This window comes from Vitis riparia, chromosome 9, assembly GCF_004353265.1.
Source record: "Vitis riparia cultivar Riparia Gloire de Montpellier isolate 1030 chromosome 9, EGFV_Vit.rip_1.0, whole genome shotgun sequence".
In the NCBI taxonomy this organism is placed as follows: domain Eukaryota; kingdom Viridiplantae; phylum Streptophyta; class Magnoliopsida; order Vitales; family Vitaceae; genus Vitis; species Vitis riparia.
In genome coordinates this window covers 13,611,875-13,683,963 of record NC_048439.1, presented here as the reverse complement: position 1 = coordinate 13,683,963, position 72,089 = coordinate 13,611,875, and the positions used below count along the sequence as shown (strand labels likewise).

Here is a 72,089-nt window from a genome sequence, read left to right as displayed (position 1 = left end):
ACATGCTACCTATGGGCAGAGATGAGCAAAATGATGTGTTCCAGGAGTAGGCACATGAATAGGGGAGGATAGCCCAAAACAGAGCATAGAGTGTATGAGTGGAAACAAATCTGCAAAATCCACATTTCATCCTTGAATCAACGTGCTTAGGTGCAGGGATATATTGAAAAGGGATCTCAATCAAATTTCAAAGGGGAATCAAGCTATGAATACCAAAATAGGACTCCAAAAATAGGTTGAAGACCAAGCTAAAAAACCAAGCACAAACAAGCTCCAACCCCACAAGAACATAACAAAATCCAACGTATTCTCATCCAGGCATCAGCATAAATAAAAGAAAATCTAGCAATCCCAGGAATCATAACAAAATGGTGTGAAAGCAACAAGGTCCAGCTGAATAGAAGCCATACCTGCGCTCTTTCTTCCTTGGGCAAACTTCTCTCCCGAAGACCTGTCCTCCAGAAGCTCCCCTTATTTTCTTCTTTTCCTACCAACCATCCCTACTCCTCTGTTCACCCGTCATCCTTCTGAAGCCCCCAACCACCACCATGGGCGAGGGTCACCAGCCTCGTCACGTGCTCCATGCGGTTGCTCCTCTAAGAAGCCCGGTCCCTTCTTCAAATGTCATCCTCCAGGCGCTTCCCAAGTGGCAGGAAGGCTAAATATAAATGCATATATATATATATATAAACAAAGCCAAAGAGGTGGTCTACAAATATGCCCCTCTTCGGTAGAGTTCACGAGTGCAAAGAACATGAACATTGAAGTGAAAAGGAAGTGTGAATAGTGAGTGGAATGAAGTGAGCTCTACCGAAGAATCAAGGAGACCCCCATAGGGACACTAATGAAACACGAACTCACTCAGGTTAACGGATGAACAACGAGGTTCTAATCCTAAAAGGAAATAATGTCTCAAAATGTCCTTGAAGCCACACAGAGGACCTAGACTCCTTCTAAGACGTCTCCGAGAGTGACTCAAAGATCGATGTCAAAGATGAGTAACGGTCGAACCACCCTGGAGTACAAGAAAGAATGTGCCCAAAGGAAACTGCCCTATGTGAACTATACGAGAATGCCAAGTGTAGGGTGCCCAACAACATGATCGAAATATGTGTCACGGACTCAAAGAACTATGTCATGTGTAGTGAAAGGGGAAGTCTAGAAGAGCATGATGAATAAGAAATAAGCACCAGAGTAGCCAGGTGAGAAAAGTGACTCTAAATGCCCAAAATGGACTATACATGGTGACCCAAAAATGCCTGGATGAGTATGCACAATGGCTCTGAATGCCAAAACTGAAGATGTGACTTTGAATGTCATACTGAACAAAGACCCTGGACGTCGAACTGAACTGATAAGATGAATGACCAATTGATATGGGTGTGGTCCCGACTCAAGCTAAACACAAACTGACATGGAAAATGACCGATTGATATAGGTGCGGTCTCGAAAACACAAACTGACGCGGAAAATAACCGATTGATATAGGTGCGGTCCCGAAAACACAAACTGACACAGAAAATAACCGATCGATATAGGTGCGGTCCCAGAAACTGAACTAACATGATGATGACCGATCGATATAGGTGCGGTCCCAGAAACTAAACTGACATGACAAGGAAATGGTCGATCGATATAGGTGTGGCCCTGACTCAAACTCAAACTGATAGGATGATGACCGATTGATATAGGTGCGGTCCAAGAAACTGAACTGACATGACAAGGAAATGGCCTATCCATATAGGTGCGACCCTGACTCAAACTCAAACTAATAGGATGATGACCGATCGATATAGGTGCGGTCCCAAAAACTGAACTGACATGACAAGGAAATGGTTGATCGATATAGGTGCGACCCCGACTTAAACTCAAACTGATAGGATGATGACCGATCGATATAGGTGCGGTCCCAGAAACTGAACTAACATGACAAGGAAATGGCCGATCGATATAGGTGCGGCCCCGACTCAACTCAAATTGATAAGATGATGACCGATCGATATAGGTGCAACCCCAGAAACTAAACTGACATGACAAGGAAATGGTCGATCGATATAGGTGCGGCCCCGACTCAAACTCAAACTGATAGGATGATGACCAATCAATATAGGTGCGGTCCTAGAAATTGAACTGACATGACAAGGAAATGGTCGATCGATATAGGTGCGGCCTCGACTCAAACTCAAACTGATAAGATGATGACCGATCGATATAGGTGCGGTCCCAGAAACTGAACTGACATGACAAGGAAATGGCCGATCGATATAGGTGCAGCCCCGACTCAAACTCAAACTGATAGGATGATGACCGATGGATATAGGTGCGGTCCTAGAAACTGAACTGACATGACAAGGAAATGGTCGATCGATATAGGTGCGGCCCCGACTCAAACTCAAACTGATAAGATGATGACCGATCGATATAGGTGTGGTCCCAGAAACTGAACTGACATGACAAGGAAATGGCCGATCGATATAGGTGTGGCCCCGACTCAAACTCAAACTGATAGGATGATGACTGATGGATATAGGTGCGATCCTAGAAACTGAACTGACATGACAAGGAAATGGCCGATCGATATAGGTGCGGCCCTGACTCAAACTCAAACTGATAAGATGATGACCGATCGATATAGGTGCGGTCCCAAAAACTGAACTGACATGATAAAGAAATGGTTGATCGATATAGGTGCGGCCCCGACTCAAACTCAAACTGATAGGATGATAAATGACCTGATCAAGTGACCCAAAACCAAAGGATGACCCAAATAATGATGCAAGCAAACTCGACCGGAGGGGATATGCCCCAGTATGACAACTCACGAGGATTGACAACTAGGTCAAAAGATAACGAAGCCCATGAGAGGTCCGATGACCCTTCCCATGATCCTAGGGAAGGGGGGTATGCCCCAGTATGCAACTCAAGGGAGTCAACAACTAGATCAGAAAGTGAATGAAACCTATGGAAGGTCCGATGATCTTAGGGAAAGGGGTATGCCCCAGTATGCAATGACGAATAAGCAGAGATGCAAAATGCCTCCAAACCACTGTACTCTGAAATATGCTCATCCATCATGTAATGAAAATGTCCAACCTCAGATGGGTAATGCCAAACAGGACCATGTGTCATGACACCATGCTGACAAAACAAAAATAACTGATGGATAAAATAGTGATGACTAGTGCTCGAAATACAAAGAACAAGCAAATCAACACTCAACATGTCAACTGTCAAAATGGAAAACATCGTCACTAATAAATCAGCAATCTGTCAGGCCCTGCCAACATGGAAGATGTTGAACCTAAAGTCCGAAAGATGTATGAAAACACAACCAACGTGATCAAGGGCTGATCCACGTCTCCTCCTAATCGAGATAAGGGTGAGGTCAGGTGTCACGGTGGGATGTGTAGGATAAAATAAGGTAATGATCAGGCTCTGGTATGATAGGAGGCATGAAAGTATCCAGGGTGAAATAACTGAGTACGAGATGAAAGGTATGTATCCGAGATCGTCCAAGTATGCCGAGAAGACTAAACCCGAGGTATCAAGAGCTCCATAATCCATCGAAAAGCAGTAATCACAAACAGGAAGTCAAATCTCTATGTCAAAGCATCCAACTAGGTGGCTATCCCCCAGTATGCAATGAGGACAACATGAAATAATCCAATGATCCATATCATCTAGTAGATGCTCCAATGTAAAGAACCAATCTGATCTCTCTCCAAAAGATGGATATGCCCAGTGTACAACAATGCATCCGAGTCGACAACTGCTGAAGAAGATCATGCTAGTGTATGTCAACAAATCAATCAATCTCTACTCCTAGTGCCAAAACGGAAACATCTCAACATAATCCATATGAATCTGAATCCCAAGGCTCTATGAATGTGGATGAGGTGGCTATGCCCCAGTATAAACCACCTGAAGTGACTATGCTCCAATGAAAATCAAAGTTCAATGCCAACTAGAGGGCTATGTCTCAATACGTGCAATCTCTGAAGCAACTGTGTCTCAAAATGAACCATCATCTTAAAAATCAATCATCAATGAGTGAAGTGTGTCAATGCAAAATATCGAGTGGGGTGACTGTATCTCCAATAAAAGTGCTCTCTGGAATGGTTATGCCCTAGTGTAAGGTCATCCCACAACTGCTAATCTATCATAATCCAAGTGAAGAAGCGAACCGACTATGCCTCAGTGCAAGGCATCATCCCGAAAGAAAACGTCATCGATGAGTGGGGTATGCCCCAGTGTAGATAACATCGCCTCTGAAGATCCATCACTGATACGAGGGGTATGCCCCAGTGTAATCTATCACCTCGACTCATCATCCATCATGCTCCAAGGAATAATCTCTGACTAATCTCGAGTATTGCCCATGCGTGAGCCGTCAAGCACAATGTGAAGTAATGGCCTCAGGGTGGTCTTCAGACACGGGACGTAACGTAGGCTAAGGTAATAGGGTGAAAGAAATGAAAGGAAACTAGGCTCAAAGATCCCAATGATATAATCCCCCATACCCCTCGTGCATGAGATGCAATGTGTAGAAAACATCATGAGTCCCGGACCTAGGGGTCCCCCACACAAAAAGTGATGATAAAGGAATGGACATATCGAATAAGCAAGAATAAAGTGTGGATGCTGAACCCAAGTCAAACATCAAGCAAGATGAGAAAAGAAAGAAATCAGATGAGGTAGAGTGGAATGAAGGAACAAAACAAAGATACAAGAAAACAAAGAGGTAGAAAAATGAGTGATGGTCAACCTGCATCAAAGCATAGAAAGTAGTCACATCCGAAATAGATGGAATGATGGATAGAACAAGGATCCAGAGATACTAAAGAAAAGTCGCTCGTCTCTCTCACAAAAATCGAATGGATGACTCATACTCTCACCCAAAATATACACCAAGATAGAATCTCATAAATAAGCTCTCATACGAACTCTCTCTGACACATAAACTGAATGAAGCAAACCGGCATGTCCATACACATGCCCAATGGAGAATGATACAATGAAGAATGCGCCTCATTTTTTTTTCTTTGTTTTGTTTTGTTTTTTTGTTTTTTTTGTTTTTTTTTGTTTTTTTTTTTACGCATACTCTGACCAATAATGAATGAACTCCCATGAAAATACATACTCAAATGATCAAACCCTCTTCACATACGAATGTAACATGAATCCTCACTAACAAGACAACCTCTCAAAATAACATCTCTGAACCACTGCCCATAAGGCGAACGGGGGAGGAACATGACAATCCTCCATGCAGTGACGTGTGAAAAACCACCACTTAAGGTGAAACACGGATAACGTCGAGTAAGTAATAATGAAAGAAAAGACAGAGAACGAATATTACAAGTGGTGATATGTGATATAAGAAAAATAGTGATGAAATGATGTCCAAGTGGAAAATATCACAGTGAAGAGTGAAGAATGAGGCTCGAATATGTATGTCATGTCTGGAACTCATGACATATCCAAACATAGCATGCAAGCACTACAGGGTCCCCAACCCGGTGTAATAGGTAAATGAAGTGATGAAAGAAAAGACTATGTGCTCGTGTGAGGCTCAAAGGGCTAACAACAGGTAATTCTATATGTGAGGGTGATGAAGTAAATAGGCTTATGAAATGATGGCCACCCATCCTTTGACCAAAACCTCGAACATCGTGCTTTCGAGATCTCACATGGCCAATACTAAAGACTGGCATCCATCCAACATAGTCATGGCGACTCCTTTGAAATCGTGCGAAAGCTCCCACTAATGCTCTATGACAACCATCAATGTACTCTTAAAATCAACTCACTCTATCATCACAAGCCACTCACCATCATCTCATAAAATCACCATGTCTAATCATCCCGACTCTCTGAAGTCATGTGCAATGACTCAAATCTGGATGCTCCATGATAACCCCTCTATCTCAACAATATCGTCAAACAGTCAAACCACTCTCTCACCATGATCCATCTATCATCGTGTAAAGCTCACCTCGGGTCTAACCATCTCGGACTCTACCTAGTCAGATCAAGGAAATGATGGAAAGGAAAGGCAATGGTACTGTAGCTTGATAAGGTGAACAAGGGTAGTAAAGTTGTGTAATGGTACCAAGGGGTGGTGTCATGTCAGGCTCAAAATGGGTAGGTCATCAAGTCCGAAAAGTTAGGATGTGGATATAGATACGGTACTGCTCAGATTAGAAGGTGAAACGGGTCACAATCTCGAACTCCCTAGGTCGATCTCCTAATCCTAGGTCAATAGGCTCAATATCCTCCATTATAGGTCAGGCCAGAGTGATCATGACGCGCAAATGAATAGATGCCCCAAGTCAAAAGTACAACACATCATTTGATATATGGTCCTGTGATGGCAATCTAAAACTGGAAATATGACAGAAACTCTAAGGTCATAAAGGTGTCCACTGTGAGATGGCTGCAAATGTGACTAGAGAATCTCCATCAATAATCCGAGATAAAGAGAGGTGTGAAAAACACGCTATCACGAGATCAATACTCCATTTGTAACCACATATCCTTGAATCAACCTTCAACTCGAGCTCCATAAGAGAAAAATAATAAGGTGATCAAGGCAACTCTCTCGAAAAAAGTGTGAATATGAAAACGTGCCTTTCACCTTTCCGTAATGAAAATATGAGCATTGAGTCGGAAATTGAATCAAGGATCAAACAAAGAATGAGGTATCGGGCTTGTGATAGGTGTTCAATGCTAAAACAAGATGATCATGATCAATGAACATATCCCGAAGTATCAAGTAAGTGTCAACAAAGTGAAAGGATGTGTCGAGCCAAGAAAGAAAAACGAAAGCCCTAAGGAAAAACATGACAAACCCATCGAGTGAAAAACGTAATCCAAGGTGACATGACAAGGGTGATCCAACCGATACTCAAACTCAAACCAATCTCCGAGCACTCTCAACTGGAAACTAAAAAGAAGGAGTGTCGAATCCGAACTATGACTACAAAGGTTCTGAAAGCCCTCAGATGCACCCATGTGTAGGGAGAGAGTCCTAATCAAAGGATCTACAGTTCAACCTACTAGGTCAAGGTGGCTCTAAATAGGTATGGGTAGACTTTAAAATATCGCTAGCAGAAGCGATCGTACCCTCCGGCGATACGCAACCCTCTGCACGCCTCCGAAGAGAAGGGGCGCTTCCATGCAAGGTGGTCATCACCTCCACACATGCACTACCTCGACATCCCAGGGGGTTTCCTATGGTGAGAACTCTCAAAACTCTCAACGCTCAATGGTTGACTAGAGTGGACAGTGAACGGTATGGGTGCATCAGAAAACCCTATGAAACTAAAAGAGAACACACTAGCCACACAAATATCCTGAAATCTAGCTCTGGGCTATATAAGTCTTCGAAGTTCGGACTCCAATCAACATCAATATGTCGACTACCTCCAGAATGCTCCCAAACATAGATATAACCCATCGCTAGACCTTACTCCTAATCACTAGCTCGGTCGAAGAACAAACAAAGCAAACAAGCCCCGTATCAAATATGAGACCAAGGAAAACGATGTCGACCGAGACTAGGGATTTGGAGATAAAGGGATAGGTGTGTGTCCCACATAGACATGCAACTCACGCAATCACATCAGAATGAGAGGTGTCATGCAACAGACAGTCATGCAAAACAAGTATATATCATCCAAATCTACACACAAGCTAATCGAGGAGAATATTTGGCAAATGATAATCAAGATAATATATAACTAAGAGAATCAATCATGTCAAATCAAATGATATACAATGGCGAGTCTATACATGTGAGGTGATCAAAACAAACATGACAAAATCAGGGTCACTATGCTAAACAATGCAAGATAATCGATCAATGCAACTAGCATATCAATGTCCCTAATAGATATAGCAGTGATGCACAAAAAGAATCGCAGCAACCGAAGCCCAAATCAAGATAATCGATCATCATAATCAGCATATCAATGTCCTAAATGAGTACAATATCCAATCATGTATCCAATGATATCAAAGAACTCTCAATGTGAAATCACGAGATAGGTACCCACTGATCGACCTATCAATCGCCACGTTTGCTTCATCCTAAGTTCAAGCTTGACCCTCTAATTGTTCCCCAATGGAGTCACCATTTTGTGGACCCCACATTTCGGCTCATGCGTTTCCCACTCGATGGCGAAACTCACTTTTTGTTTTGAAAAATTATGATTTTTATTTATTAAGAAAATGACTTGGAGTCGCCACTTATTTTTGTTTTATTTTTAAAGGGCAAACAAAATAACAAAGAAAATCCTAAGTGTGACTCCTTATTTTGGAAAAGGTGGTCTGCGAAAAATCGGATTGGGTTCCGGGGTCAGGTTACTTATCAGGAAGGTACGGTAAGGACCGTAGTACCCCTCTAAGTCCCTAAAGTGGGTCTCTACTAATAAAATGAAACTGACGCGGCGATCAACGAGAAAAACAATAGATACTCAAGTCAGTCATGCACATACAGGAGTTAGAAAATGCATAGGGGATAATCAGAATGAGGGTGTATACGTACCTGGACCACAAGCCATAGCGCACTATCATGAAAATGAGATTAGTGAACGAACACAGATTGGTTATATGCATATTAAGGAACATAATAAATCAATCACGCATGGTAATCAAATAAATCAATCAATCAGACAGTCGTGAAATCACGTATATGGGGCCCCCACCAAAGCCCGATCTGTCTTGCGCGAATTAGTCCCACAAATTTCATTATACTGGAATTATGAACGTTGCATTCGTGCTTATGCAAAACCAAGAAGAACATAAGGTTTGTTTGAGAACCACAGTGGGAATAAAACAGTTCGAAAGGAAACTTGATTTTGAAATTTATTTGAAAATTGGAGTCTTGGGAATTAAATTTAAGAATTGGAATTTAGGGGGTTAAATTTGAAGGAAATTAGAACTTTGGAATTCGGAAATTAGGTTCAGAAATTGGGGTTTTAGGAAAATGTACGTAAGTATTGAAAATTTTTAAATTGGTAGTTAAATTCGGAAGTCAGAAAATTAGAATCATTCAGAGAAAGAATTTTTGAAATAAATAAATAACATAATGATAATAAGGAAAATAATGATGATTAAGTAAATAAGAAAAAAAAGGAATTTTGGACGTTTAATTTGGAATTCAGAATTTTGATGAATTATTTGAAGATTGAATTTTAGAAATAAACAAATAAAATAATAAAACAAAAATAAGTGGCGACTCCAAGTCATTTTCAAATAATCAATAAAAAAATCAAAATTTCAAATAAAAATCGAGTTCGCCTTCGAGTAGGAAACGCATGAGCCGAAATGCGGGGTCCACACTTTCTTTTTCTTTTTTTTTTTCTTACCAAAATATACAAAAGTAACAACTATCATATTTTCATTTTTTAAAAAATACTTATATAAAAATTAATTTGATAATATTTTTGAAAATAATTGTTAAAAAATAAAATTTAAAAATTATTCTTAAACGCATTTAACACCAACATCTTATTTTAGAATTTAAGTATAAAATACAGTTTATTATATAGTTATATATAATAAATTAAAGTATTATAGTCCTCTTTATTGTTTAATTAGTTAGTGAATATGATAATTGTATTTTTTTTCATCCGAATATGATAATCGTAACTCTCATATGGTCTTTGTGTGATAGTCTGTAACACAATAATTTTTTTCTTTACTATAATATTTGATTTATTAACTATATAATAAATTAAAGTATTATAGTCCTCTTTCTTGATTAATCAATTAGTGAATATGATAATTATATCTTTTCCCATCTGAATATGATAATTGTATCTCTAATATGGTCTTTGTGAGATAGTCTATATCACAATAATTTTTTTTTCTTACTATAATATTTGATTTATTATTTTAATGTTTTCATAATCGGACCAATCAAAGAACTGGAAAAGTTATCATTTTATGGTTTATTGGTTATATCGATGGTTGAATCAATCATGTCATAAATATATAATTTATATATTATTACAATTTAAAACATTTATAAAAAAAATTTATTATGTAAAGAAATTAAAAATTAATAATATTTTTTTTTTGTATTTTTAATATTATCATATTAAGATATAGATACATTAATATTTTAACATTTTATTAAATAAAATATATATAATATTTAAATGTGAAGTTATTTGTTGAAATTTATTTAATTCATATATATATATATATATATTAAAATTTATATATCTTATTTTTTTATAAATTTTAAAAAAAATTATATCATGTTACTTTAAATTATTTGCATTTTTATTATTATAAAAATTTTGGGAGGAATTTTTTTTACCTAACTTGAAAATGTTTACATAAAGAAATAAATAGCATAGTAGTGTTATCCTGACAATTTAAGACCATGTTGTATTTTGTTCTCCCAGTTTCCTAGGTTGATCCAGAATGGTTGCCCACGCAAAAGATGCAGGTGATTGGTGGCCCATGCACCCATTTTGGCCATATTGAATATTGAAATAGTATAAAATATTTGTAATTAATTAATGATGATTTTTTTTTAATAATATTTAGTTGTCATTATTTTTATTTTTTAAAATTAAATTTATATTTTTTTAGTGGGGACAAATTTTCCTGGTTTTTATTTTATTGCTCACTCCACTAGGGCTCTCTTGGATTGGAACGACAAGTTTCAGTCATAAGGAATCGAAACGTTTGATACTGATAATAGAAAAGGGATTACAAACAGAGAGAAAACGAAAAGGAAACAGAACAAAAAGAAAAACAGTTAACTAAAAACCAACATAAAATGCCTAAACTAAAAACCAAGCATTCTGTCATCCATTGTAGGGTTCGAACTTGGCGAGCTTCTCGCATGTCGATATCAATATACTCCCCATCAACGACAGCATTGCTTGTGTTATTGTTTGTTTCTTGGTTTTGCAATATGATGGGTACGAGCTGTAGAGGACTATCTCACTGGTCCCAGGACATGGACACCCGCTGAGGGAAGATGATTTTACAGATGTGTCATTGAGAGGATTCCATCATAATCGAACACCATCAATGGCACGCCTATAAAATCATCTCCCCTCGGTGGGCGTCTATGTCCAGGATCAGTGAGATAATCCCCTACCGCTCGCACCTATCACACTACAAAACCAAGAAACAAACAATAATAGAAGCAAGGAGAGAAAGAGCAGAAATAATAGAGGATGACGCTTATACTACCCACCGTAGGAGATATGTTCACTTGGCTTTTCTCCTGCTTTCCCGGAGGCTTTTTCTTGAACTCCGATGTTAACAGATATACTTCTGAGAAACCCATCCACATTGTTCCCAGCAAGGTAAGAGAAACTAAAATATTAAACTACAAAACCACATCAATGTTAAATCAAACAACAAATGATGAACAATATTGAATGTTTACTTTAAAGAAATAGTTCATTTCCTCATCATCGGTGCCACCCTCTTATGCAAATGAGCTGATGCAAGAAGCACAACCCTCCCTCAGAATTTTTCCTTCTTTCTTTTCTGAACTGTAGTTGGGTGGAATATCTGATACCATGTCTTGGTGAAGAAAAAATAAAAGAGTACAAAGAAGAGAAAAGAAATTCTGGAAACGTGTTCTTCACTTCCACTCACCTGATTGATTTACAAATGTTTTTATATCAAAACTTCTAGAATTTAACTCTGGTTACCAACTAACTGTAGTTACTAACTGACCATAGTTATAGTTACACGGGTTAGCTATAACTCTGGTTACCAACTAACTGTAGTTACTAACTGACCATAGTTATAGTTACACGGGTTAGCTAATTTGATTCCCCTGTTCTGCTGCTGAAACAGGGTAGAAGTAATGATAGAGAGCAACTTTTACCTACTAAGAAGTAATGACAGAAAACTATTTTTATCCATAGTGGCAGCAGCACCGTGACAATTGACATAGCCTGGTGATAACATCGGAAAAATCAAAAGCTTACAGCCAACTCTTCCAGTCCCAATTCCAGAACATTGACAGTTGACAACCTCTAATATATGTACTGCAAGGATTGAAATGTCGAAAAATTTCGGCAACCCCAAATATCGCTTATCGGCCGGCTCCGACACAAGTATTTTTACTGATTTTTCGGGAATTTTCCCGATATTTCCTACCAGTCCAGCCCGCGCACAGGATACAAAAATCTGTCCAATTTATTTTTTTATACATATAAAAAAATAAGATGCTATTTGGTAATCTGATCATGATTTGCAGGCAAAGGTTGTGTTTTTCAGCCCGGCTCAAAAATCGTGGATTTAGGGTTCGTGAAATTGAAATCCAATGGCACAAAAGCAAAGAGACCCTAGAACAGATCCAGAAAACACAGGGAGCAAAAAAAAGAAAAAGCAATTTTTTTGGTTTTCCTTGGGGGTTTTGTATGGATTTTCTCGGGAATCAAACGAGGATGAATTTTCCCGGAAATCGAATGGGGGATGGATTTTCTTGGGAATCAAACGGGGGTTGCAAAAAAAACAAAAACATGATTAGATTAGTACCTGCGAGGATTGAGCGTGGCAGAGGAAAATAGGCCCTTTTTAGGGATTCTCTGCTCTGGATGGCAACTTCAGAAAAGGGCTTCTTGATGCCCGGGTGAGAGAAGTGGGTGGCCCTCTTGATTTTTAGTTTGAGTAGAGATTAAAAAAAAAAAAAGAAGAAACAAATCGTAAGAACAATATTCCTCTCTCTCTCGATCGATAAATAATTATTAATTATCCATCTTTACTTTTATTAGATTGAAATTTCGATTTTCATCGGTGATATTTAATAAATTAAAATTAATACAATAAAATAAATTATTAATAATTTTAATTATTTAAATAAATTAATGTTAATAGAAAAAATTATTATCACATATTTTTAATAATTTTTTAAATAAAATATTTTATATAAATTAGTTTAATTTTTCATTTAAAATATAATAAAACATGTTGTTAAAAAAGTATTTAAAATTTTTTTAAATAAATATTATCTTGAATAAGACGAGCTTCCTTCATGTAACAATATAATAAAATCACATCGATCTTTATTTTGATACTAAAGACTATTGCAATATCATATGTATTATATTTATGTATAAATTGTTTTTATTCAATAAAATCAAATATTTCTTAACTCAATTATAACTTTATATACTTTCAAAATTCATATTTATTATTCTTAAAATTCAAATATCGAATCTATCGATATATCTCTGTCTATCATCGATGTTTTTCTTCTTGATTATATCTATGTCAATTACAATTACAAAATAACTTTAAAAATGTGCATTCTTGCTTATTTTATTATTATTTTTTAGAGTTTTTCCAAGCATTTCTATGAATTTTAAATAATTTTCGCTTCACCAATATTTGTGAAAAAATATTCATCGATATTTTTTTTATATTTCCGATATATTCGTAATTACCGATATTTTCATCCTTATATATACACCAGTTCTTATTATAATTTACTTCCATTCGCCAACTTACCAAATTGATAGCCTCTCATGCACAAATTGATAGCCTATTTGCCTACCTATTTTCCACCACCTTACCCTTTAGCCATAGCCTGAAAAATATGGGTGCCTCGGTTTTCTGTTTATATTGTTAGTGCTAATATTTACTTATAAGGTTATTTTGCAGTTTTGTTATGTAATGTCCATTGTAAAATAAATTGAAATTTTAAAATTTGAAAGTACATTTGTTGGTCATGTGGTTATAAACATGCTTGCAGTGACCAACTACTATGTTAGATCCTTGAAACATCCTTCAAAAGTAATCATGTTTGATATCTCCAAAAGAAAGAATGTTTTCATTAGAAATGTTTTTTAATTAAAATATTTTTTCTAAAATTTTATTAAAAAAATCAGTTATCAAATGCATGGAGCAACTTTTTTATAATAAGGGTGGCCAGAATATCTTGACCACGGAATGATTTATAAGGAACCAAAAACCAAATGAAGAATAAGAAATCAGTGCTGACAGGTGAAATTTTATAAAGAGGACATGGCAAACACTGCAACTAATACTCCCACAAAGTATGAGAAGTCAAAAAATTTAACCTCCACATGCATTTTGTGAAGAGGTTGTTTACTTGATCTATTTTTTGTTTCAATAAATCCTAGTCTTTAGGATGAGTCCTAGTTTTTAGGCATGTTGTTATTCATTTTATTTTGTCAATCACGTAGTTGAGATAAAGCAAACGTGTGCTAATTTTATATTTTCTATTGGAGTTGTAAATGGTTATAAAAGCCAAGTTGAGTTTTCAATAAAGGTGGTCAAGTCATTCAGTCTTTTTGTTGAGCTCTTGTTATTTCATCAAATTGATTTTAACATTTTGAAGGCTTATAAATCTTATGACAGGGACATTCATAAGGAGCTGTTCATAAGCTTGTGAATTTCTCAGAGAGTTAACATTTTGGGACTCAACCATTACAGAGGATTTGTTCCAAAATCTTGTCTCTGGACTTCCGAGTCTTGAGGGATTGGGGATAAGATTTATATGTTGGAATTTTTATGTGTGGACTTACATAATTAATTTGATAATATCATAAATCAGTGTTAATTTATTTTTTGCATTGTGGTCCATAATGAGACTGGACACATATTGTTGCTTGATTTTTTATGGGTTCACCCTAATTCACTTGACTGACCCATTAAGTCAAGTCGTCCAACTAAAGTGTGTAATGTGCAATATATATATATATATATATATATATATATATAATATATGTATTTATTTGTATATATATATATATATAGAGAAGTGTGTGCCTTTTTGGAGTAGCTACTCTCTTTCTTCTTTTTGAAGAAGCACTCCCGGCAACACACGCACACACTCCACTTTGAACTGAATTTTGGGAGACAAGGGAAGAGCTCATTGATCGTTCATCCTCGGAGCATCACGCACCCGGAAAGCAGATCATTGGACATCAAAGAGAGCAGAAATGGCTTCCCAAAGCACGAACCAAGGTAACGGATTGAATTTTGCTATTAAATGCATGCTTAATTGTCAACATGTGATCCTATTCAATTTAAATTCTCATCATTATAAATGTCCCTGTCATAAAATTGTTGATAAAATTTAACCTCCACATGCATTTTGGAACTAATGCTCCCACAAACTAACGTTCTCAGTAATTGTTGTGGCAGCAAAAATTTTAGCCGGCAAGCTGTAAGGCTTTCCTCTCGCCCTTCCCCTGGGTAGCGTAAATAGATCCAGCTCCTTCACCTTCCTCTCAAGTGCCGCGTCGATCCACGAGTCTATCAGCGAACGCGATTCGACGTCATTGAGATGCAGATGGAGCCGGAGTTTCGCAAGACTTGCGTCTTTCTGACGGAGTTTTAGGTAGGAATCGACGGCATTGATAAAGGAGGAGACATCAGTGTCTTTGCGAGGTGAAGCGAGAAAATCTGGAGACTCGAACATCAAAACTGGGAGAGAGGAAAAAGCAGATAGTTTTCGCCATGCCTTTGACAGCAAATTGGTTCGAGCAACTTCCCTGGTGGGGAGTAAACTCAAGATACTTATCAATATGTCTTTCTATAATTATTTTAATATAATATCCATTTTTTAAATAAATTGAAATTTATTTAAAAATTTAAAATAATATTATTCCTTATTAATAGTTTAAAATATTATCATTCTTTTAAATAATAATAATAATAATAATAATTTTAATGTAAGTTAACAAACGTGCTTTAAGACTTTTCTTTTTAGGCATTCGCAATCAATGATTTTTGTTCCATCCCATGTTACTCTTTCCTCTTTAAAAACATCGAATCAAAATTTGTAATTTACTAAAATAATTTTATCACAATTCCAAAGTCAGTAATTGGTACGTATGCTCCAAGAATGTTGTTCTTATATTTCAGTTCTTAATAAAATTTTATTCTTAAAAATAATTGAAAATTATTTTTTTTAAAAGTTAGAATATATTCAAACAAATTTTGATTTTATACAAAATAAAAAATACCAAGGAAAAATATTAACAATTACAATTTCGTAATTTTTAATAGTATGTTTTGTTTAAGAAAAATGCCAAGGAAAAATATTTAAAGAACTAATTTTTTTCTATTTAATTTTATTATAAAATTGTAAAAATAATAAAATATATTTAAAAATAATTAAAAATTCATGCAATTTAAATTTATTTAATCCTTTTTTTTTATTTTTTTTATTTTATAAAAGATTGAGTTTCAAGTAACATATACAAATCATTTATTAAATTTAAATCTTTTAATTATTATTTTTTGGTTTTTATCCTATTTTTTTTTCTTTTATATATATTTTTTCAAATTTCTATGAACCAAATTTCTATTAACTTTGGTAACAAAATGTCTTTTATTCATTTTTTTAGAAAAGAAAAGATTTTCATAATTTTATTTTATTTTTTAAAAATATTCAAATTTGATCCTTATTTAAAAAAACAGAATTTTACCACCATTTTGCTTAAAAACACTTATTCTCCATTAAGTAATAAAAATAAGCCTAACATAATAATAATAATAATAATAATAATAATAATAATAATAATAATAATAATAATAATGTATTTATAGAATAATTAGTCAAATTAAATAAATGTATACAAACAAAAACCACACGTTAATAATGAATTTACATGTATAACAATGCCATAAGGCCCAAATGAAAATAAAATCGCTGCAACCCACAAACAAAGCTTCAAGCAAAGGCCCAAAACAGATATCGACAAACCCAAATATCAATATTGGAAGCCCAATATCAATAATGAATTGAGTCCAATGCACCCGAGTGTCATGGGAGCAGGTGCGATGTAGGCATGGTGGAAAGGGTGGCAGTGTCGGCATGAGAGAAAGGAAGGGCGGCGATGGGTGAAGGTGCACTGGAGGGAAAGGGAGATCACGGCGGGGCTATCTCTGGCGATGAGAGAACGTGGAGGAGAGAATGACTGTGCTGAAGCGACACTTTTTAATTCCTCTCTCACTCTCAGTCTCACTTGGTCTGTTAATGAAGATAATGATAACAGTTATGAAGATTACTGGACAAAAGGAAAATTGATCGGAAATTATAAAATCCATTGACTATCTACTACTGTAGGGCAAGAACTTGGCTTCCATGCTCCCCATCAATTTCAGCTTCGTAGCATCCCCATGCCCCACTAAACTCAATATTATTAATTCTCCTGCCAGATGTCTGAAAAAACCGAAAAACCATAAACTTTAACTCACATAAAAAACGATACAGGTATAGATAGGGGTATACGGTGATCGCAGACCATCCACGGGCAGTATTCCATGGCAGTCAAATAACATCAATGGCACATCATTACAGTGATTTTGTTCCAGATGATGCCCATGTCCTGGAACTAGTGAGATATACCCCTGACACTAACTGCAAAACCAAGAAAATAAAGCAATAGCAGAAGTAACCAGCGAAAAAAAAAAGGAAAAAAAAAAGAGTGAAAACAGTGGTAGAAGTAATGAGAGGAAAAAAAAAACGCTATCGGTAGGAGTAACGAGAAAATAGTAGCAAAAGTAATTAGATAACTTTTAAAAATATAATATTTTTTCAAAAGAGTATTTGTTTTTTTACTTAATTCTAAATAAAATCTTAATATTTAATAGTATTAAATATTAGATTGTTTGTTTTTATAATATTTTATTTTTATTAAGTATTAAAAAGTAAAAAAATCAATATATTATTTTTTTTATTTAAAAAAAATTACATATTTTGGTTTTTTATATTTAGTAAAAAGTTTATATTAAATCATGAAAAAGTAGAAAAACAAACGATCTAAATTCTGAAAATAAATTACTTTAAATAGAAAGCCAAAAAAACAAACACCACAATCGTCTATTTGAAAGCGATCTCAAAAAGACTAGTACTTTCACTTACATAACTTATGTATCCGTAAACTTTTAAAAATTTTAACAAATATTTATATAATTCCTTGACAATGGTAATCATTTATAAAAATATTTTAATATTTTTTTGAAATATAATAAGATATTATTAAAATATATTTTATATGTATATTCAAATACTAAATGGTAATTTTTTTAGATTTTTTAAAAAATATATTTAATAGTGATTTTAGAAAGTGTTTTTAATTTTTTAATATTTAAAAAATAAATATTTTTAAATATTATAAAATAAAAAATATTTTTTAAAATCACTATCAAAATAATTTTAATATAAAATAAAAACGCTTTAACTAGGCGGGGAAACAAAAATAGAAATCATCCATAAGTTAAAGGATCATCTCTACAGTCATAATTCCAAGTCAAATTCTTCAGAATAAGGTAACCCATGTTTGATCAACAACCTAACTGGGCCACGTTACGCACTGTAACGCCCAACATTTTCTTTTAAGGGTAATTTAGGAAATTACTAATAATAATTAATTTAGTTAATTAATTAATTTAATAAAAAGGAAGAGGGGTAAAAGGGTAATTTTGCAAATAATACCCTAGGTATAAATAGAAAATTCTCTTCTTCCTGTTCTTTTTTGAATCGTATTCCTGTTCGCAGAGAGTTTCCAGAGAACGTGAAGTTGAGGTCAGATTTCAAGGTTTGAAGAACAAACCTCTATAGGTAAGTTTCTAACCCTTAGATTATTATTTTAGATTTATTAGTTAATTTCAAGCACATTAGATATATTTTTTTTTGGAAAACCCTAAATCTAGATTAGGGTTAGATTATTTTTTTTTTAAATTCGTTTTAATATCAAATAGTGAAAATTTAAGATTTTGATTTTGGGAGATCTTAAATTTTATTAGATGAAAAAAAAAAAAAATTCCTTGGAAAGTTTCGATTTTAGGTTAGGGTTATTTTTATTAAAAAAAAAAAAAAAAAAAAAAGAACGCGTGCTGTGCTACTGGAAGCAAGAAAAAAAAGGAAAAAAAAAGAAAAAAGAAAAAAAGAAAAAGGGGGCGTGTGCCTTGAAGGAAGCCTTTGATATAATAAATATATATATATAATGAATCATGATGATGGCAAAAAAAAAAAAAAAAAAACTTGCTTTTCTTGGTTTGGTGTACCCGAGAGACATGGTTTTTGAATTGTTTAATTAAAAAATAATAATAATAATAATAATAACATTTAGTTTTAGATTAATAAATAAGATAATAGTAATAATGGTCTTTTTTTTTTTGTAATAAATAGAATGAGAGATTTGGCAAAATATATATATTATATATATAGAATTTTATAATGAAATAAAATTGTAATTAAATTAAATTAGTAATGTGTTATTAGAAACAAATTGAGATTTTATTAATTTTAATTAAATAAGGAATAGGGTAATTAAATTATTACTTTGTTAATCAGAAATATTAATCTTAACATTTAGAAATTTTTAGGATTATCAGATTTATATTTTGAAGTAAATAGTAATAGTGGTCTTTTTATTGTGTTAGGTGAGAAGTAGACTTTTCAGGGTTATTTTTCCTTCAAGGTCTTTGCATATTTTGAAGTAAGGGAAGTTAATGCAATATTTATAAAATTAAATTATTTTATATGTTATTTTGAATTGTGGAAAAGAAAATGATATTTTGTTACCATGCATGGATCAAACTGTTTTGTACTAAATGTTATGTTGGAATATTTTGTTTTATTTATGACACAAAATATGGAGATATTATATTGTGTAAATTTGAATACTTGAACAAAAACATCACTCTGGTTTATTTGGCCCTTGTCAACGGGATATAATAGTTGACTATTCGGCCCTGTCAATGGGATATAATAGTTGACCTTTACATTTCATGGTGGGAATGTAATTGATTTGAACCCCAGCCTCTAGGGGTTTGGTTAGAGGTTACTAGTACTAGTAGTGTTTGGTTCCGTCCACCAGGAACAATTTGAGGCTAGCCACCCAATTGAAAAGTCCCACCTAACTGGGCATTTGATATTTGATAACCAGAGTAATGAAAATTGAATGGATTTCATTGAATCTTATGTGAAAGTGTTTGAATTTGATATGAAAATGGTTGGTTGAATTTTGAATATATTAGTATTGTTGAAACTCTGATATTTGATGAGAAAAAAAAAATGATATCTCCTATTTGAAATGAAAATATTTGATCCATGAATTGCATTAATATTCCTTATTGGGCTGTGAGCTCATTCCCAATTGTTGAAAATTTTTCAGGTACTCTTAGTTCGGGTGAGGAGTGATGGCTAGGCTGAGGAATAGTCATCATTAGAATTTGACTTAGGATTTTATGTTGGATTTTGTTTTAACTGTTAGTTATGTTCATTTGGATCATTTGATATTTGGAAGTTATTTGGAAATTGAATTTGAGGATTTTAGATTTTGTTCTGCTACTCTGAACAGGTATTTGGTAATTGGTAACATCCAGTTACAATATGATTGTTTGGGTCAGATTATACTTTAAGCCTTCGGGTTTGAGGTGTGAAATGACCGTCACGCCCTTGGAGTGGGTCTTGGGGCGTGACAGAGTGGTATCAGAGCCGATCCCCGACCCCGGTGTGGGGGTTTGTTTGGCTCCGTAAGGGGTGTTTGTCTGTTTGGTCCTGCAATCCCATGGGACACAACGAGGACGTTGTGTCTGCATGGGGAGGTATTTGTGATGTCCCACATCGGATAGGGGAGCAAGTTCCTGGCACTATATATGTAGAGACTCCTCTTAACCAAGTAGACGCGTTTTAAAGCCGTGAGGGCCCCCTTGGGCCCAAAGTGGACAATATCTACATGGTTGGGTGCGGGTCGTTACAAATGGTATCAGAGCACTAGGTTGTGATCTTGATGGGAACTTGTTTAGTTTACCTTTGGGAATAGATGAGTGACGCATTAGTTTAAGTTTCAACTTCATCTAGTCTGATTCCTTTTATTCCTTACAGTTCTAGTTTGCTTATTTGACTTCTTAGTGACTAATTTAGTTACACCTGTTGCTTTATAGGACACCATGCCACCAAGGAGACCTGCATCTTCCCAAAACAGTCAGGCTAATGATGATGTACCTCCAGTTGAGGGTTTGCCTCCTGTGAGTGCAGAAGGGATCTATAGGTATCTTGGGACACTAGCTGGTTTAGTTGAACGCCAAGCTCGAGCTGTTGGGACTAATGTTCAGGGACAGTCTTCATCTTCTAGGGGTAGCTCTTTTGATGACTTCAAGAAATTGGGTCCTCCTTACTTTTCTGGTGCTACAGATCCCACAGAGGCAGAGGCTTGGATCCTTAAGATGGAGAAATTCTTTGATGTAATAGTTTGCTCTGAGGAGCAAAAAGCCTCTTATGCAGCTTTTATGTTAGATAAAGAGGCAGATCATTGGTGGCGTATGACTAGGAGACTTTTGGAGGATCAGGGACCCATAACATGGAGACAATTTCGGGAGGCTTTCTACAAGAAGTATTTCCCTGACAGTGTTAGGCGGCAGAAGGTGGGGGAGTTTATTCGTTTGGAACAGGGGGATATGACTGTGGCTCAGTATGAGGCCAAATTTACAGAGTTATCACGTTTTTCCCCACAGTTGATTGCTACAGAGGAGGAAAAGACATTAAAGTTTCAGGATGGATTGAAGCCTTATTTGAAGAACAAGATATCTATTCTGAAGCTTGGTGTCTATTCAGAGGTTGTTGATAGAGCCCTTATAGCAGAGAAAGATAATGAGGAGCTTCATCAGTATAGGGAACAGCAAAGGAAGCGAAATAGAAGTGATGGTGTTCATGGTAATCAAGCACAGCGAAGGGCTACATCAGGAAGAAATCAGAATAAAGGGAAGACAGCGCAGAATTTGGATGGGATTTGTCCTACTTGTGGCAAGAAGCATGGGGGTAGGCCATGCTATAGGGAGACTAGAGCTTGCTTTGGTTGTGGGAAGCAAGAACATTTGATCAGAGATTGTCCAGAGAATAGGAAGTTCATCATTGGGAAGCCTAAAGAGGAAAATAAGGAGGATAAACAGAAACCCAAAGCCCAAGGGCGGGTGTTTGCAATGACTCATCGAGATGCTCAGGCCACTTCTGATGTGGTGACAGGTACTCTCCGAATCCACACCTTATTTGCTAGAGTCTTGATTGATCCTGGATCAACACACTCTTTTGTTTCAGTATCTTTTGCTGGTTTGTTGGGTTTGCCTGTTGCTAGCATGGACTTTGATTTGATTGTTGCTACTCCTGTGGGAGATTCTGTTGTGGCTAGTAGAATGCTTAGAAATTGTATTGTGATGATTGGTTATAGGGAAATGCCAGTTGACTTAGTACTCCTTGACCTTCAGGATTTTGATGTGATTTTGGGGATGGATTGGTTAGCTTCCTACCATGCCTCTGTTGAATGTTTTGAGAAAAGGGTGACGTTTAGTATTCCTGGTCAGCCTAAGTTTAGCTTTGAAGGGAAGCATGTGGACAGACCACTGCGTATGATCTCAGCCTTGCGAGCTAGTAGCTTACTCAAGAAGGGTTGCCAAGGATTTTTGGCTAGTGTGATGAGTAATGAAAGTGATTTGAAGTTGGAAAACATACCCATAGTAAGGGAGTATCCTGATGTCTTTCCAGAGGATTTGCCTGGCTTGCCACCAGAGAGAGAGGTGGAGTTCACCATCGATCTGGTATTAGGAACAGGTCCTATGTCTAAGGCCCCATACAAGATGGCACCTGTGGAGCTTAAGGAGTTGAAAGTTCAGCTTCAGGAGTTATTAGACAAGGGTTTTATCAGGCCCAGTGTTTCACCTTGGGGAGCTCCTGTTCTATTTGTGAAAAAGAAGGATGGCTCAATGAGACTTTGCATTGACTATAGGGAGTTGAATAAGGTGACAGTGAGGAACAAGTATCCCCTTCCTCGGATTGATGATTTGTTTGATCAGCTACAAGGTGCTTGTGTGTTCTCTAAGATTGATCTTCGGTCTGGTTATCATCAGTTAAGGGTTAGAAGTGAAGATGTACCCAAGACTGCTTTTCGAACTAGATACGGGCATTATGAGTTTTTAGTTATGCCTTTTGGTTTGACTAATGCACCTGCTGCTTTATGGACTTAATGAATAGGGTATTCAAGCCCTATCTAGATCAGTTTGTGGTGGTTTTTATAGATGACATCTTGGTATACTCAAGAAGTAGAGAAGAGCATGAGGGCCATTTGAGTATTGTATTACAGACCCTCAGAGATAAGCAGTTGTATGCTAAACTGAAGAAGTGTGAGTTTTGGTTAGATCGAATTTCTTTCCTTGGGCATGTGGTAAGCAATGATGGCATCTCAGTTGACCCTAGAAAGGTTGATGCTGTAGCTAATTGGAGAAGACCTAGTACTGTGACTGAGATTCGAAGTTTCTTGGGACTTGCTGGTTACTATAGGCGATTTATAGAAGGGTTCTCTAAGATTGCCCTACCTTTAACTAAGTTGACACAGAAGGGAGTTAAGTTTGAGTGGTCTGATGATTGTGAATGTAGCTTCCAAGAGTTGAAGAATAGATTAGTGTCAGCTCCTATTTTGACTATCCCTTCAGGTTCAGGAGGATTTGTGGTGTATAGTGATGCCTCTCATCAGGGTTTGGGTTGTGTTCTTATGCAACATGGGAGAGTTGTAGCTTATGCTTCTAGACAGTTGAAGCCTTATGAAAGGAACTACCCTACTCATGATTTGGAGTTAGCTGTTGTGGTTTTTGCACTTAAGATTTGGAGACATTTTCTTTTTGGTGAAACTTGTGAGATATTCACAGATCATAAGAGTTTGAAGTATCTATTTTCCCAAAAGGAATTGAACATGAGACAGAGGAGGTGGATTGAACTACTTAAAGATTATGATTGCATTATTCAGTATCATCCTGGGAAGGCGAATGTTGTAGCTGATGCCTTGAGTAGGAAGTCAGTTGGTTCCTTAGCAGCTATTAGAGGTTGTCAGAGGCAATTATTGGAAGAGTTGAGGAGTTTACAAGTCCACTTTCGAGTTATGGGCTTAGGAGCACTTGTAGCAAATTTCAGAGTACAACCAGACTTAGTTGGGAGAATTAAGACCCTACAAAAGAATGATTCCCAATTAGTGCAAGTTATGGAGGAAGTTAAGAGGGGCAGTAAACCTGATTTTGTTTTGTCAGATGATGAGATCTTGAGATTTAGGACTAGACTTTGTGTCCCAAATGATGAAGACTTAAGGAGGGAGCTTTTAGAGGAAGCTCATTGTTCCAAGTTTGCAATCCACCCAGGAGGGACAAAGATGTACAAGGATTTGAGGCAAAACTATTGGTGGTCAGGTATGAAGCGTGATATTGCACAATTTGTGGCTCAGTGTTTAGTGTGTCAACAGGTGAAGGCTGAGCATCAACGACCAGCAGGGTCTTTGCAGCCACTTGCTATTCCTGAGTGGAAGTGGGAGCATATTACCATGGATTTTGTGATAGGATTGCCAAGAACCTCAGGGGGTAATAATGCTTTTTGGGTGATTGTTGATCGGTTGACAAAGTCTGCTCACTTTTTGCCTATGAAAGTCAACTTTTCTTTAGATCGTTTAGCTTCTCTTTATGTGAAGGAGATTGTGAGAATGCATGGAGTACCAGTTTCTATAGTGTCTGACAGAGATCCTCGTTTCACTTCTAGATTCTGGCATAGTCTACAAAAAGCTTTGGGCACTAAGTTGAGTTTTAGTACTGCTTTTCATCCTCAAACTGATGGTCAATCAGAAAGGGTAATTCAGGTTTTGGAAGACTTGTTGAGAGCTTGTATTTTGGACCTGCAAGGTAATTGGGATGATCATTTACCTTTAGTAGAGTTTGCCTATAACAATAGTTTTCAAGCTAGCATTGGGATGGCACCTTTTGAAGCATTGTATGGTAGAAAATGTCGATCTCCTATCTGTTGGAATGATGTTGGAGAAAGGAAACTTTTGGGGCCTGAACTTGTGCAGTTGACTGTTGAAAAAGTTGCTTTGATTAAAGAAAGATTAAAAACAGCTCAAAGTAGACATAAGAGTTATGCTGATAATCGTAGCGAGATTTGGAGTTTGAGGTGGGTGATCATGTGTTCTTGAAAGTTTCACCTATGAAGTCTGTGATGAGATTTGGGAGAAAAGGAAAACTTAGTCCTCGTTTTGTGGGTCCGTTTGAAATATTAGAAAGAGTAGGCACTTTGGCATATAAAGTAGCCTTGCCCCCAAGTTTATCTAAGATTCATAATGTTTTCCATGTTTCAACCTTGAGGAAGTATAATTATGATCCCTCTCATGTTGTGGAGTTGGAGCCTATTCAAATTTCTGAGGACTTGACATATGAAGAAGTGCCCGTTCAGATTGTAGATGTAATGGATAAAGTACTACGTCATGCTGTTGTCAAATTGGTAAAGGTTCAATGGAGCAACCATAGTGTTCGTGAGGCTACTTGGGAGTTAGAAGAAGAGATGAGAGAAAAACATCCTCAATTATTTCAAGACTCAGGTATGTCAAGTTTAGAGGACTAAACTTTTATTAAGGAGGGGAGGATGTAACGCCCAACATTTTCTTTTAAGGGTAATTTAGGAAATTACTAATAATAATTAATTTAGTTAATTAATTAATTTAATAAAAAGGAAGAGGGGTAAAAGGGTAATTTTGCAAATAATACCCTAGGTATAAATAGAAAATTCTCTTCTTCCTGTTCTTTTTTGAATCGTATTCCTGTTCGCAGAGAATTTCCAGAGAACGTGAAGTTGAGGTCAGATTTCAAGGTTTGAAGAACAAACCTCTATAGGTAAGTTTCTAACCCCTAGATTATTATTTTAGATTTATTAGTTAATTTCAAGCACATTAGATATATTTTTTTTTGGAAAACCCTAAATCTAGATTAGGGTTAGATTATTTTTTTTTTAAATTCGTTTTAATATCAAATAGTGAAAATTTAAGATTTTGATTTTGGGAGATCTTAAATTTTATTAGATGAAAAAAAAAAAAATTCCTTGGAAAGTTTCGATTTTAGGTTAGGGTTATTTTTATTAAAAAAAAAAAAAAAAAAAAAAAAACGCGTGCTGTGCTACTGGAAGCAAGAAAAAAAAGGAAAAAAAAAGAAAAAAGAAAAAAAGAAAAAGGGGGCGTGTGCCTTGAAGGAAGCCTTTGATATAATAAATATATATATATAATGAATCATGATGATGGCAAAAAAAAAAAAAAAAAAAACTTGCTTTTCTTGGTTTGGTGTACCCGAGAGACATGGTTTTTGAATTGTTTAATTAAAAAATAATAATAATAATAATAATAACATTTAGTTTTAGATTAATAAATAAGATAATAGTAATAATGGTCTTTTTTTTTTGTAATAAATAGAATGAGAGATTTGGCAAAATATATATATTATATATATAGAATTTTATAATGAAATAAATTGTAATTAAATTAAATTAGTAATGTGTTATTAGAAACAAATTGAGATTTTATTAATTTTAATTAAATAAGGAATAGGGTAATTAAATTATTACTTTGTTAATCAGAAATATTAATCTTAACATTTAGAAATTTTTAGGATTATCAGATTTATATTTTGAAGTAAATAGTAATAGTGGTCTTTTTATTGTGTTAGGTGAGAAGTAGACTTTTCAGGGTTATTTTTCCTTCAAGGTCTTTGCATATTTTGAAGTAAGGGAAGTTAATGCAATATTTATAAAATTAAATTATTTTATATGTTATTTTGAATTGTGGAAAAGAAAATGATATTTTGTTACCATGCATGGATCAAACTGTTTTGTACTAAATGTTATGTTGGAATATTTTGTTTTATTTATGACACAAAATATGGAGATATTATATTGTGTAAATTTGAATACTTGAACAAAAACATCACTCTGGTTTATTTGGCCCTTGTCAACGGGATATAATAGTTGACTATTCGGCCCTGTCAATGGGATATAATAGTTGACCTTTACATTTCATGGTGGGAATGTAATTGATTTGAACCCCAGCCTCTAGGGGTTTGGTTAGAGGTTACTAGTACTAGTAGTGTTTGGTTCCGTCCACCAGGAACAATTTGAGGCTAGCCACCCATTTGAAAAGTCCCACCTAACTGGGCATTTGATATTTGATAACCAGAGTAATGAAAATTGAATGGATTTCATTGAATCTTATGTGAAAGTGTTTGAATTTGATATGAAAATGGTTGGTTGAATTTTGAATATATTAGTATTGTTGAAACTCTGATATTTGATGAGAAAAAAAAAATGATATCTCCTATTTGAAATGAAAATATTTGATCCATGAATTGCATTAATATTCCTTATTGGGCTGTGAGCTCATTCCCAATTGTTGAAAATTTTTCAGGTACTCTTAGTTCGGGTGAGGAGTGATGGCTAGGCTGAGGAATAGTCATCATTAGAATTTGACTTAGGATTTTATGTTGGATTTTGTTTTAACTGTTAGTTATGTTCATTTGGATCATTTGATATTTGGAAGTTATTTGGAAATTGAATTTGAGGATTTTAGATTTTGTTCTGCTACTCTGAACAGGTATTTGGTAATTGGTAACATCCAGTTACAATATGATTGTTTGGGTCAGATTATACTTTAAGCCTTCGGGTTTGAGGTGTGAAATGACCGTCACGCCCTTGGAGTGGGTCTTGGGGCGTGACACGCACCCCTACTACCCTCCAAGGCCCACCATCAGATTTGCTTTGTCATTTTCTGATGTGGCACATATTTTCTCTTTAATAAAAGAGAACTTGGCGTAAAAGGTGGTGAGCAAAGAAACAACTGAGCTATTTAGCCACTTCGGTTTATAAATTGGTAAATATTCATATATACTCTTCCAAAATGAACATATTCTAAATGTACTAATTATTGTTAATTAAATTAATTAAATAATTTAGCTAAGTTAATGCACTAAATTTAAATCTCACTATAATTGAATATGAAAATGAAATTAAATAATTATCTAAAATTAACATATTCATCTAAAATTAAATGATCAAATTACGCCAAGTTAATTCATTGGAAATATACAAATTAATTACAATTGAATGTAAAAGTAACATTAAATCATCGTGTAGACCCCTCCTTGCAAGACAAAGATGATATTTTTTAATTTTTTTTAATTTTATTTTGGCTGCCACCACCCGAGAGAAGGGAGCTTTTCTTTTTTAATAAGATAGGGGAGGACCCCTTTGCTGGGAGGAGGGCAGCTTCATGGATACGGCAAAGAGAATGGGCAGTAAGGGCGGGTAGGTGAACGAAGCCATGCTGCTGACTAATGAATAGGGAAGCAAGTAGTGACTTGCTGAGGAAGACACAAAAAGAGGGGAAGCAAAGCAGGGGGGTTTGGATTTTTTTTGGGGGGAGAAGAGAAAAGGATAGTTGAGAGGAAACAAGAAAAAAAGAAAAAAGAGGAAGGAGAAAAACACGCTGGGAAACACCTTGCAGGGGGCGATACAGGTATTCTTCCTACTAGCTGAGGATCTTTTTGTGTTCATCACATTCTATTATGCTTTCTAGCTAGCATGAGATGCTATCTCAGTTCTTAGAGGCGAGCAGCTAAGATGCTTACTTTTTTTAGTATCTAATTTTGCTCACTCATATTCTGCATCTGATTTTCTGACTTATCCTTTAGACTTTGTTTTGCGTTTTTTTTTCTTTTTTTGTGAGTTGTTAGTCATGCCCATCTGGTTTTCTCTTAGAAATTTGTTTGAAATACATTTTGACACACCTCCTGCATGTGACCCCATGGATCGTTATATGAAATGATGCGTGTGAAGGGTCATTTTGTGTCTATTGCTTGTGCTCTGTTTTTGCTGTTCTCCCTTTGACATTGGTGCTCGGCCATAGAGGGGATCAGACTTTCCATCTCAGCTTGAAGAAGTAAGAGGACCCAGGAGATATGCTCCCTGTCTGTGAATACTAGAAAGGCCATGGCTACGCTCCACTCATTTCATCTGTAAATGAGACATCTAGCTTGTTTTGTACTGGTGACTCAAATCTATCCCTAGAGGTGACATTCTTCCGTCAACTAAACTTGAAACCCTTTTAAGAGAGACAAACCATGTCATTAGCTATGGATATGAAGACAAGACTGATTGGGCAAGGAGATTGGAGGAGTTCATGGTTCTGTGACAGAAGGTATTTTGACTGTGTTCAAGATGTATGCACGAGGTTGGATTTCAATGTATGGCTATAATGGGAGGTTCATTACGTCAATGCCATTGCTCATCCCCCTCATACCCATGTCAGCCACTTTCTACACCCTCTCACCATCATTTCTCTCACTAAACCATACCTCATACCCATTAAATCTTTCACACCTTTACCCATATTTCCATTACACCCATGCCTACCACGTATCCACCATGCCCACGTCCTCACTCACTCCTCCTTACACCCATATCTCACCTCCCATGTGTGTCATCACCCTTCTTAGTCCCATACCCGTATTCCCACACCACGTACCCCTCATGAAGAATCCATGAAAGCTTCGGTTGATGGCGCTGATGTGGACATTGTGAGACTGTTTGGCACGCTACTTAGCTGCTAAAGTGAATAAACTAGACTAGCCGCATGTTGAGCTTATAGAAGCTGTGATGAGGTCAGAGAAAATGCTCACACCCAGCCTGAACAAGCCCACTTCAGATGCTGTCATTGAGACCTCCGGTAATGAAGCGTTTGAGTCCCAACCCATCTAAGGCGGTGATGAGTTTGAATGATTTAGCTTCCGTCCATGATGTTATGTAAATATCGGAGGTCTTTGATGACTGATCAAGTGATGATTGTTTGCTCACTTTGCTGGGAAACTACCATAAGTCCCATAGTGATGAATGTTCGCTGGGTAACACGTTGCATGGCCATTTTGGCATGCAAGTTGCCAACACCACTCACCATTTTATCTACCTATTTATTTATTCCACCACTCACCACTTTATTTATCTATTTATTTATTCCTTCATGTTTTAATATTAAAGTTCAATTCTCCATAATTCCTATTTCCTAATTCAATTTATAATTTCCAAGATTCCATTTTTTTCATTCATTTATTTAATCTTTATTATTTCCAACATTACTATTATTTTATTTATTTTCCAAATTCCGTTTTTTTTAAAAAAACAATATTTTTAAAATTCCGTTTTCCAAATTTAATTTTCATCCCATCCTTAAACTAATTTTTCGGGTTTTCACTTTTCGAAATTCAATTTTCCGACGTTCCATCCTTAAATAATTCTTCAATTTTCTAATTCCCAAGTTCACTTCCCAATTTTCACAATTATTTACCTAATCATTATTACTATTATTCCATTTGTTTATCTATTCACTTATTCATTTATTTAAAATATCATTTCTAAATAACTCTTCAAATTTTCGATCTCCGAAATTCCACTATTCACGTTCATTCGCTTTAAACATTATTTTTGTTATTATTATTATTATTATTATTATTATTATTTCATTTATTTGTTGATTCATTTCTTTTAAAAAAAATTCTAATTATTAAAATTCAATTCTTCATAAATCTGACTTTTGAATTTAATTTTCAATCTCAAAAATTCCACTATTTACGTTCATTCGTTTAAACATTATTTTTGTTAGTATTATTATTATTCTATTTTTATTTATTTATTTATCTTAAAATTTTCAATCATTAAAGTTTAATTATTCAAAAATCTTACTTCTGAATTTAATTTTCAATCTCAAAAATTCCACTATTCACGTTCATTCGCTTAACCATTATTTTTGTTATTATTATTATCATTCCATATTTATTTATTTATTTCTTTTAAAAATTCGAATCATTAAAGTTCAATTCTTGAAAAATCCGACTTCCGAATTTAATTTTCAATCTCAAAGATTCCACTATTCACGTTCATTCGTTTAAATATTATTATTATTATTATTATTATTCCATTAATTTATTTTACAAATTCCAATACTTAAAGTTCAATTTTTCAAAATTCCGTTTTCCAAATTTAATTTTTAATCTAAAAAATTCCACTATTCACATTTAGCTGTTTAATGATTATTTTCGTTATTATTATTATCCCGTTCATTTATTTATTCACTTATTCATATATTTAAAATCTCATCTCCAAATAATTTCTCAAAATTTCAATTTCTAAATTCAATCTCCAATCTCTAAAATTCTATTTTTTTGTAATTATTTACCGAATCTCTATTATTTTATCATTATTATATTTATTAAAATTCCGTCTTTAAATAATTCTTCAAAATTTCAATTCCCAAATTTAGTTATCTGAAATTCCAATTCCTTTCAAATTTAATTTCTAAAATTCTCATTCTTATATTTAATTTCTAAAAATCCAATTTTCAAATAATCTATAAGACTCCGATTTTCAAAATGAATTTCAAAAATCCAATTTTCCCTCAAACTGTTTTTAATTTCTATTTGGTGACGCATGTGATATGTTTTGTGCTCTTTATTATACACTGACTCCATTTTTATGATAGCGCATGACGGATCGTTGCCCAGGTATGTACCCATTTTCCCTCTAATCGTTGTCTATGCACGTCCCGATTCTCACATGTGCATGATTACTCTGAGTATTCATTGATTCCCTCATCAATTGCCATGATTGCTTCATTTTATTAGTAGAGACCCGACTTTAGGGACTTAAAAGGGTGCTACGGTCTTTACCGTACCTTCCCGATAAGTAACCTGACCCTCGAACCCGATCCGGTTTTTCACAGACCACCTTTTCCAAAATAAGGAGTCACACTTAGGGTTTTTCTTTTTTATTTTGTTTACCCTTTAAAAATAAAACAAAAATAAGTGGCGACTCCAGTTATTATTTTAATAAATAAAAATCAATTTTTCAAAAATAAAAATCGAGCTCGCCATCGAGTGGGAAACGCATGAGCCGAAATGCGGGGTCCACACATCCATATTGAAAATATACTAATTAATTGAAAATATATTAATTATTTACAATTGAAAACAAAATTAATTAAAATTTCAAACAAACATACCTTAAAATAATTAAATAAATGAACAACCTTAGAAAAATTATGAGCAATAAGAGATCAAATGAAGAATGCAATGAAATGTGGATCAAATGGATGTAATGAGTTATTTATAGGAAAATTTTTGGGCAAAATAATTGTTGAAAAGCATTTTTTCCCGTTGGAATAAAATCTGAGTGAAATATGACAGTTGGATTATTAAATAGCCATTGGAATGTCATCCCAGCCGTTGAATCAAACCTATATTAAATTTGGAGCGTCTAATGAACTGGCAACATGACCGTTGCACTTCGACGTGATCGGGGCCGTCATATCACGTTCAATAAGGACGTTGATTTTTCTAAAAAAATCAGCGATTTATCGACGATTTTATGGTATATCAGCAGATTATTTAGAAAAATCGATGATTTATCGCCTTCTGCTGATATATCGTTGATATATCATGGTTTTAAAAACCGAATTGGACCGGTCGATTTGACCGTCGGCTAGTCATGGTTCCAGTCCGATCAAATGGGCCAGAAAATGGTTAGATCGGAATTGGATTAGTTAAACTGGTGGTCCGATCGATGAATTGGATGAACCGGAATGTTCCTTCCGAATCATCCGGTTCAATTTTTTTTATTTTTATTTTCCTCCATTGTCGTTGTTCCCCTCCGACGAGATCCCCACCCCGCTGGAAAAGCTCTTCTTCTCCGTCGAAACCCTCCTAGCAACACCGCTAAAACCTTCCTTGTCCCCACGTCGGAAAAGCCCTGCTAGCAGGACCCCCACCACCTTTGCAAAGCCAGCCCGCGACCTCGCTGGAACACCACCACCTCTTGCTTGCGCGCTCGTTGGAAAAGTTTTTCTTGCTCGCCGGAACCCTCCGCGCTGGAAACCACCCCCTCCCCTGTGCTGGAACCCCTTGCACTGGGAAAGCCGAAAAGCTTTCCCCTTTTTGCCCATCAGAAACCCCCCACCCGACGCTGGAAGTGCCCGTCGGAAGCCCCCCACCCGACGTTGGAAGTGGAAACCCAGCCCCTTAAGCCCCACTACCTACTCCTTTCCTATATTTTTCAATTCTTCCACATTTTTTTAATTATTTTTTACCTTATCTCATTCCTATTTATTTCTTTTTATTTTTTTTTATTTTATGATATTTAAAACTTACGCTTTTAATTTAAATCAATGAAAATATTACAATTTTAAATAAATTCTTGATTTTAAAATGAGTTTTTTTTTTTTAATTTTAAAATGAATTTTAAATTATGATTTTAATTTAAATTTATAATTTGAAACTAATTTTCTAATTTTCAAATAAAATTTTAATTTTTAAATAATATATAATTTTTTATTTTTATTTTTATAATTATTTTAAATTTTAATAATTTATAAATTATATATTTATGACGTCACCGATTCGATCGTGGTTCGACTGTCGATTCGACCAGTGAACTGTGAACCAGTAACTTTTTCGGTTTAATGATTGGTCCAGTTTTAAAAACATTGTGATATATCAACAATTTTTTTTTTGAGATATTTACTAATTTTTCTTCTACCCGATTTTTTGGTGACTATAGTTTCAATAATTTTAGTCATGCTTTTACATGTGGTCACAACTATAACATTTCTCTATTACCCTTATGACTACGCCTTGTTGCAGTCTCTTTTGTTCACACTTGTATCCTAGAGTCGCACTTAATCTTTCTTTTCGTTGAGGTTGTTGGCCACAACAAAAATCTTATCTTCTTATAGTGCGTGTTGATGGAGAATGACAACTGTTTAATTTTAGTGGGAGAGTTGCATGTCGATTAATGGAATTGAAGCACCAAAATGCTTAGGAGTTTATGGCTGAATTTTAATGCTTGAAATTCGAAAAGAAATAATGAAGGCATTGTAGCTGAAATTTTCAATAGAAAAAACAAGATTCGGTGGTTGAATTTTATGTTAAAAAAAATGGTGTTTTGGTGGTTGCATGAGCATGAATGTGGCTGTTGGGTATGTGGCCATGAATGAAGTAGTTGGTGCTTTGGCGATTGAATATTTTATGGTGAGAGAAAGGTGGTCGTGTCATGCCCCAAAACCCACTCTAAGGGTATGATAGTCATTTCACATCTCAAGCCCAAAGGCTAAAAGTGGAAATGACACAAACATTCATATTGTAACTGAAAATTTATTAATTACCAAATTCATGTTCAGAGTAGTAGGAAAAAAAATTCTAAAATCTCCAAGTATCAACTTTAAAAAAAAACTAACACATCAACCAGAGTGTTATTATCCAAATAACTCCAAATTTAAATAATTTAAACGAGAATTAAATTTTAACATTTAAACAATGTCCAAAATAAAGTTTGAACCAAAATCCTAATAAAGAAAAATTCCCTAGCCTAGCCATCATTCCTTGCCCGAACTAAGAGTATTTGAAAAATTATCAATGAAGGGGCATAAACTTAAAGCTCAATAAGGAACATCAATACAGTTTCATGGATCAAACATTTCAATCATGCTTGCAAATAGGAAATAAAACATATATTTATTTTCATAAAAACTTTTGAGTTCAAAATACTAATACATTAAAACTTTTCAACAAAACTTTCTCATATCCATTTCGAAACAATTTTTCATCAAAACCAAAACAAATGCATTCAAAATATCTTTACTCTTGTTATCAAATAACAAATGGTGCCCAATTAGGCGAGACTTCACAAATGAGTGGCTAGTTTCAAATTTGTTGTAGTTAAGCTGAATAAAACCAAATGTCAACAATTATAACCTGTTGAGTAGGTCCATATAATCCATATTCAAACACTTTATTTTATTAATTCAAACTTATAAAACAAAATATCATATCTCTTCAATTTTTCACTTTTCATTAACAAAGAAAATTCTCAACTATACTTTTCATATAAAACACATATTTGATCCATGCGAAAAGATAAGAAAATTATTTTCTTTTATAAAAATCTGCATTAATTTCTCTTACCTCGAAGAAGCACTCAAAATCTAGAAGTATTTAACTTTGAAAAATTTCCTCATCACCTAACATAATATCATACACAATATCAATTATTGATTATTTATCTAAATATATAAATTTGAAAATCCTAAAAATATTTTATTTAGTATTAGGGATCCTAATTAATTTTTCATGCTAATATTATTACTACCCAATATTAATTTTCAACTTACTAAACAATAATAAATTAATTTAGAGAGTTTCCAAATTATTGTAAAATTCATTTTCTTTTCTAATCTTACCATCACTATTTATTTCTTTATATACTTAAATTAAATTAAAACCCATACAAGAAACTATTATTATTATTAATATTTCATTTATTAGCTTAACACTAAATATATTTAATTTTTATTAATTTTCAAATTCAATACATAACCAACCCATTACCCTCCTATCTTCATTACACGCACAAAGCCCTAAGAATAAAACAGTAAGCCTCATGTTTCTTCTCATTATTTATTATTATAATAGTATATTTACATATACAATCTTTTCCAATGCCTAAGTGAACACCTTGGCAACACACATGTACTTCAATATTTTTTTTAAATCCCACATTTTTATTTTTTACACAGTTCATATATCTACATGTTTTTTTTTTTTTTTTCCAAATCTAAAGCCTACACAAACGATTTATTTATTTATCTTCTAAATCTAAAATTTCTTCTCTTCCATTGATTTTGTTTTCTATTTAATTGAAAATTTCTAAATTTTCCTATTTTCATCCCAAATTAATCTACATTCATAAATTTCCAGTATTTTGATCAAAAAATTAATTTAACAAACCCTAATCTAGATTGAGATATTCCAAAGAATATTTATAGTTTTTAAAACTAATTAAAAAATATAAAATATTAATTTAAGGATTAAAATCTTACCTGAAAAATTGATATTCAAACCCTAAACCTCAAAATCTTCAATCCTATGCTTTCTGATCTTTCTGATCTATGTGTAAAAGGGTTTTCTGAATAGAGAAGATCAGAAAAATATAATTTATATCTAGGGATTTTAAATACGAAAAGACCTTTTTACCCTTATTAAATTACTTTCATTAATTAATAATTTATAAATTACGATTTTACCCCTAAATTGGGTTTGGGGCATTATAGTTCGGGTAATAGAATTTTAATGGCTCAATTCCCATGGAGAAATGGTGGATTTCGGTGGTCATGTGGGAGACTTATGGTTGAAAATCAGTGAAGAAAAAGCAATAAAGTTGGTTGCATAATGAAGATGAGCTAAACATGGCTTGAAAGAACACCAACACATTGTTGAATTTTGGAAGATCCTTAGGTAAGTTATTGAATTTTCTATCTTTGATTTTATCTTTTATATTATCTTGCTTTCCTTTTCCTAATTTTTCCTCAATTGCATGATTTATTTTGATATATTGAATCTAGTTTGGGTGTGGACGAACCCGACCACACATGAGTGTTATTAGAATTGACATTTAGGGAATTGTTTGATAGAATATTGGTTGTTTGATGAGTTAAGATTGTGATTAGGGTAATTTTTTTTTCAACACATTCTTTTGCCTAAATAAGCCATTGGATGATTGTATGATAATTGGCTTTAAATGAATATATTAATTTGAATTCATGTCTCCTTAATTTTATGTTTTTGGTTAATATACGTTTTTGACTTATCACAGTTCACACATATTTGACAACAATGGATGATCACATGTTTAGGCTTGATTAGGCACACACTTAGGATATTTTTTTTAATCATAATTTAAAACCTAAATTAGGACACAATTAGTCTTTGAATGCAGCTATGTCGTATTTTCATATTTAGGGCACCTGAGTTTCATCTTGGTACACTAAAGAATTCATGTATATACACTTACACTTTTCTTTGATGGTCTGTGTTTGAAATTTTATGTATTTTAAGATTTTTTTTAATAAAAATTGTTTTCAACCTTTTTCATAGTCTAATCAATCTTCTAACTTTATTTTAAAATTAATCTTAAGTCATTAGGTATGCAAATTAATTTTCGAAAAGCTAGGCTACGTTATTTTCGGTATGCATATTTGAAAAGGTTTTTAAAATGAATTTTGATTTTGAATATACACGAATTAATTCCATAACTCTGATTAATGGTGTCACTCTTAGCCTTGTTGAGCTTATAATGATCATTTGAGGTAAGGAATTATGGATGAATTCATAGATATTATAAAGAGATTTAGTAAATCACTACATACAAAGTTTTTCCCAAAATTAGTTTTCTATTGACATTCTTAAATGTCCTTTGCACCTTTGAATTTGTAAATTAGAATCCAATCACTTATAGCTCCCCAAAATTATTCCAATGCTTTGATATTGCTCTAAACTTCTTAAATATGTCAGTAGGATCTTGTTTGAGTCATAAATAATTTTTCAAATAAGGGATAAAAGTTATGCTTTCAACATGCTTAGTTCTTACATTGTTTCGAACTTGGTTCATAAAATTGAATTATTAAATAATATCTTTAATTTCTTTGGACATTTTTTTTTTCTATAAACTAGACTTCTTAAAATTGATTTTAGACATTTATGATTTTTCTTTTTGAGACTCACTGTGCAGGCTTTGTTATGGAACTATAAGATATTTGTTTGATTTTAAATATGTTACTTGTTGAATCATGCTCAATAACTATTTTTTCTATAAACTAAAAATGTTAAAGAAGTTACATGAATTTTGGTAGAATTTTATCTCACTTCAATATTATTTTATTAAGACTATTAATTTAATAACAAAAGTTATAAAAAAAAATTACATTGTTAGTTTCATTAGAAAATTTGCAAAATGTTATCAAACATTGTTTTTTTCAATCATATTTTACACTGTCAGTGTCATAAACATCCATACATTAACATCCAAACATCCATAGCATCCACACATAAACATCCAAATATCCATAATAATATCCACACATAACTATCTTAGCAAGACATCCAAAATATCCTAAGCATCCAAAATTTATAAAAGAAGATCCAAATAACAACCATAAAGGATAGATCTAAAAGGAACAATCTCAACCCCTAGGCACAAATTTAGCTTCCAAGTTGATGATTGTGACCTCCTCTCCATCAATCACGTTCTTGTACTCCCGACCAACAAGGTCAACATGGATCTCCTGGCTAGATGTTTGAAAAAAAAGAAAAAAAGAAACATGATTAGTGACTTGAGCTCAAATTAATAACAAGAAAAATGATAAAATTATGGTGACAATTGTATATTGTCACCACTAGCCATCCACTGTTGAACGAATAGGTCACAAGGATAAGCCCATCGCAATTAAACAACATTAGTCCCACCTCTTTATAGTGATGCTCGCTCAGTGGATTTCCATGACCTAAGATCAGTGAGATGACTCATCGTCTGTTACATAAACCACACTACAAAAACAAGAACAAAAATCATAGGAAAATAAATGAGAAAAAAAAAACAATGGCAATAGCAAAGAAAACAACAGAAGCTTAAGTAATATAACCCACTCTAAGAGATGCATAATTATAATTCCTTCTCATATTCCTTGCAGTGGGCTTTTCTTTGACTCTTAAAGAAACACAAACTTCCTCCAAGGAAACCCAATCACACCGTTCACACTCCACCTTCAATGTAACAAAAAAAAAATAGTTAAAATACAAAACAACATTAATGTTAAATCAAAACAATACATAAAATTTTTATTTGGAAGAAGTAGTTGATGGTTGTATCATAACTACCAACCCGAGGTTTAAGAAGGGCAATATTCCTCATCTCGGCTGATACAACCAACATAACCTTTGACATATTTCTTTTCTTTGTTTTACCTTTTGTGAATAACAATGGAATTGATACAATGAGGCTATTCCTCATCTCCATTTATAGGAGAAGGGCAAAATGAAGTCATGCCTCCCATTCATCTTGAATGATAACTAGAGTCAACATTTGTAAAAGTAAGTAATTGAAGAAAAGAAACTCTTACCCATCTTAATAATGAGAGAAAACAATGGTTATCCACCATATCAGAAAGCATTGGTTTCGTGCAAGGAGATCGCATGGATGAAAGGGAGGGAAGGAAGGAAACATGGGTTGGTTGTAGAGTCAGGCCTTTTTACTCACGCAACAGAGACACCCTTTTCAATCAAAGTAAAAAGTCAGGCTTCCCTGAGGACATATCTACATGTATGCAGTACCTATACTCCACCACCTTAACCAGTTAGCCTTAAGCATCTTTGTTATTTTCTATTATACCTTAATTATCTCTGAGCTTCCAATAATTTAACAATTTTATTCATTTTTAAACCGAAAAAATGGGTGTTTGAGTTTTCTGTCTTGATTGCTAATGCTAATATTGACAATATTTACTATTATATTATTTCCTTAAAATATTATTTTAATGCCCATTGTAAAATAAATTGAAAATTTAAAATCTACATGTTGGTCACATGGTTATAGATATGCTTGCAATGACCAACTTTTATTAATTTAATAGCAAAAAGTATAAGAAAAAAAGAAAAAAAAATTACATTGTTAGTGTCATCAAAAAATTTGCAAAATGTTATCAAACTTTTTTTTTTTTCAATCATATTTTACATTGGTAGTGTCATAAACATCCACACATAAACATCCAAACATCCATAGCATCCACATATAAACATCCAAATATCTATAATAACATCCACACATAAAAATCCTACCAAGACATCCAAAATATCCCAAGCATCCAAAATGTCTAGATCCAAATAACAATCATAAAGGACAGATCCAAAAGGAACAATCTTAGCCTTTGGGCACAAATTTAACTTCCAGGTTCGTGATTGTAACCTCCTCTCCATCAATCACATTCCTGTACTGTCGACCAACAAGATCAACATGGATCTCTTGGCCAGATGTCTGAAAAAAAGAAGAAAAACCACTAGTGACTTGAGCTCAAATTAATAACAAGAAAAATGATAAAATTATGGTGACAATGGTATACCGTCATCGCTAGCCATCCACCGTTGAACAAATACGTCACGAGGATTAGCCCATCGCAATTAAACAACATTAGTCACACCCCTCTACAGTGATGCTCTCTCATTGGATTTCCATGGCCTAGGATCAGTGAGATGACACCTCGTCTGTCACATCCATCAACTGTAAATAATAATAAAAAAAGAAATCATGGGATGACAAATGAGAAAAAAAAAAAATAGTGGCAATAGTTGATCATGCAACAACCTTAAATCTTCATAAGAGAGTAAGACACAATCTAGAAACGCCCTAAGCTATAATATTTTGAACAAAATTGCCAACTTTAAAATACATAGCCTAATGTACCAACAAATAATACAATTATTGGTGAGTTCAATAATTTGTTTTTTAGAGTCTTTGAGCTTCTTTGCATCCACTATTTTCTCCCAATCAAGTTCTTCATGGTATCCATCTACACCTAAAACCTAAAGAGTGCATTACTAAGAAACTTTAGTAGTTCTTTGAAGAAAGAAGCTACGGAATTAGAGAGCATAATTCAAGTTACAAATATTTTCCATAGGTATTTATCCAAATTATAATTTTATTTTTATCATACAAAATGTGTAGTAAGTAAGAATTAAAATATATTCAATATGAGTAATATGTTGTTGAAGGTTGAGAAGGACAACGTTTAGGCTATGTTTTGTTCCCGGAAAATGTGAGGGAAAGAAAAAAGAGAGGAAAAGTTGAAGAAAAAAAAGTAAAGGAAAATAAAAAATAGATTAAAATATAATAAACTATTTTTATATATTTCTTTAAACTTATTTAACTTATTTTTCTCCATTGTATTAAGATTAAATAATTTCGATTTGCATAAATTTCTAATTAATTTTAATTATATTTGATTTTCTTTCGTATTTTTTATAATGAAACCAAATATGAGAAAATCATTTTTCTAAACATTTTTTTTTCTATCTTTAGTGCCTTCTAGAAACCAAACATAGCAAGAAGATTATTTAGTGTGAGAATTTCAACAAAGTTTACAACAATTTCAAAGCATAAAATGAAAAATAAAAATAAAAAGTTAGAATAAAGGTTTTAATTTTTATTATCTTGTATGTTTTTTGCTAATTTAAAATGAGGTAATTCCACGTTTGAATTTGTTCTCCAAAATAAGCAGGAGCAAAAAGATTGGTTTTTATGTTTATAAAAACTTTTGAAAATCCAAATAACGACTCCCCTCTGCCCTCATCTCCTCACACGATGCCAATAGCCTTCCCTCATTTTCTTTCAAATCGATTTTGATGCCCATCCAAGTTTTTATGGAGTCACGAGCAGCATCATATTGACTCTCACAAACACTACCAGGCACCCCTCCTTGGAAACAAGATTGAGCAAAAAGGGTCATCAAGGAAAAAAAAGTGAATAAGGAATGCAAAGACTTAAAGCTAGGATGGCATATTCCAGCCAAAAGGGATAAGAAGCCCAAGGCAATCCTGATTCTTGGCTCCAGAATAAAGGCATATATACAAGCCGATACTTGCAAATAATCACAAAGGGTTTCAATCATGATATAGAGATTTTATGGGTAGTGAACTATCAGCCTTCCACACTTTCGGCCGGAGAATCGATGCAAATTATTTCCACACTGCTTGATCGCCGGGGTTTTTTATGACATCTTGGCTGCTCTGATTCAGTAGTGTGAGAGGCTTTATGCTTTGACAGTAGAGATGGAAAGCAGTCAACTTCAAAGTCGTATTGTTTTGGTGAGGATGCACCATCGGTTGAAGAAAGAGGAATCGGTTGAGGGTTCGAATGGGAGCCCATCAATGATGGCAAGGCCACACCAGCTTTATGTTGCTCTTCCAAAATCCTTCGCAAGTACTCTCCGTTTTGCTCCAAATTGAGCTGGAGGGCCTTTTGAAGCTGCAGAAGCCAAAATAAAAGTACAGTAGAAATGAAAAATAAGCCTAACCAATCAACAAGCCATGGATCGAAGCAATGTGAAGAAATAAACCTTGAGCTGTTCATGAAGTATTTTCTGAACTTCGACTTGTACGCGCAAAGCTTCTGTGACTTGCATTGCCCTGCCACCCAACCATCGTTAGCATAAAGTAAGCATTTTAAAGGAGTAGACGCCAATTGTGCTTCGGGTTTACCTTTCTATAGGCGTCTCCCTCTCATCAGTCTTTGTAGCTACCTTCCTTTCTTCAGAGCTGGAAGCCTTCTTGTCTTTGAAAGGTGACAACATTGTAATTTATAAATACTCAATCGTGTCCAATCATTAAAAGCAGCAGCCAGATATAATGATAATTGCATGGTCAAGATTTTAAAAGAGAGAGCTCCACCAAATCATAAAAGAGCCCCAAGGACCCTCTTTGATAACTAAATACTCCGAATGTGCCATAGGCCTGCAACTTGGAGTAATTAGCCCAATCCAACTTGGAGTAGTTAGCCCGACCCAATACGATATTTGGATGGACTTGGACAAATTGTTTTGAATATTTAGGTTGACTTTGAGTTAAGTTTTCTCAAGCCAAACTTAATTTGGACTGGATTTTATCTAAGATTCAAATAACTTGAGCCTATAGTGTTTATATCATATATAATATATTCATCTTCTTTTTAGATTTTAGAGAAAAAAATAAATAAATTATAATTATATCATATACTTTTTTTTATTTTTTATTTTTAAAAAATATATAAGTTTGTTTTTTATTTTGATTATTATCTTGAAATTTTTTCTTATTTATTATTTAAATTTTGGTACAAATATATATATATATATATATATAAACTCACTATTAATAGATTTTGAATCATGTAACCTAATTAACCTCACAAATCCGAGTTTAACCTAACCAACCCGAGTTTAACTCGATCAAACTAAGTTTAGAAAAATGAGATTGGGTTTAGCTTGGGTTGAATATCTAAGATTAGAGACCAGGTTGGGTTGAACTTAAATTAATTGTTTCTTAATTTGGGTTGGGCATAGGTTAACCATCAACCTAACCAATCTACCCAAGTTGCAGTCCTAATTAGCCAGAGACGGTTTGATAAATCAAAATTAAAATAATTTATTTATTTTTAATCTCAAATATTTTTTTTATTTCATCTATTCATGTTAAATGAGAATATATTTTACAACCATAATTTTATATTCACAACTTATCTTTCATAATAAATATTTTTGTGGTTATATTATGCATCCATAATATTTTAAATATGAGGGTAGATAGGTAAATTTGATGATTTATAATAAATTTTAAGTTAATTTTATAAAACAACTTTAATACTTAAAATAAAAATTAAGTGATAAATTTTGAATCAACAACTTAAAGTTAACTTAACTCACCCGTCTTATAACAAGCTTTTTGCCCCTAATTGTTAAAATTAATTTACACCGAGGCTCAAATCATACTCCAAACTTATTCACTATTTTGAAATATTATATTAATTTTAAGTTAAATTTTTATTTGTTAAGTGATAAGGATGATCATAAAAATAACAATACTATGCAAAAGCTCTCTTAAATTAAAATCAAACTTCACATTCTATCCAAACAATCAAAAATAATTTCAAAATATCTTTAATAAATTTTAATAATTTGTATCTAATTCATCCATAAGATAATGGGTAATAAGATTATGTGGTTTGGGGGATGATGGTGGAATTGGAGTGTGTGTATGGATGAAAGGATGGATGTATTGATGGGAAGTAGCCTAAGCCTCTAATTTTTACCCCAAAAGAAATGTAATTTTTGTAGGGGAGATGTTCTGCCTATATCTCGAGTTTTGTGCATGCCTTGAATTTTTGTTGAGTACGTGGATAAAGAGCCCATTTGACTATGATTTTAGGAAACACTTATAATATTTCTCATACTATAAAATTTTTATTATTCAAATATTAGAAAGTCTAGAAATATTTTCTAAAATTAGTGCCAAACAAACTCTAAATTCAAAAGCTAGCGGGGGTTTGAAATGGTTGAATTTCATTACAACCTACTTATCGAACTTTTCATGTGTTTTGTCTTAAACCTACTAGGATAGGTAAGGAATCAGGCTGCTGCAAAAATATAGTAATTAAGGTAAGATATTACTGCTATGCTATTGATGAGCTTTTCATCTAGTATGATTATATCTTTTACCTTGTTTCATCTCTGGCACAGCCTTGGCTAGTCGGTATTTCTGCAAATTTATAGGTCCATATAACAATGTAAGTTGAAACAGAGAAGTAGCTCGCTCAAAGATCTGATCCATATTTTTGAGAATAAAATTACCTGCAAGTGGCTCTTCACATGGCATATGTTTAAACCTTCAACATTCATAAGCCTCAATATACCCTTTGGAGTTGCCTCTGAATTTCACATAAGATTGTTAGCCTTGGAAAAGATGGATTTCACAAAAGATTCAAAGGTGATTGACTCACTGTCAGGGCCACCAAGTTTGCTGACTGCATCTAAGAAAAGCTCATGGAGCTCGGGTGTCCACCTTATTCTTTGCTTCTGGGCAGCTGCAGCCTCGGGAACCTGATTATCCATAGGCGGGACCAAAGCGTGTGGTTGGCTTTGGGGTGGGATTGATGAAAAGTTTGGTGCTTGGCATATTTCCTACACCAATTAACATCCAATGAAATGTCCAACTAGGTATATTCATATTTGGATGCATGACATGATAACAATCAACACATGCCATCTAAAATTCAACTGCGTCTATAGATTTGTTGAACATGTAAATTTTGTCCAAGCAAGCAGAGAATGAGATACCTGGGAGGTTCTTTACAATGACAATACCTATTAAAGAACAAATCAAAATCAGGAAAATAGTACTGAGTACTCACATCAACACTGGGATTTTCCCCTTTCTTGCTTACAGGTATGTCTAGCTCTTCAGACAAATATCGCAGATCCAACAGGTCCATTAATGTCAAACTGTCCTTCTCAGCATCCAAACCTTGCAAGCTTTGATCAGAACTTTCCTCCGGGATGCCAAAGAAGTCCTTCATCAAGTCCCCTGAATTCTCTTTGTCATATTTATCAGCTACATCGTCACCCAAAAGCAGGGGAGATTCTGATGAATTAGCAGGAGAAACGCACGGGGGGTATTGTGGAAGAAAGAGTGGATTTCCAAGGTGCTGATGGGTCTCAAAGCTGGTCGAAGATGGAGAATATAAAGCGGCAGGGAACATAGAAGACTGGGTAGACATGGCATGTGGATTCATGACATAAGATCCCATAGGGAAAGGTTTGTGGGACATAGGGCTTGTATTCAAAATATGGTGTTTAAACAGATTCAGTTGTTCAAGGGAATTGAGGACTTGTTCTCTTTGTATACATGGAGGAATACCTGCAGGTGACTCTTTTCCATACAATGAGTATTCACCAACTGATTCAGCACCCAAGAAATTAGGTACCCGGGAGGGGACAGAGTAATGGGTTGGCATCACTTTCTTCAGATTATCCATTTGGTTCAAGGACATGATAGTATGGAGATTCATGGTGCTCAGGTGACAGCTCAATTCTCGTCAACACTGTCAAAATTGAAAGATTAAGCTGTTAGATTCCAAAGTCAACATGTTAAACAAAAACGCAAAAACTGGATAATCTCCATTTACAAATCCACAATAAGCAAAACCACAAGTGAAAGAATAGAAGAGAAAGAAGTGAGACGACCTTGAAGGGCATCAACAACATTCTTGTGCTTCCCGTCTTTATCTGCACCATTCAACAGCCCTCTTTTCCTTCTTCTCATTCATCATAAACAGTAAAATTAGCCATAAATCAAACTAAGAGAAAGCCCGTTACGCGTCTTTATGTCTCTCTCCATATGAGGATGAATAGAATAAAAGAAAATGTTGGGTTGGTGGATTGAAACAAGGCTGCAGATTTGTCCAACAACATAGTTTACATCATAACAAGGACCCCAAGGTTTTGTTGCCACGTGCCACAGCAATTGGGGACATGGTTTCTGTCTTTTACAACCAATACATGAGCCACAGCCAGAGTTAGCCTTGAACCACACAAACAACATATCCGTAGTTTATTAGATAGCCAGCAACCAGCAGGTTGAAGCTTCAAACAATTTTTCAGTGCCTGCTAATTGCTATCTGTCTTGCTTACTCGTATGTTTCTCTTTTCGTTTTTTCCCGTAAAAATGATAATTGTGGTGTTGGAAGTTAATCATTTTCTTAAAGGCCGCTAAGATATTGGAAATATAGCCAAAGTTAAGAACTTTTTGTTTTATACCTAAAAAAAATATTATTAATTTAATATATATACTCTTCACTTGAAAGTATATATAGTCTCATCATATTGTATGAGGTCTTAAGTGACAATATTTGGTGAAGTTTTTGTTTTTTTGTTTTTTTTTTTGTTTACTACAAAATATAAATAATTTATTTATTATATGCTAAAGTTTTGTACAATATATTGTTATAGATGCAAAATTATTAATTGAGTTTTATTTTTTACTAAATTATCATTTCAATAAATAAGAACTTATTTGTTAAAAGACAATTATAAAATATATGCAGTTGAAAAAAATTTAGTTTTTTTTATTTAATTTAGTATTTTATTTGAATTAATAATTGATATTTGTAAAATATTTTAATATTAAAAGAAGTTAACATACTTAAAAAGACATTCAAAATCAAGAAAGTATTTGATATGAAATTAATTAATTAATTATTTCTATTTAAATACATTTTTACATCCATTAAATTTTTTTTATTGTTTATTTTTCACTTCAATATTTTTATTTTGTAACAGAAATAGAAATAAAATCAACAAATTAAACAATTGAATTAAGTTAGTTTAATTTTGTTACCGTTAAATTGGTAAATGAAGACTCTTAGATTTGATATTAACATGAACATCACAACTTCATTGAATCTCACTAGAAAATTTTAGTTTGAAAGACTTCATCCTTTAAACATGTGACATATATTAAAGTGAGACCAAGTCTCACCTATAATTTGTATCGATCACAATTTCTTTCCTAATGAATAGCCTTTTGAATATAATATAGACTTTAGCATGCATGGTGGGGCCTATCAAACTACTAGTCAGTACAACTCATGGGCAAGAATAATGTACCAACTAGATTAAGTACTTTTCATCTATTTGCATATCAAGAGTAATTTAGTAGTGTATATTTTATGTACCTCATTTCTAGACTTTCAATGGAGAGTTCTTTATCTAAAAATTTGACGTGGGTTTTCATACTAGTTTTGGTTCAGATATGTGGGTGCAAAGGTTGCATCGAAGAAGAGAAGTAGGCTAAGTCATCTTACAAATTTTCAAGTTCATATTAGATGCATCAAATATGTGCAACATATTTGATATAACTAATATTTTCTTAAGCAATTGAATACCTTTTATATATATATATATAAATTTACTTGATTATCAATTAATACCTACATGTATGGTTTTGACACAGTTTGATAACTCTTTTAAATAGTATTAGAATAAATTTGCTTAAAAAAAAGTAAAAATATATATATATATATATATATATATATATATATATATATATATATAAATAAATAAATTTAAAATTTTAAAAAGAATATATATATTAGTGGTCCCACAACTCATTAGCTATTCATAATCTTTATATCACTTTCTTAAAGTTAACTCATTTACAATTATTTCTATCTAGCCTTCTCCATAACAACAACTATATAAGATATTGATTGATTTGAAAAATCATCATGTCTTTTTTTATTGGATGGTTTTTTTTTTTTATTCAAAGAATTTTCTTTTATTATTGAAACTTTCAAATCCTTTATGTCTAGTGGTCCTACAATTCCCTATTCATTGGTAATCATATTACCAATCATTTTACAAATAAGTTAATTTCACTCGGTAAATATACTTAACTACCAATGGTTTCAAATTTGTAGCACCCTTATAGAAGTAATTTGTTTTTGAATTTTTTTTAGAAGAATTGTAGGTAAAAATATTTTAGGTATATATGTTCAACAATTCTCTAAAAACAATTTATATAGATGGAATACATTCATGGAAGTTCCAACTAATGAAATTTAAAACCAATTGTGATTTAATATATTAATTTGCACTAAATCTTAGGGGGGTGTGGACCAAAATTAACCCTTTTACAAATATTTATAGCTAGTATATTTGTAGTTGTGGTGTTGGAAGTTGATCATTTTCTTAAAGACCACTAAGATATTGGAAATATTGCCAAGTTAAGAACTTTTTGTTTTATACCTAAAAAGAATATCATTAATTTGATATCTATACTCTTCACTTGAAAGCATAGTCTCTCCATATTGCATGAGGTCTTAGGTGACAATATTTGGTGAAGTTTTGTTTTTTTGTTTTTTGGTTTACTACAAAATATAAATACTTTATTATTATATGATAAAATTCTGTACAATATATTGTTATAGATGCAAAATTATTAATTGAGTTTTTTTTTTTACTAAATTATCATTTTAATAAATAAGAACTTAGTTGTTAAAAGAAAATTATAAAATATATGTAGTTGAAAAGCATTTAGTTTTTTTATTTTAATTTAATATTTAATTCGAATTAGTAATTGATATTTGTAAGATCTTTTAATAGTAAAAGAAGTTAAAATCTTTAAAAATGATATTCAAGATCAAAAGAGTATTTGATATGAAATTAATTTCTTTATTTTTTTTATTTTAAAAAATTTTCACCTTCATTAAAAAAATTATTATTTATTTTTCACTTTATTAATTTTATTTTATAAAAGAAATAGAAATAAAATGAACAAATTAAACAATTGAATTAAGTTAGTTTAACTTTACCAATTGGTAAATGAAGACTCTTAGATTTGATATTAACATGAACATCATGACTCCATTGAATCTCACAAGAAAATTTTAGTTTGAAAGACTTCATCCTTTAAACATGTGGTACATATTAAAGTGAGACCAAGTCTTCCCTATAATTTGTATCTATCACAATTTCTTTCATCAGAAATAGCCTTTTTGAATAGAACATAGACTTTAGCATGCATGGTGGGCCCTATCAAACTACTAGTAAAGACAATTTGTAGGCAAGAACGATGAACCAACTAGATTAAATACTCTTCATCTATTTGCATATCAAGAGCAATTTAGTAGTGTCTTTCTTATGTACCTCATGTTTGAACTTTCAATGGAGAGTATGTCATCTAAATATTTGATGTGGGTTTTTATACTACTCTTGGTTCAAATATGTGGATGCAAAGGTTGCATCGAAGAAGAGAATATGGGTTTGCTTGAATTCAAGGCTTTTCTTAAATTGAATGATGAGCATGCAAATTTTCTTCTCCCTTCATGGATAGATAACAACACTAGTGAATGTTGTAATTGGGAGCGGGTTACTTGCAATCCTACCACAGGTCGAGTTAAAAAGCTTTCCCTCGATGATATAAGACAACAACAAAATTTGTTGGAATTCGATTGGTACTATTATGAAAATGTCAAATTCTGGTTACTAAATGTCTCCCTATTCCTTCATTTTGAAGAACTTCACCATCTAAATTTGTCTGCAAACTCATTTGATGGGTTTCTTGAGAATGAAGGTATGTTACCTCTCACCTTTAAAAATTTTTTTCACTTATACTCCAAACATTCTAAAGGAACTACTAGCATATGTTCTGAAAAGTATTTAGGTGGGGACCAAATGGTCACTAGTAACTATTGAATTTAATATAAGAGCAATTACTAATTATTAAAATTTATAATGTAAATTAAAATTTAAATAGAACAATAAAAAATTATTATTTTAGAATATTGTAGATTACATTAGCCTTATATATATATATATATATATATATATATATAACTGTGAAACCAAGGTTTGGTTAATCTTGATTTTGATGATAACAAAACAAGGTTTAAAACTAATGATCATATTTCAAATGTGATTAGGCAAGACGACTTCCAAAGTGGCAATCCAAAGATAAATCAAGCCAAGGAGAAATCATGAAGAAGAAGACCACCTCAAAGAGAGGAGTTTTTCAAGACCAAAGCTTCTTAAGATCTCTTTGTAAGGTTGTTGGTACACTAGGACTTTCATACATTTCATTATTTATTTATGTACCAAAATTATCCAAGAGTAATATTGTTTTAAATATCTTAAGAATTGGATGATTTCATGTTTTCAACTAAAACCTTGTATTAAATGATTTTCAAACTTGTGTTAAAAGGTTTTAAGTTGAAAAGGTTGAGTGTTGAGCCAAAAAATTGGTTCAACCGGTCGACCGATTGTGCTCGTCAGGTCAAGGACCGGTTAAGGGAGGCCAAAAAGTTTCTCTTTATCCTAGTGGCCTTCTCTTCCCAGTCAAGGTTGAACCTCAACCGGTTAAGGTTTGGTCAAGGTCCGGTTGAGGTTCGGTTGAGGTCCGATTGAGGTTCGGTTGAGGTCTGGTTGAGGCCCAATGGTCACTTTCCCTAACGGCTAGTCAACCGGTCAACCCCTAGCTCGACCAGTCGAACCCCCAACGGCTAGTATGACTTTTTTCTTCTATAAAAAGGCTCCAAACTTCATTGTTTTATAATAAAAAAAAAAAAAAAAAAAAAAAAAAAAAAACCTTCCCAAATCTTTCTTAATTATATTTGAGCCTTGGAAGAGTATTTTTGAGTGCACCATTATTCCAAAACTTGCATATCTTTAGTGCACCATTCAATCCTAGTTTCTCTTGTATCATTTGAGCTTAAAGTTCTTGTGCTAGGATTTTTTAGAGATCATTTTATTTGTAAATCTTTGAGAGAAATTTTCTCAAGTGAGGGGTATCACTTGAGAGGTTGTTCAAGAGTGGGATAACTCTTGAGAAGTGTAAAGGGTGCTTGGAGGCAAAAGTCCAAGAGGGTGAATTAGAACCATAATCCAATTGTAAAGAGATTGGAAACTTGGTTGAAGCTTCAAGATAGTGGAACCCTCACTCGGTTAGGAGGTTGAGGAGAGTGGATGTAGGCAAGGAAGTGCCGAACCACTATAAACTCTCGTGTTTGCACTCTCTCTTCCTTAACTCTTTTAAATTATATGCAATTGTGTTTATTTTGTTTATTATATATTTGCATATAATTGTCTCTTATTTTTGCATAGTTTAAATTTGTGAAAAAGATACCATCACCCTATTTACCGCCCCCCCCCCCCCTAGGGTGATTACCATAGTTTGGATTAGCCTCAAATTCCTAACAATAAGCATACTTGTTATTTATGTCATCATCTCACACTCAACCCAATAAGTGGGATTCAACTGAGAGTGAGCAATTTCACAATTATTAATTATCTGGAACACTTAGGCTCCCATATCCTTATCCCTTTTGCTAAATTGTCTTTCATTATCTTCCATTCCTAAAAAAAGCTTGATTATTATATTCCAAATTGATAAAGATTGGTTAAAGAAAGGTGATCACAAAATTTGACTATTGCTTTCTAATGAGGAATCACCATCTTTAGAATTTCACATTTACCAAAAAAAAAAAAAACATTAAAAAAAATAACCTAGCCTTGGGTAGGGCCCAAGCCTTATTGTTTTAAGCTGATGTCAAGTTGGTTTAACAATGAACAAAGTAAAGCCCAACCCATGACCATCTACGCATTTCCAAATTCCATCCATCCATAACCCATTGTCAGGGCCATAATTTAATTAATTAAACCTATTAGATGGATTCTACATACAATGTTAAAATGAATATAAAAACTTTAATTCAAAACATAATTTCCTTTATTTAGTTAGGATTCAGATTATAGGGGCACAAAACATGAAAATTTTCATGTTTAAATTCACAAAGATCACAAAAGCTCTTTGAAGCTCTATGGACTTTTTTTTATTTCTAACATTTAAACACAAAAATCACAAAATTGAATTAGAAATTTGGATACATATTCTTATATTAAAGACATGTAAGCTTATAGATTTAAGTATGAAGATCTCAACTTGTACTTACATGCTTCTAATTAAAATTATATTACTATATTTTACAAGATTTAAAGGGTTATCAAGTTTAAAGAAATTGGAGATCTTGGACATAAGTGGTAATGAGTTTGACAAAAGTGACTTAAAATCATTGGGTGCAATATCATCACTCAAGACATTGGCTCTTTGTAGCATGGGATGGGATGGATCTTTTCCCATTCAAGGCATGTTATATGTCTACATTGTTTCTTCAAAATTAAGTATAGTATATTTCTAACTTCTAATGTTCCTTAGTTAATCTCTCTTTTGATTCATGTTTGTTGCAAAATTAGCTAGTTTGAGAAATTTGAAAGTGCTAGATCTAAGCCACAATAGTTTGGAAAGCTTTCAACTAGTGCAAGGTACTTTATTAACTTGGTAAAAAAAACTTATGATATTTTGTTATTAAATTAAAGGTAAGATTAACCAACAATTTCTTCTCATTAGTTACTTTTCTTTTGTAATATCATTAAATTTGATATAAAGTAGTCTAAGTCATCCTTTCAATTTTTAAGTTTTAATAAAATGCATCAAGCATGCACAAGATGTTTGATATAACTAATATTTTCATAAGTAATTGAAAACTTTTTTTTTTCTATGAATTAATTAACTTGATTATCAATAAATACTTACATGTATACTATTAATATAGTTTCATAAGTATTGTAAAATTGTCTTACAACACACACACATAAAAAAAATAATAATAATAAATAAATAAATAAATAAATAAATAAATAAATAAAAACTTTTATGCTATGTTTGGTTCTCAAAAAAATTTGAGGGAAAATGAAAGGTGTGTGATACTTTTATGCTATGTTTGGTTCCCAAAAAAATTAGAAGGAAAATGAAAGGAGAAGAAAGTAGAGAGGAAAATTAAAAGAAAAGAAAAAAAAGAAGAAAAATATAAAATTAATTAAAGTGAATAAATTATTTTTATATGTTATTTTGAACTTGTTTCACTTATTTTAATTCTTCAATATAAAGATGATAGATTTGAAAATGCATAAATTTCTAATCATTTTTTATTATATTTTCTTTTATTTTATATTTTCTACAATACAACCAAATAGGATAAAATCATTTTCTTTAATTTTTTTCTTAATACTTTTCAAGAAGCAAACATAACCTTAAGCTATGTTTGGTTCGCACAAAATATGAGGAAAAGAAAATAAAGAAGAAAATTAGAAAGAAAGAAAAAGTGAAGTAAAATAAAAATAGATTTAAAATTAATAAATTATTTTTATATGCTACTTTAAACTTATTTCACTTATTTTAAATTATTTGAATTCATTTCCAATAAATGATAATGGAAATTGCAGAGAAGTTTGCATTATTCAAGCATTGCAATGACTTTTCAAGGTGAAATAAAATATTTTTGCTAAAACGGAGAAAGGAAATACCTTCTTAAATAATGAAACGACCGAAAACATTACCCTAAAATATACATGCACCCTTATTATTTATACAATCATGTAATACTTAACCCAATTAGTGGGATTCTGATGGTCGTTTCTATCTTGGTCTCCAATATTTCCAATTGATAGTGCTCGGTTTATGAAAGATCATAAAATTAGACTCTAATAAGGACCTCAATTGGGCCTAGTCCATCTTTAATGTAACTAGGTGGCCTGAGCCTAAATGACAAACCCAACTCATGAAAACTCATTTGTATGATGGAGCCTAAATAACCAGGCCTTGGGTAGGGCCCACACCTTATTATTTTAAGATGTAGCCTAACTAGCCATTGGATTGAGTAAAGCCCAACCCATTAGAAATTGCCATCAAATACCCATTTTCTATCACTTCTATATGCATGGGGGAATGAAGTGTATTTTATAGAGCTAGTAGGGCAAACCTCATCCTTTTGGAATTATGGAAAAGGTTGCTAGAAAGCTAATTAACCATTTCTATTTTGATTGAGATCATTTGGGTTATAAATAATTCATAAGGAGATTAAAAAAGTTAAGTAATTTAGTTTAGTAACTTGGGTGCTATTGTAATGATTAATGATATGCAACTTGAACACATCCACAAGTGCTTCCTAAATGTACAACTAAATATATGTTACCACTTTAAACTACAATACTTCCATGAAAAGAAAGCTTTTCCTTTCCATTTCTTATTCCTAAGCATGCATCATTAATGAAATTACTTTTGAGAATAAATCCAACCAAATTCAGGTGAAAATTTAATTGTGATGGAATAAATGAAATAGAACGAGTCCTTAGTCTCCATACGATCTCCTCGAAAACGAAAATAGGTGATAAAAAAGTAAAATAAAAACACAGAGATTTACGTGAAAAATCCTAGATAGTAAAAACCACGAGTAGAGGAGAAGGAAATCTGCTATATCAAAAGATTGGTACAAGAGAGAGAAGTTGCGAGCCGCTATGATCATCGTAATCACATGAGAGGAGAAGCATAATCATCATAATCACAGATATATGTGTGTGTGAGAGAGAGAGAGTAATTAACAAACCAGGTCCGCACCTCCAATGGGATCAATGATGGGCTAGGGGATTAAGCCGCAAACCTTTCAAAAAATCTCATAATTATAACTTTACCATATAGGTCGCACTGTGAGCTTTTCGAATCAGACTAAGTAGAATTTGGGTCACCAAACTCTTAACATATAACTTGTGTATAAAATTAAAACAGGAGTCATATCATCATTTCTGATGTGCTGTGAATTTGTTTGAATTAAAATTTCGAAGGTGGATGATGCTTGGCACAAGCATTGAAATACAAAGATAATGGTCTTAATTACCTTAAATATCAAGTGACAGAACAACATTAGAAAGCACTGTGTTATACAAACTGGGCAAGTTGAAATTCTAAGCCATGGATCAGAACTAATTTGGTTATGAGAAGATGACGAAGACATATCTTAGGCTAAAAATTCAAAGAAACGCAATTAGATTACACCATATAAGATAAAGAAGCATTGGTTTCTTAATAATTGCATTTGAGGCGTCAGTCCAGTATGGGTTTGAATTTTCATGGTCAGAAGTGTTACTGGATTTGGCAGTTTGATCCGCACAAGGAGGAATGCCTAAATACTGGGAAACTTGTTCCTTGAACTGGTGGCCTGTGCACAACCCATCGTTACCACTCGCATCTAATTTTTTGCCGAGTAGTTGGACGAAATCAGATGAAAAGTACAACTCACCACTCAGCTGATTTTGACTCAAATTTAGCTGACAAAGGTTAGGAAGCGCCCCTAATTTTGGAGGAACCGTTCCATGAAGATTGTTTCTGTCCAGATAAAGAACAATGAGCTGATCCAACCAACAAAAAGATGGTGGTATTGTTCCCACGAGTCCACACGTGGAGAGACTCAGAACAGTCAGATTGACAAGTGTCCCCATAAACCAAGGCAGTTTTGTGTTTAGAGGGTTGTTTTCCACCAACAAGTACTCTAAACGCTTCAAGCCAGAGAGGGTGTCAGGTATTGGCCCCGTCAGGTTATTGTGGCTCAAATCCAAAAAAACCAATTGCTTCAACCTCCCTATAACACTAGGTATTCTTCCAACAAGCCTGTTATGGCTCAAGTCTATTTTCTGTAGGGTCTGAAGCTGCCCTAGAGAATAAGGCAAGCGCCCTTGAAGACCATTGTAGCTCATGTCAAGGATTGTCAAACTCTTGAGCCCACCAATCTCTTGAGGGATCTTACCGGTTAGATTGTTGTAGCTCAAGTCCAACTGCTCCAGCTTTCTCAACCTACCAAGCCCTTTGGGGACTTGTCCATGCAGGCTGTTCTGTGACAGGCTGAGAACTCTTAGGGTAGTAGTGTCTGCCAAAGTGAGAGGGATTTCTCCGTATAAGCCAGGATTGGATTTGACGACAAGTTGTTCTAAGGAAGAGAAGGAACCAAAGATGGGTGCCGGAAGGAAGACCCTCGACATACGGAAACAGCCTACGATAGAGAGAGAATTAAGGTGAGGCAACTTGAGCAATGAAGCAGACAAATACGCAGTGGTTTTGCAAACTGGTGGGTTGGCCACATCTGGACCAATATGGAGCTTGGTAACATGGAGAATCGGTAGGCTATCATGTCCATGATGAATAACATCACACTGAATACCAGGCCATGGGGTGTGGGTGCATGGATGCGGATGCATTTGAGTCCAGTTGGGGTTGTCCAGAAGAGCACCCATCACTTCAGACAACCCCAAAAACTCTCCAGCTTCCATGCCCGGGGTCATATTCTGAGCTGTTGAGGACACAAGCAAGGCACCCAAAAGGAGAAATCCAACGAGAGATGGAAGAGAGGCCATGAAGTGTGAGAAGAGTGGAAGGAAGGTGCATGTGAATATATGGTGAAGTATTTTCTTTTCTTTTCTTTTCCTTTTTACCTTGTTTCAAGTTTGTCTGTTTTCCTTTTGGGGAAGCATTCAAGTGGAGAAGGACAGAATCCTGAGACTCTGGAATTGATTCCCCACCTGCAGGTTTCTTGACAGGCAGGGTACAATTTTTCACCTTATGTTCCTCATCTAAAGCACGATTTTGGCACCTTCATTTGGAATATAACGAATGAAGGCCCTGTCTGTAAATGAATTTGTTTAAGAGAGGGAGAATGAGTCAAGCAGATGTGTTCCTTCCAGGAAAGAAAGCTACAGTCAAAGTTGGCATTAAAAGGTGGCCAATGAAATAGATGGGACGACGTCCTCGGAGACACGCCCATTTCAAACAAGCTCGGACATCTCCACATCATAAAAGAAAACAAAAAGAATACTTTTTTGAGAATTCTCAGATTTTTTTAATAAATTATTCTTCTATGTTGAACAAATTTGAAATATTTTTAATTATTTTTTTACATATGAAAAAATATTTTTATGAACCTTTTTTATATATAAGGAAAAAAAAATTGTTTTCATATTTGAATTTCCAAATAAAATTTTATTTATTTAAAGAGTTAAAAAAATTCTAAAATATATTTTTAATAATTGTTTTATAAAACATCATCAAATACACAAAATAAAGATTAAATATACCTTTTAAATTCAAAAAAAATTCATTAACTGTTACTCAAAAATAAAATTAAAGACATAAATATAAAATGAATCTAAAAAGTTTTAAAACCAAAACTTAAATTTAAGCGTAACTGTTTTTAAAAAATAATTCTAAAAAATAGTTTTTAAAAACTATTTCTACAAAAAGTTTGTTTCAAAACCTAAAATTTTTTAACTTGTTTTTAGTATTTTAAAAATAATCTTTATATCTGATATTTTACTTTTTAAAACAACTCTTATAAAAATAAGTGAAAACAACTAAAAAATATTATCTAAAACCGCATTATTTTCTTTTCTTAATAACAAAAAACAAAAAATAATTTTTAATTATCAAATATGTTTTCTATGTTTTTTATTTTAAAGAACAAAAAACTATTTTAAAAAATAGTTCCCCTCCTCACCCGCATACAATCACAATATTTGTCTCATATCTCATCTAATTTTAAAACAAATTAAATTTTATAAATTTCTATAAATTCATTATTCAAAAATAAAAATAATAACATTAAATTCATAAATTTTTTATAAGAAATAAATTGACCACCCTTACAATACAACAAAACCAAAATAGACGAGCTATATCATCTATTCCAATAAAGTTTTTTTTCAATTGGAACTCCAAAAACTAATTTAAACGTTTAAATATTTAGTACAATTAATAATTTCAATTAATTTTTAAAATAAAAATTAGAATATAATTCTTTATCTCAAATTGAAAATCCAGAAATTAATTTAAAATTTCACCATCTCAGCTTGTTGCCAAACAAACAGGAAAATATACTTGTCATTTCCACCCTAGGCTAGGACTTAGGATATTGCATAATCCGGCAGCCAAAGATAGGGGCTCTCGAATCTGTGTTTCCATGTTGGCATGTACAGCCAGCAGAAAATACTAAATTAAAAGAAACAGCAAACCAGTTGCTCAATTCCATCTTCTGACACATACAACAAAGTTTACAAAACTGCCACCAAAATCTTCATCAAATAGAACTACAACAATGTGTGAGACCCTGTCGATTCCCTTATCAAATGCAGGATGCAACCAATAAAGTTTATGCCAAATCCTACTAATGGCAGCAAGAAAAACTTTGTATCTTAAATAGTCTCATAAATTGTAACCTACAATTAATTTAACTGTCACAAAGCTTCAATAGAGACGAGGCCAGACATGTCCCCTTCTACCTGTCTTTGAGCTCCTCTTCAAATTGAAGCAACTTTTCACGGACTGGCTGCAAAAACTGCTTCAAATCCTGGCTAATTTGCAGCTTATCTTGATGCAAAAGGTCCTTCTCTTCACCGAGTCTCACTTCAATCTACAAGGTACAGGATAAATACGGATTCACAATTAATTTTTTATCAGCTTTAACTAGTTCCACTGCTAGCCAAATGGAAATTGAGGTGGATGAGCCATTATTTTGTTTGCAATGAAAATGATGGTGTGACTAAAGGTGGTTCAGTTGTGATTAACTTGGCAAACTCAGGTTGTTCATAGATGCATTAGGGTTAACATCTGGCTACATTAAATTGTTCATGAGTAATAAAATACCAACTGTATTGAAATACAAACCTTAGGAAGACAAAAAAGAGGATACTGATAAATACCCCTGATCATGTCCTCTCATTACAAGGCAAAGAATGAGTCAGTTATTTGGGCAAAGGTGTGGAGTCAACTTCTAAGTTGAGACCATGATTTGAGAGATCATGCTTAACCAAATTCCCCAACTAGAACATGCAAGTTCACCATGAATTGTATTTTCCAGGGATGTGTGGAATCAAGTCTTGAACAAATTGATCACAGCATGAGCCAAGGGTGCAAATTGGATCAGCCTGGGAAAATTTTGGCATTAATTTTGACCAGACTAAGACATTCAATGATAGCTTTTTTTCCAAGTTTGGTTTTGCCAACTTAGTGTCTCATTGGTGAATTAATATACTTTTATTGTGAGTTTAATTACAATGGGCTTATTTTGCTAGCAGTTCATCTAGGAACAACTCAAATTCAGCCCTAAGCTCAATACACAAGAGGGCAAAGTTCAGGCCCAATACTTTGTACACCATATTTCATGGGATAATATTTCTGTCTTTATTGTATGACAGGGCAAAGAACATCACCATTTTTTCCTCTACAGCTACATCAAAAGATTTGCAAAGGCTTTAGCTCATTTTGATAGTTTTTGGATGCACTTCAGGTCTTAAGATCAATGTAGAAAATATTAAGCTCTATTTGGGAAGTATTTTTTAAAATAGTTCTGAAAAATCGTTCTCTTTTTTTAGAACAAAAGTCTGTTTGAAAACTAGAAATATTCTTAACCTATTTTCTATGTTTTTAAATATGTTTTGATAATTACCTATAGTGCTTTATTTTTAATTATTCTTCATAATTGTATAACTATTTTTTAAAACAACATCAACAAACAAGTGAAAACCATTGAAAACAATTAAAAAATATTCTCTGAAAACACCTTATTCTTTTTGTTGCCAAACATATTTTCCTTTTTGTTTGTTGTTTCGGAGCACAGAAAACCATTTTAAAAAATAGTTGTCTAACAGGGCCTTACTCTTTTGGGCATCAACATTGTGAGAAACATTTCACACACTTGACTATCTTGCTAGGTAATGATATCTCTCATATTGGGCCCTTCTATATTTTGGGGTGGGGAAGGGGGGAGGAGGGGATGACGTCCTAGAGTTGCTTCATTTTAGTTGATAAGATTTACTGAAGTTTGGATGATTGGAAGAAGGGAAGAAAGCCTTCTTCTAAGGCAGTGGAATAACCTTGGTGTAGCCTTATTTTTTCCAAATACCCATTTTCGTCCTTTTAATGTTTAAGATCCCTTCCAAAATAGCATTTAGAAATTAATATATCACATAGGGATTTTCTTTGGTGGGGTGTTAGAGAAGGAAGAAGAGACCCCTTCATAAGTTGGGACTGAGCGTGTGAGCTAGGATGAAGGGGGGTTGGGTTTGGGAAAGATCTCTTTTAGAAACAAAGTCCTCTTAAGAAAGTGCCTATGAAGGTTCTCAAGGGACATTCATGTTTTATGGTATATGGTTAGCTTGAGCCTTATGAGTCACATTCTAATGGTTGAGATGTCATTAATGCAGTTAGATGGTCCCATTGTTGCCCTTGGAAATCCACTTTACAATATTTTTATTATTTTTCTAGTTATAGTTTTTTTTTCCTATTGGTTATAGTGCAAAGCTTCATTTTTGGGAAGATTTAGGTACAGGGTTCAACCACTTTGCACTCAATCTCCAAATTTCTTCAGAGTTTTAAGAGTTAGAGGCTCCTCAATTTCATCTATTCTAGATTTTCTTCTTCCCCTTTGGCTTGGAACTTTAATTATTGTTACAACCTCACTGATCCAAAATCTAAGGAGCTCAATCTTCTCATGGCATCTCTTACCCTCGTGAGTTTATCTCCATGAATGTGAGAGTTATCATTAACTTCATCAAACTTAATTTCTGTAAAGTCTTTCTTCTTAGCACTTTTTAATCCTTGACACTTAAACCTCTTTCCCATGCTAATTTCATTTAGGAATCTAAAGCCTCATCTAAGTTTAAGATTTTTACATGGTTGGTGTCTAATAAGAAAATCAACACCACTGATGTATTGTAGATGAGGAGGCCCTTCAAAGTTCTCAACCCAAATTGTTATGTTACTAATTCTAAGGAATAGAAAATTGATTGATCATCTTTTTTTACATTGCCCAATGACTTTGAGTTTTTGGCATAAATCAATTAGCCTTGTTTAAAATAGATAGGGTCTCCTCTAGAGTGTGACAAAGATCATTAGGGGCATCAATAGGACGGATTTGAGTTGGGTTTTGTCTCAAGCTCTTATTAGGGCAAGGCAAGGGGGGTAAAGAAATTTCACATATTGTAAAACCTATGTTAAATAAGATTCTTAGGACCAGAAGACATTATCTTAACAAGGTTATTAATTTATCAATAAATGAATTATTTATTAATTTTTTGATAAATGAATATTTATTAATTTAGAGAAAATATTATGTTTCTATTACAATACTTGTACATGAAGTTGAATTAAGAAAATAGTTGTAAAAAGTTACTTAATACTGTATTATGAATTTTTGTTTACTATTTTTTTATGTACTTCATCGATCATTGATCATCAATTTATATTTCCTTGGGCCCTTAAGCATACCTAAAAAAAGTGTTATTTTATGCATATAGCCAAATTACTAATTTAATACACTAACTCAAGTTGAGATTAAAAGATTTTATTATTCAAGCAAGTTTATTAATTTATTGAAGTTTTACTGTACCTACCTTGCCCCACTTCATTTAAAATTTTTTATGTTATTTTTTAAAAAGTTTTAGTTATATTCAAATAAATACAATATTTCAATAAATAAATTTTCACAAATCTTTATATTTTATTTTCATGATAAGTAAATTTATAGAAAAATGAAAAAAAATTAAATTATATGAAGGTGGGGTGGTGCAAGGCAATTTTCAAAATATATATATATATATATATATATAACCATTTATAGCTCTCCTAAACCAATCTTATTAAGGATGGGGCGAGGCAAGTGCACAAAAATACTTGCCCCATAGTCATCACTAAATATGATGATTATGATTATGATTATTATTATTTTTTTTTAGGGGATTTTAGGGTGCTGAGAGATGATTTGGCATGTTCATTGGGTCACTTTGTTATGGATAATAGGAGGGAAACAGATGTAAGGATTGTTTAAGGATGAATGGAGTTTATTTAAGATTTGATACACTTCTGTTCCTTGACCTAGGCTTTTATCCCTAAAACTATTGTAAGTTACTTCTTTGACCATTTTAAAACTCAGATTGGAACAATGTTTGTGGGCCAAAGAGTATAGATAATGAGTTGCTTTTAGTAGGGACAGTGCCTCCAATGGGCATAACTAAGTTAAACTTCAATTGAGGTTGTAATTAGAGATCACCATAGCACAATGTTCAGAACTTTCTTAGTCCCCAAATTTAGCTAATCATATTGCAGATTGATTAGCAAAAAATGAAGCCAAGCAAATGGCTTCTTTTGTGAAGGAATTTTTACCCCCTTGAGTTGTACACTGTTTCGATACTTTGTTCATGTTCTTCTTTCATCCTTGATTTGTGTAGCTATCTTGCAGATCTTGTTCAGTATATTCCCCCTCCTTTTTTTTTTTTTCTTTCTTGGGTTTAAATCATCCTTCATATTTTTGGAAGGATTTCTCATCCTTCACTCCTACTTCAAAAATTTATATCAATCAATTGTTTGTTTGTGATAAAATATACTTATCAAAAATAAATAAATAAATAAAATACAAAATGTAAATATGAATTGTTGTCCAAAAGGTATGTTTGGCATGCAATGCATCATATGTTGATAGCTAAAAATGTGTATGTATAGATAGTTAAATCCAGAATTTTTACCCAGTTGCTTATTCATCATTTTCCTTTTTCATTCTCAAAGGCATTCAAATGGGAATATAAGACATACCTGCAAATCATCCAGCTCACCAAACGAGAATTCAGGGATATCCACATGACCCTTGATCATTTTTTTCTCCTCTCTGATGATCCACTCCCCTAATTACAGTAGCATCCCACTTCAATCAATTCAGATGAACAGGACTAGAAAAGGTAAAAAATAAAAGGGTTTCCCATTTTAGACCAAAACAACTTGCCTTGGAATTTCAATGTTAACTCATAAGTGTAGCCAACACGTTTCTTGTTTCGCACAGTCACCAAGAATGCCTGTTCAGAACTCAGAAAAACTCACCAGATAAAGATACCAGAACCCTCAAAAGTGGATAATAACCAGAACAGAACATAAGATGTCCCAAGACATGATAGAATAGTGACATGATTAATAGGTGGTGTCCACTCCTGCATGGAGCCTTCAAAGAAACTACCACCAAGTTCAATGATGCAACACAACCTAAACAAACCTTAAATGATATGTTAACAGCATGGAAGAATAATTTCCAGGTTTTCTCAGAAGGATTAAATATGCATGCACCACTTTTATCTTCTTTATTTTCCTAAAATCTTGTGTGAACTTAGGGGTTGAAAAAAGTGCTCCAGTGGGTGATGTCAAAGATACAAAATAACCACAGAAATGCCATACTGGTAAATGGTTACTCTGACGCAAAACATGTGCCTATTCATATGCACCATGCAACAAGAGTCCAGGAAACTCAAAAAATCTATACATGCATGAGGCCTTATATGTCAAATGATTGTTATAAGAAATGTCACATGATTGTTATAAGAACTCACATCGCCTGAACATTTTGATACTTCAGTAATTTCTGCTTTACCACCAGAGAGCACCAAGGAGCCGACTGAAATCAGCAACTCCTACAATTCAAGACCAAATTCAGAAGGAAAATTTGAAAGAACAAAAGAACATTTGTGTGTATGTGTGTGCACTTTCATGTATATGTGCACAAATGCACAAACATCTGCGTGTGTGTGCTGCAAGCATGTGTGCAGGGATATTTACTAGGCCACCTAGCAGTCCAGCAACATGACTCCACCCACAAGGGAAAATATTTTAGGGGGTAAAGGAGCATTAGCAATGCTCCAGTGACAACTAACATGGTACAAAACAAACATTTTAATTATAATTCACATGGTATTGAATCCAATTGAACCACTTAATAAGTGGGCCCAGGAGAATACTATATAGATAATGAGATGTCCAAAATATCCAGCATATTCTACAAGATAAGCCAAATATTAAGAAGTTTGTACAGAAACAGACCTTGATTCTGTTGCTTGCCCATTTATTAAGGTTCTTCTCCTCCCATGTCCCAGCCTATTTGAAATAAATATCATACAGTCAGAAATAAGCAACCAATAGAAAATTTACCAAATCTGATAAAAAAGAAAACATAGAAATTTACCACAGAAATGTAACCAGGCCTTTAGGGTGATGATCCCCATTGTTTCTTTCCCAAACACATAACAATAAGCAGCTATGAGTGTGCAAGACTCTAGATGTGATGACTGTATTATCATTGGACTAGTAGAAGCGTAGAACATGGAACCCAGAACAAAATATGAAGGCCAATGGTTCTGGTCTGCTTTGAAACTATAGGTATTATATTGTTTTCCCTCAAACATATCCAAAACTCAATATATTGGAACAACATCAGTGTATTACTAAAGGAAGAGGTTCTGCTGTGAACGGAAAATTATTATGATAGACTCATTTGCATCTCGCATCAATCAGCTTAAATGGAAAGTGGAAACAATCCATTCGAGTGAAGCTAGCCCACCAAGGTGGCCTAGTTGGGTAGGCGAAAATGTTGGGATGTGTGGTAGAGGTGCATGGTCGAATCCTACAGCTGGTTAGTTTGGGTCCCCGTGGAGAGTTCTAAAGAATTTGTCATGGAAGGTTCCTCGATTATAAAAAGAGAGAAAAATAAAATAAAATAAAAAATATATTTGAGCGAAGCTGGGTGTCTATTCAGCCAGCCATTTTAAAATCAGCTCAAAGGAGCATATAAAACTGATGTTTCAAGCTGTGCTCATAATTAATGAGAAACTGGAATGTTATTGTAATATCATAGCTTCTGAGCTCTCACAAGTTAAAAACCTCACAAATACATGTGTCAACGCACAGACACATAAAAAGGCATAAACACCCAAAACAGAGTAAAGAGGGAGGGAGGGAGAGAGAGAGAGAAAAGAGAACAATGACAAGTAAAATCTATTCACAAGAAGTAAAATCTATTCATAAGGTGTAAGGGCAGAGGAGATTGAATCTCTTAAGGCCTAGCTTAACTGGCAAAGTGTTTTTTTTTTTTTTTTTTTTGGGGTGGGGGGGTGGGGTGGTGTTTGTGGGAAGTTGGTTCTAAGCTCATAACTCCCGATGGGGAAAATAACCTCTAAACCAAGGGGGAAAGTGAAATAAGCAAAAAGCTTTACATCTCCAAATATCCAACTTACCCTGCATATTTAGGAAGCATTAGAATTTGGAGTAATTTTATAGTGTATTGATAGTTATCGTCTAGTAAAGATTCAGAGGGGGAAAAAGGGGAGGGGGGCCAGGGAACTTGGCTTCATTCTTGCTCAGAAGTTGATGGCTCTTAAGAGAGACTTTAAAAAGCGGAGTAAAGAGGTGTTTGATGATGTTGCAATTCACAAAGTTAGAGGGGCCTTGAGCAGATCAGCCAGCAGGACTTGAAAGGATGGTATTGGGGTGTATTTTGGCCTTGATAAGAAAATACCAGGTCAAACTGCCCTTGAGACATAGTGACCTTAGATATTGTCATCCTTTCTTAGGTACAAATAGTTATAACATTATAAGCTACCCCTCTATGGGGCCCCATTTAGAGGTGCCTTTGGCTTAAAGCAATATGGTCATAAGATTGGCTTTGTAGCTCATAACTCGTACAAAAACTACTTTAGTAAAAGAACAAAGCATACCAATGAACACAAAATGTATACAAGGAACACCTAAAGCAAGCCCTCAAAAAAGAGCACCAAAAAACACCTTGGCACTCAACAAGACCCCACCCACTCTACAAAATCAAACAAGGGCATTGAGTCTTGCCTTAAGTATATACTAACCCAAGATGAGAGATTACAATGGAATGAGAGTTTTAACAATTGGTCATTTTGTTCCTTATCTTCAAAGGCTCTTTGATTCCATTCCCTCCAAATTTTCTAAAAAATACAAAGAGGAGCAACGTTCCACACCTTTTTACTTTTCTTCCCCACAAAGGAGCCTGACCAACTTAAGAGTAGTGCATGGTTTAACAATAATATGACACAGTTAACTTGAAGTGTCATATATGACATGGGTATTAGACATCCACCAAGACACCAAGGTTGATGTAAAGACAAATGATAAGTTGGTCAAAGCATTTTGAAGACTAAATATGAACCCAATATCTGAGCTTTGTATTACCAATTGGCTATATAAGAATATGCATATATCTATAATGATGCACAAGGGTAAATATGTATATATTTCTCTTAAGGTCATGATACTAAAGGGTTCTCTCTACACGAAGTCTTAGAGGGTGATCTTATTGCTTTGCTTTCACATGGATTTCTTAAAACTTTGATCTTAATTACCTTATTTTGCCATACCTACCCTTGGGTAGATGTCAATCCATGTCTCTTTCTCACCTCAAGGTGGACGCATCCACTTGGTACCATGGATGAAAGAATGAGTTATCCCTAACATGCTTAGATGGGTGATGAGAGGTCGCATCCCCATCTTCATTTATTAGTTTCATTAACCCTTCTCAGATAATTAAAGGAGCATTTCAAATAATTGCCACCACCCTCATTCATGAGGGTAGTTGCCTAAGTTAATACTTCACTCATATGCTTTTTGCCTACCTGAGTCAAAAGCAAGGCTCATGGAGCCCAATGCCCCTTGGTGGTGGTCTTGGCTTGCCCTACCATTAAGTATATGGAATGGTTTGAGATTCTTGGTCTGATGGCTAGAACTAGAAGTCTATCAAGGTGAAATTGGCCCAAATACTACTAAGCCCATTTTGGTCAAATTGACAGGGAGGGGGGATAACTTTGCAGAACATGTGTTGCTGCTACTACCACATGGTTCTACAATCACTCACTTGAACAGATAAGTGCTGGCATATTGTTTGTCCATATTCACAATTTCACATGACATCATCTTGTTGATTCATATACATATGGCAACATTTTATTGGCACATGTGATGACATAAAATTAGTTTTTATCTAAAATTCCCTAAGATTAGGCCTTAAGGATCACCATTGTAAAGAGATGAAAATTTTGCTCTTGAAGGGATTTGCTCTCAAGAATGTATTGTCATTCTTTCTCCAACCCTTCTCAACTCTCAAGCCACTCCACTCTCCCTTCAATTCAGAACACCTCACCACTTCACCATCTCACCATCCACGTGGCCAACCTCCTCTCATTGGCGTATGCAGGTATAAACACCACTTAATCAAAATTAACTCATGGCATTGCTACATCAAACACAAAAAACAAAACAAAAAGAAAAAAAAAAAAAAAGGACAAGTGGATTGAAAGACATTGAGAAGCATGCATATATGTATGTACATATATATGTTAGACAAATAAGTTGTTAATGTTCCAACCAAGGAGTAAATAATAACATAGAACTAAATAGAAGCCTCTCAAAAGAATGCGGAGGAATAAAGTGCAAAACAATTGTAAGGTGCAAGAATTTGAAACTGACAAGCGGGTGCTTATACGGTGAAGCTAAAGATGTATTTTATCAGCTCACTCATCATTTCTCTTTCCAAAAGATGCCTAGTTGTGTCATTAAAGATTGAAACTATAAGCCATACACAGGGGGTGATTTTCTTAAGGTACAGGAGGGAATGCCAGGGATGTCCATGTCTGCTATAAAGCCAAGAGAAACCATAACCTAATATGAGACGCAGATTTGGCAACAAAACAGGGACGGAATTCCATTAAATCATCAAATGAATTACAGAATGAAGGACAAGATGAACATGCATTGAAGGCAGAGGCACGGCGTTAGCAAGCAAGAACGCATGAATAAATCAAGACGAGAGATGCGAGAAAGAGTTGGTGGAAATTGAGGATAAAGGGATCGGAATCCCAAGAGTCTTACTTTATTCCAGACGGAACCGAGGGCAGACGTGTGAGATTGTTGGGAAAGAAGATCATCCTGGGTGAGCTTCCGAGGAACCGGGAGAGGAGCTGCATCTTCCCTCGCTTCCCTAACCCAATAGGTGTAGGAAGAGGACGCCTGTTTCTCTGAAACCGCTCCCTCCATGATTCCTCCAGCAGATCTCAAGGCAAAAGGCAAGGCAGTCGTCAGAAACCCCCCCAAGTCCAACCAAGAGGTGTCGCCTATAATTTGTGACCACAATGTAGAGAAGAAACCAGAGAGATGGTTCCTTTTTATTCACCGTGTCCTTCCGGAAGTTTCCGGTCGCTTTGACCTAATTTTTCTAATAACCATATATAACTTCTCTAAATTTACATTATTATTATTATTGAATGCGCTTCCGCCTCCCCCTCGCCTCGGTCCTCCCTCCTTTTCCCTTTGCCTTGGGTTTCTTGGAAGGGAGACCAGTGGGGCCCATTGCCCACACTTTCCCATCCCCACACCCTTCTTTTTCCTCAACACGTGATCAATAAAAAAATAAAAAATAAAATAAAAAGCCCTTTACTCGGTTCATGAATCTCATTTTATTGATTTCTTTTTTTTGGATTAGGATAAAAATATACTTTAAATAAATCAATTTCAATTGGTCAAAGATAAGGTGTTTGATACTTTGTACTGCCAAGTACGCCGGCCTATGGGTTGCTCAAGTATGTTTGGCTACCATCTCATACTCAAGTTTCTTACATATCCTTATCTTTTTTCTTTAAATGAAAATGAAAATTGTTTGGATGAATAGAGAGTTCTGAATGCCATTTTTGTTGTTCCTTCTGATATGGAGATTAGGGAAGGAGGGACAAGGAAGAGTATGGATGCTAATGGAGTTGATTAAGGGTAAGGAATGCTCCCCTACCCTCTCTCTCGCCGAAAGAAAATATCTTTAACTCTTTCCCAACTTAAAACGAAAAGTAGGATAGAGTATCGAGAAATATATAAGGAAGAATATTTTTCATTTTTATTTTTTGATGAATATGTATAATATTATACGACGAGGAATTACAATCAAGAAACCTAAAAGCAATCATTATAATCAAGGCTAATTAATCTATTCACACCTACTGTACATCTATATTGTCTTTAAATTAAGAAAGAATTACAAAGGAGATTATAAGGATCGTTGACAATTTTAACACTCGCTCTCGAGTTGGTGCATAGATATTACACATGTCAATCTGCGTAAGAACTTTGAGAACACTCTAGTGAGGATATTGGCTAACTGATCCTCTAATCAAATCTTAGGCAACTCTACTCTTTTTACATCCAACCTTTCCTTAATGAAGAATTCATCTACATTGACATGTTTTGTATGATCATGTTAAACAAGATTATCGGTAATATCACATGTTTCTTATTGTCATAATATAGTCAAATTAGTTGTTTAAATGGATAGCCTAAATTTTGCAAGAGAAGTCTTAACCATAATGCTTCACAAAGCCCAAGTGACGTATTCCTAAATTTAGCTTCTACACTTGATAATGCAACAACATTCTATTTTTTGCATCTTCATGTGACGAGATTACGACTTACAAAGGTGAAGTAACTTGAAGTAGATTGCATGTCATCTATTGCTCTAATCCAATCAGCATCAACATATGCATCCACACTTTAACAATTTGCATTTTTAGTGAATAAGATTCCCTTTCTAAGACCAAACTTCAAATACCTCAAAAGGTGCATAACCATATTCATATGTTGCTCTCAAAATGTGCATAACTACAACACTTGATGCATAAGTAAGCTTTGACCTTGTGTGTGCAAAGTACATCAATCTCCCTACAAGTCTTGTTATCTCCCTTTATCATTTGGTGTTAGAATAGAGCACTTAAAAACATGACATAATGTAACAAATATGGATTTATTACTGTAGGGAATCTCGAATCTCTCTGATCCTTATACCCATATTAGGTTATGTGCATGTGTAAACTTTCCTAGGCTTTCTAAATCCTATGCACAACGGAAACAAACACAATTTTTTACAAAACGAATCTAGAATGTGCAAGAGAAAACCATACTTGAGATTTGGATATTCCCAAATCTATTCCACACTATGAAGATAAAGATCATTGTCGTAGGAAGTCTCATAGACTCACAATCTTCTGTTTGGTGACTTTTCCTTGATTTTTGCATAAAAAGATGGTATATGCATGGGTCATTTGTATAGGTCAACCTGAAATTGAGAAATAAATTAATTTCTTGACAATGGTGCCGATTTTTTTGTTGCTCTTTGATTTGTGATCTCTAACAATAATTCAAAATTCACTTGAGAGGTTAAACTAGTGTCATCATTGAAATTACTAGCTTCTAACTAGAAACTTATAAAGAACTAACAACTAGTATAGTGGTTAGGTTGTCTCCACAGGGAATTAATGTTTTTCATAGAGAAGTATTTGACAAACCAAGCAAATCCTATTACCAAAGACATTAAAGGTGTTAGTTTGAAAGAAGGTTAAGTTTAACTAATTGAAAAACAATTTTATGGGAAAGTTGAGTGAGAAGGTATTTAAACATCTACTATTGTTTTCTTCCCTCAAAATAAATCTTCTTGGTAGCCATTTAATATTAGGGGAACTAAAATACTAGGTACAACTAAGTTAGATATTTCAATATTTCTCAAACTTACTCCTAAGGTTGCTTGACTTACGGTCTTCACACTCTTACAACAAGCATTTGTTACAATATTAATCAACTTAGCCTTTCTAAGTCTTGTGATAAGGGAGTGAAAGCCACACATTTAGATTTAAACATACTCCCAAGATTGTTTAGCTTGTGACCTTCATAGTCTTGCAACCTTCATTTGTTATAACCAAAGGCTTCAATTATCCTTCCCATTACACTTTGAACACTTATAACTAGAGTGTGAGTTGTAAATACTTCCTCCTTAACCTCTCCACAATACTTTGATACATAGCTATTTCAAAGTTTCAACACAATAAAAAGAAAAGTGAAAGACAAAACAAAATAAAATAAATATTTCAATTGGGTTGATTGTGTTGATTTATGGAAATTGAATATAAGCTTTTAATCGATTGTTTTTCATAGTTAACTTCTTAGAGAGACTTACAACACTATTCTAGAAAGCTTAAAGTTATCGTTAGAGAACCATCTAAGTAGAATTTAGAAGAAGAGTACAAAAAGAAAAGAAAAAAATAAAAAGATTTCCTTAAACTTTACACGTTCCCTTGTGTATATGGATAAAAAATCACTTTTTCTTCCCTTGCTTTGTTGTTGGCATTTCCAGTCATTCTCTTTTAACTGCATTTTCTAATCCCCATGCTTAAGCTTTTTTGTGGCCACCTACTTCTCAATCCAACCTTTTTTTCTTATCATTGCCAACTCAATTAGGTGAATAAAGTTGGTGGTTGCACCTTTCTTCTTACCAATTAGCATGAAGGTAACCTTTTTTCTTCTAAATTTATGCTCCCGTTCTCTCATGATGGCTACATATCTATGGAGCATAAACTATAGGCAAAGGTATGGTATTGGTCAATTAAATGATGGATTTGATGGATTTTAGGTTTTAGCGCACATATAAATTATTAAAGCAGGTATGTTAATCATGAAAAAATGTCTACAAGTGTACCACTTTTGCAAAGAAAGAACAAGTGTACAACATGGGTCCTGGAGGATGGGTATGCTATTTACATGCTTAGGAGTGACTAATAAGATTTGCCAACTTACTTTTCTTCAGAGGTGCATCACTTAAATATTCAATTGGAAGGGAGGTGTGCAACTTTATGGTACATTACATTTTATCCTATTTTAGTTGTACAACATAAACAACATTTGGAGGTGAGAAACTTTTATCTTTTCTTTTGGGTTTATTGATGTGCCACTTTCCTTTGGATTATAGGATGCACAAACTTTGTTAATGAAAGAGGATTTGCAACTTTGTGATTTTTTTAGGTGCTCCACTTTCTTTGGATTCTTGGGTGCATAAACTTAGTTGATGAAGGAGAGTACATAACTTAAGTGATTTTTTTAAGTGCGTCGATTTTGCAACCAAGTCCTCTCTTCTTTAAGATAGGTACATAATATCTTAAACTATCCTAATAGTGTGTAGCTAAGTGGTGTCGTATGCCTTTTCCTTAACTTGAAGTCAAGGGTTCAAGTCCTTTTAGGTGGGTTTGGTGGTTTGTGATTGTTTTTCATTAATTAATATCATCAATCTCACATGAATCTTGATAAGAATAAAAAGTCTATAAAAATAACACATAGAGGCATGTCCTTCTTGTGGGCCCAAGATGCAGGCCAACAATTGGCTTAAGGTCAGGTGGGTTATGGGCTTGTAGGGTTGGGTTTTTGCCAAAAATAATGTGGAAGGTGGTGGGCTTGAAAGATAAAAAAGGGGCTCGTCATTAAATCGTTTGGTTCATCAAGAACTACCTGGTTTGTTCAGTTTATCGATCAAACCACCGGTTTAGGTGGTTTGTAATCGGTCTAATGATTAGGTGGTTCAATATAGTGAACCCGATAGGAAATGCCATCGATCGACAGTTGAACTAATGAAACCAGCTAGTCCGGTCTAGTTTTCAAAACCATGGGTTTTATCTTAATATGGATATAGATCAAATTGCATTGAACCAATATAAATAGTTTACCATCTCTCTTATTCTATATATTTTATATAATTTTTCTCATTTGAATTCATCTTCGTTAAAATAAATAAATAAATAAAAATGGACAACTCCAAATTC

At 33.7% G+C, this 72,089-nt stretch overlaps 3 protein-coding genes across 3 annotated transcripts; all 3 read right to left on the bottom strand.

The window, feature by feature from the left end:
- Nucleotides 1–41,231: 41,231 nt before the first annotated feature.
- Nucleotides 41,232–45,515, bottom strand: LOC117922691 (myb family transcription factor PHL6-like). The gene is made up of 8 exons (XM_034840873.1): nt 45,450–45,515; nt 44,618–45,307; nt 44,207–44,387; nt 44,058–44,134; nt 43,926–43,965; nt 41,938–42,010; nt 41,796–41,865; nt 41,232–41,704 (listed from the first exon to the last, which is right to left on the bottom strand). Exons 2-8 carry the CDS (start codon nt 45,272–45,274, stop codon nt 41,378–41,380), a joined length of 1,425 nt encoding a protein of 474 aa, XP_034696764.1. The 5' UTR covers nt 45,275–45,307; nt 45,450–45,515; the 3' UTR covers nt 41,232–41,377.
- Nucleotides 45,516–54,513: 8,998 nt separating this feature from the next.
- Nucleotides 54,514–55,990, bottom strand: LOC117922716 (receptor like protein 29-like). The gene has a single exon (XM_034840914.1). It carries the CDS (start codon nt 55,926–55,928, stop codon nt 54,624–54,626), a length of 1,305 nt encoding a protein of 434 aa, XP_034696805.1. The 5' UTR covers nt 55,929–55,990; the 3' UTR covers nt 54,514–54,623.
- Nucleotides 55,991–57,593: 1,603 nt separating this feature from the next.
- Nucleotides 57,594–67,645, bottom strand: LOC117922225. The gene is made up of 6 exons (XM_034840277.1): nt 67,339–67,645; nt 63,493–63,546; nt 63,006–63,086; nt 62,411–62,480; nt 62,224–62,312; nt 57,594–58,048 (listed from the first exon to the last, which is right to left on the bottom strand). The coding sequence occupies exons 1-6, from the start codon at nt 67,501–67,503 to the stop codon at nt 57,914–57,916; spliced, it is 594 nt and encodes a 197-aa protein (XP_034696168.1). The 5' UTR covers nt 67,504–67,645; the 3' UTR covers nt 57,594–57,913.
- Nucleotides 67,646–72,089: the final 4,444 nt, after the last annotated feature.

Bases quoted from the DNA above. Each gene is read 5' to 3' on its own strand.
- LOC117922225 (XM_034840277.1), bottom strand. From the start codon at position 67,503: ATGGAGGGAGCGGTTTCAGAGAAACAGGCGTCCTCTTCCTACACCTAT. The intron at 63,547-67,338 runs GTAAGACTCTTG...TATTTCAAATAG, and splicing joins TCGGTTCCGTCTGGAATAAA to GCTGGGACATGGGAGGAGAA. The intron at 63,087-63,492 runs GTCTGTTTCTGT...CTTGAATTGTAG, and splicing joins GGGCAAGCAACAGAATCAAG to GAGTTGCTGATTTCAGTCGG.
- LOC117922716 (XM_034840914.1), bottom strand. From the start codon at position 55,928: ATGACCCCGGGCATGGAAGCTGGAGAGTTTTTGGGGTTGTCTGAAGTG.
- LOC117922691 (XM_034840873.1), bottom strand. From the start codon at position 45,274: ATGAATCTCCATACTATCATGTCCTTGAACCAAATGGATAATCTGAAG. The intron at 44,135-44,206 runs GTGAGTCAATCA...TGTGAAATTCAG, and splicing joins CAAACTTGGTGGCCCTGACA to AGGCAACTCCAAAGGGTATA. The intron at 42,011-43,925 runs GTAAAAGATATA...CACCTTTCAAAG, and splicing joins TGTGCCAGAGATGAAACAAG to ACAAGAAGGCTTCCAGCTCT.